The 67089-nt window shown below is 36.0% G+C and overlaps 4 protein-coding genes across 4 annotated transcripts in view; 2 read left to right on the top strand and 2 right to left on the bottom strand.

The window, feature by feature from the left end:
• Positions 1–2979, top strand: part of LOC144440281 (neuronal acetylcholine receptor subunit alpha-3-like) — a 32738-nt gene extending 29759 nt beyond the window's left edge. The window contains exons 4-6 of the mRNA XM_078129630.1: positions 1–64; positions 582–1608; positions 2608–2979. The exon at positions 1–64 is cut by the window's left edge and continues 46 nt beyond it. Coding sequence (XP_077985756.1) covers positions 1–64; positions 582–1608; positions 2608–2808 — 1292 coding nt within the window. The 3' untranslated portion in view covers positions 2809–2979. The remainder of the gene's footprint in view (positions 65–581; positions 1609–2607) is intronic.
• Positions 2980–6580: 3601 nt separating this feature from the next.
• On the bottom strand, positions 6581–32557 carry LOC144440121 (follistatin-related protein 1-like). The gene is made up of 11 exons (XM_078129385.1): positions 32492–32557; positions 32308–32388; positions 17626–17671; positions 15317–15411; positions 13072–13201; positions 12295–12461; positions 11664–11782; positions 10039–10151; positions 9736–9799; positions 9044–9162; positions 6581–8813 (listed from the first exon to the last, which is right to left on the bottom strand). Exons 1-11 carry the CDS (start codon positions 32492–32494, stop codon positions 8593–8595), a joined length of 1158 nt encoding a protein of 385 aa, XP_077985511.1. The 5' UTR covers positions 32495–32557; the 3' UTR covers positions 6581–8592.
• A 2195-nt stretch (positions 32558–34752) lies between these two features.
• Positions 34753–42181, top strand: LOC144440322 (large ribosomal subunit protein mL37-like). The gene is made up of 7 exons (XM_078129680.1): positions 34753–35072; positions 35624–35801; positions 36401–36534; positions 37872–37987; positions 38805–38993; positions 40619–40767; positions 41158–42181. The coding sequence occupies exons 1-7, from the start codon at positions 34930–34932 to the stop codon at positions 41413–41415; spliced, it is 1167 nt and encodes a 388-aa protein (XP_077985806.1). The 5' UTR covers positions 34753–34929; the 3' UTR covers positions 41416–42181.
• An 18965-nt stretch (positions 42182–61146) lies between these two features.
• On the bottom strand, positions 61147–62199 carry LOC144439905 (solute carrier family 35 member G2-like). Its single transcript, XM_078129137.1, has one exon. The coding sequence runs from the start codon at positions 62197–62199 to the stop codon at positions 61147–61149; it is 1053 nt and encodes a 350-aa protein (XP_077985263.1).
• Between the last annotated feature and the right edge of the window lie 4890 nt (positions 62200–67089).

The raw sequence follows: 67089 nt of genomic DNA, 5'->3' as shown, positions 1-67089 counted from the left end.
GAATAGATAAATTGAGTATACCTATATCAATGCTATGGAAACCAGATATTACCCTATATAACACGTAAGTAGTTGTTATAGCAAATATTACCCTGTATACTATATAAGTAGTCAATATATCAAATATTACCCTGTATAACACGTAAGTACATTTTGTAGTCATTATATTAAATATCACCCTGTATAACACATAAGTTGTCATTAAAGTAAATATTACCCTATATAATACATAATTAGTTATTATAGTAAATATTACCCTGTGCAATAAGTAGTCATTATATTAAATAGTACTTCATATAATACGTAAAGTCAGTATATTAAGATTATCCTGTGCAATGCGTGAGTAGTCATTATATTTAATATTAACCCATGTACTACGAATACTAAGTATTCATATTCAATACTGCCCTATATAATACGTAAGTAGTCGTTATTGTAAATATTGCCCTGTATAAGACCTAACAAGTCATTATACTAAATATATTACTGGTATTATTACCCCATGGTATTTGTTAGTATAGTTATTGCATCAAATGTAACGCTATTAAAATATAAATAAACGTTTTGTTTCTATTTTTCAGAGCTGACGGTAATTACGATCCATTGGTTCATAACAACGCCGTTGTAATGTATGACGGTACGATTAAGTGGTCACCACCCGCCGTCTATAACTCCGTCTGTCGAATAGAAAGTATAGACTTTCCCTTTGATGAACAGAAGTGTGTAATGAAATTTGGATCCTGGACTTACAACGCACATTTTGTTGATCTTGAACCAATGTCCTACCAAGTTGACCAAGCTGATTATTGGGAAAATGGTGAATGGGAGATTGTGGAAACACCTGTCGAGCGGAATGTGATCCGCTATGAATGCTGTGAAAGCTTATACGTCGACATCACGTTCTCGTTCGTTTTGCACCGTAATCCGTTGTTCTACGTGATTACATTGGTTGTACCCTGTCTGCTGATATCGTTCTCGACGCTTCTTGTGTTTTATCTGCCCACTGACGCCCAGGAAAGAATCACTCTCAGTATTTCTATCCTTATCGCCGTGGTCGTGTTTCTTTTGCTTATCCCAGCACTCGTGCCGCCAACTTCCGATGGAGTGCCGTTGATGGGGCGCTACATTCTCTTCACATTTTCCATGAGTACTGCTTCAATTCTTGGCACTGTACTTGTCATACACGTGCATTATCGCACAGCAGATACCCACGTGATGCCTAACTGGGTGCGTATCGTCTTTATCATCTACTTACCGCGGTTGTTGCGGCTTGAGAGACCGTCCAGCAAGGAGGACTATGCTAATCACGTCAAGGGGGTAAGGCAGGCCAAACTGAGAAAAGGTTACTGTCCTAGCAGTCAAATTTGGACCAATTATTCAAATGGAAAAATTTACCATACAAAGAAATTAAGCAAACAAGCGGCTAGGTTTATGATCGAAGCTGTAAGTCCGTCATTGTTGGAAGAGATAGAAGGCAGAGAAAGGGGTGAGGATGAAGAGTACCCGTTACAACACTACTCAGCAGTGTTTACTGAAGCACAGTTACAAGCAATGGATTGTATTAATTTCATTGTATCACATCTGAAGCAGGAAGATGAATATGAACAGGTAAGGGTTGGATATACAGATAGATAGATAGATAGATAGATAGATAGATAGATAGATAGATAGATAGATAGATAGATAGATAGATAGATAGATAGATAGATGGATGGATGGATGGATGGATGGATGGATGGATGGATGGATGGATGGATGGATGGATGGATGGATGGATGGATGGATGGATGGATGGATGGATGGATGGATGGATGGATGGATGGATGGATGGATGGGGGGAGGGACGGACGGACAGACAGACAGACAGACAGACAGACAGACAGACATGAACAGGTAAGGGTTGAATGGCTAGATGGATAGACAGGTAAGGTTTGGATGGGTGGGTGGGTGGGTGGGTGGATAGGTGGGTGAAGGGAGGGATGGATGGATGGATGGAAGAATGGATGGGTGGATGGATGGATAGATGGATAGATGGATATACAGGTACGGGTTGGATGGATAGATGGATAGACAGGTAAGGGTTGGGTGGATAGTTGGATAGATGGACAGGTAAGGGTTGGATGGATAGACATGTAAGGGTTGGGTGAATAGATGGGGAGACAGGTAAGGGTTGGGTGGATAGATGGATGGATAGATAGGTAATGGTTGGATGGATGGACAGACAGGTAAGGGTTGGGTGGATAGATGAATACAGGTAAAGGTTGGATGGATGGATGGATGGATGGATGGATGGATGGATGGATGGATGGATAGTAAGGGTTGGTTGGATGGATAGATGGATAGATTAACAGACAGACAGACAGACAGACAGACAGACAGTCAGTCAGACAGACAGACAGACAGACAGACAGCAAGGCTAGGTCCGAGTATAGAACCCCGTTATCAGTAGATGTCATGTATGTTTATCGTAGGAATGTAGTATGTTACATGTGAGTCAAGATAATGTTTTGATGTGTGAATGTGGATCAGTATGAGTAATGTTCTACAATATGATAGTAGTACATTTTTATAATATCATATTTTTTTCTGTTTCTTTCATTACGATAGCTCTCTGATGATTGGAAGTTTGTCGCCTTGGTAATGGATCGTATGCTTCTATTGACGTTTTTCATAATTAATATCATAGTAACGGCAGTAACTTTCTATGGACCAGATGTATTCTGGGAAGATCCGTCCCTCCACGTTCGACCTGCAATTGACACTCCAAAAGTGCTAAATATGGTCGATTATGGGGGAATGTTTTCATAACAAATACGTCATTGAAAAAGACCATTGAGTATATATAGAGGTCCGTATTTTACGTCACTTACACCGGGACCAATCAATACACTTTGACTTGACCTTTGGCCTTCAGAATGAGTTTTGGGTTGATTGTATATTGTCTTATTAGAATTAAACGAAATAATGTTTAGCATTTCTGTTCCCTTATCACAACATTAAACAGCAAGTTTAAATCACTTGTGTTCATTTTAATTATATATATATATATATATATATATATATATATATATATATATATATATATATATATATATATATATAATACCGTAAACCATACACTTCTAACCCCAAATATTTCGAAATATTTCAAATGTTTCTGTAAGATTCACATAGAGTATCATTTTTAATGTAGTATGCCTAACGATCTTAAACTTTTGCTGTCAAGAAAACTCAAAACTGGACAGATAGAGATGACACAGATAGAGACACAGAGACAGACGACGGATGGATGGACAGACAGACAGACAGACAGACAGACAGACAGAGACAGACAGACAGACAGACAGACAGACAGACAGACAGACAGACAGACAGACAGACAGACAGACAGACAGACAGAAAAACACGCATAACACATAAGAGATAGACAAGGACAGACATAGAAAGAGAATCAGATTAGAAACACTATTCTAGCAGAATTTACTTGGACATATTAAGATTAGAAAACAAAGCATTTACCTGAAATATTACTAATCGTGTTATATATTTATTATTATGACGACATAATGACGTAATCTAGGGCACACGAGAAAGTTGTCATAAATGACATTACCTTGAGGACCGTCTATTTAATTATTAAAATAGCTGTAATGTGTGTGTAAATACAAATAACTTCATTTTAATGAACAAACTTTTTCGTCCATAATGAGATAAAATTTAGTGTGTACATTTTGAGTTTCCTATTGTTGTTATTGTATATATATAAAATGTGAAAGATGGCTGGTGTTATTTTTTTAAATTTCTGTATTGTATAATTATGTAATGTGAGAAATTTACGCCACCTACGTTCATCGGTTGACTTGCTAATGCTGGACATTTCTGCACAAAAGGTTTCAATGTTTACTTTGACCACATGTTTGGATACTGCAGTACGTGAATGGCATCGTATGTATCAGGGCAATTATATTTTTGAAGACCCGACAATTAAATTGCCACTCAACACAGTGATACTATAGATCATACTCATGGACAAGTTGGGTTTGAAGCTTTGAGGATCACTCATGTTGTGACGTCACACTGTGACGTCACATTATGGTGATGCAGTCAGGACTACTTTACGATTTCACAGAAAATAGTACGGTTTGTTTTGCAATTACTACATGTATACATACATGAAAGGCTCAAGTATCATATAGACCAAAGATGTTAAAAGCTAAATACATCTTTGTTCGAAATAATTCTACGCATGTAGCTCCATTTATTTCCAAACTCTAACAGTCATGAGAGCTCCTAGATCCTGAAGCAAATTTCTATCAAACTTTATCCGATTATTAATGATGTCCGCAAAAGTGATGTCGACGTTTTACCAGGGCCTCGTCTCGGTTACCCAGACTCTCGCCGATGAGGACTCTGCCTACGAGACCTCCCCAAACGGCGAGAGTCTGGGTAACTGAGACTAACCAGATAAACCAGAGCCGACACCGACCATTGGTGGCGCTCTACTACGTTATGATGTATTTTCTATGCTTCGCATTATATCATGTCAGACTCCACGTACCATAATTCTGTTCCATGATGCTAAAGGGGTTAATCTTCGCAAAATGTTTGAACACGAGTTCTTTGATTTGCTGTGTTCTTATAAATTGACAATAGTCTCGGTTACCCAGACTTTCACCCAAGCGAGATCTCGTCTGGGTGGTCTCGTAGAAGAGCCCCAAGCGGTGAGAGTCTGGGTAACTGACACTAATCCATAAATGGTACATACATGAACAACATTGAGTGTCACCTCCCCGAGTGGATATATAACGACGATCAGTTGCGATGGTAACCGACATAAAGTATGACATCATTGGCTCAGCATTGTTATATTTTTCCTGTAATGTTTGCAATATGTAAATAACTTACTACATGTTAAATTTCGTTTGCCATTCTGAACTTGTAAAGCATAATTTTTCATTTAGAAAATAAAGGTTTCATTAATGTCTGAAATATTCTTTAGAGATGGCTATATAATATACATATATATATATATATATATATATATATATATATATACTATATATATATATATATATATATATATATATATATATATATACTAGTATATATGTGTGTGTGTGTGTATATATATATATATATATACACACACACACACATAGAGAGAGAGAAAGAGAGAGAGAGAGAGAGAGAGAGAGAGAGAGAGCGAGAGAGAGAGAGAGAGAGAGAGAGAGAGAGAGAGAGAGAGAGAGAGAGAGAGAGAGAGAGAGAGAGCCTTACAAACATTAGGAATGGCAAAATCATTGTTCAGAAATTGATCCTTTGTTTCAGCTAAATTAATTTGTATTGCCTGTGAAAAAGTAAACAAATAATAAATTTCTTGAGTCTGAATTATTCTATCCATAACAGCAAGGTAAAGATTTAATCCTTGACCTTGTGAGGGCGCTATACACATGAAAACATCACAGCTCAGTACATGTATGGTTTGTACTCAATAATACGATGTCAGGATGTAACCAGTTTACAGATTTCGGAATGCAATGATCATAATCATTTTCAAATGTCTTAATATAGACTTTTCAAACTCCATTTTGTAAATCAAAGTGTGGCCAAAAGTCTGGTATAAAATTATTGGAGGATTAAAACATCAACACACACACACACACACACACACACACACAAAGAGAGACATACACACACACACACACACATACATACATACATACACGCACACATTCATACATACATATATACATACACATACGGACAGACAGACAGACAGACATGCATGCACACATGTACATACGTGCAAACACAACACAACACACACACACACACAGGAAAACTTAAAGCCCTGAACATAACACAGGCATTTAAAGTAATTTTTGCTGATACATGTACCAAGTACTAACTGAACATCCTAAACCATGATGGGACAATTACCAATTATACATCTGATGACATGCATTGACATGAAACCTGGGCATGAAACTCACACTAGATCTCTTCTGGACAGTAAAATATACATACTTTGGAACAGTTTGTTAGAAACATGTGACATTTCAATCCATCTCCTACTGGCCTTGATCACACAAAATGTAATAATCCGGCGTTAATGTAAACACCTTGATTCAAAAACTGAAATTTTCAAGAACACATTTTTCACTAGATCAATTGTTGACTGGAATGCACTACCCTCTTCTGTCATCAAATGACCTTTGACATCATCATTCAAGACAAGACTTAGAGATTACTTAAATCAGTAGTATTCATATCTTAACCTTTGACCCCCATTGGTGTCATACTCCTAAGGAGGCGGTGCCAGTTATGTATCCAACTCCAGATCCAGAATGTCTCAGTTTTGGAGAGAGACATTAACACTGAACAATTAAATTATCGTGTGATCAAGGTTCATGGCAATCTGATTCAAATCTAATGTGGTGAAAAAGTGGCTAGATGTCTTTATTTACCGCTATTTCCATCATTTTGTGTCATTGATTTGTGATAGTTGCAGATTATAAACCGATTTTTTATGCCTTTTAAATGTTCAGTCGTACAAAAAAATCAACAGCCCATATGTGTTACTTAGGTAATTTATTGATATTTGGCAAGTTACATTACATTGTGCAGTATCATATTAAAATGAAATGCCCTCCTACCCTAATTCAGTCATTTTTGTAAACCAAGTTCGTAAACAAAAGTTTACTTATCTTAAGAATAGAGGGCGCTATACTGACATAACAACATCAGCATGGGCCAGCAACGAATTGAACAAACCCTGTGAATTCCAGCAGTCATATTCTATTACATATACATTTTAATATGTAAAACTTTGTTTAAAAAACTTTTATAGGTCCTCAGAGATTAAAATATTTTGATATTAAGTTTTCAAAATTGTAACAAAAAGATGTTATTGCTACTGTACGATTGCATAGACGTAGTGATAATGGTGACATCACTCCTTCACATACATGTTGCACTAAACAGAGTATTCAAGCTCACTGCACATTTTCGTTGGATTTTTAAAACAAAATAACCGTATTATAATCAATTTATAATTGCATCTAATCAAGTAAAATAAAACGATTTTTAATTGAGAATCAGTGTTTTTGCTAAGGACTGGTAACCTTGGTAACTGTAATCACGTACATTTGCATAGATTTCATTCTTGTATTATATTTTGGGTTGAGAACACCAGTGGGGTAGTCAGGTAGATTTTTAATTACTTATCACCCTTAAACAACAACTGTGGTACAAAACCTTAGTAAAATGACTGGGGGAACCCAGCTTGATTTTACCTACATACCAACCCTAAACAAAAACACTGTGTATGACTTGTGGTATTGTTACGTAAAAACTGACTAAAAACACTAAGATGAAAAGAGAGAATTATCATTAGATATCATTGTGAAATTTTAGTTGAATTTTTTCATCCAGACCTCAAGCTGTGTAATAACAACAGTCATCTTTACGTTTTGCTAAAAATGCAACTTTTTTTTGTCAAATATTGCAAATTGACTAGTGTGGTAACATGATTCAATAATAACTTTTAGTCTGTAAATTTCCATTCTTTGTGACTGGTTGGTGAAATTTCTACAATTCGTCTCAATTTTTTACTTTAATTATGTCCAAGCCCCCAAGTACCGATTACACTATCAGAATATTAAAATTTGGTCTACAACGGTATGAGATGTTAAAAGTAATAAGAACTATGCATAAACATAGCAAGTAAAAAAAGCTTAAGTCAATTTACATGATGAGTTAATCTTATTAACTGAGTAATTTTGCTGTTAGACTGAAAGAGTTATCGATGTGTACACTCGTTTGATCACTCTTACAACACATTGCTGCTGGTTATTGTGCAATCGCTTTATTTGATACAACCACACAGATAAATACTACGATAGTAAGATTGTTTCTGCGTGGTTGTATTAAACAGAGCAAGTGAACAGTAAGCTGCAATGTGCTGAAGCTTATGGTTAAATGGCGCATCACCAACAACAAAAATCTCAGTCTATGTAGCAGTACACAACTCAAAAACACAGAATAAGCAGATAAAATAACATCAATTGCCCATATAAGGTAAAGTTACATCACATGATTGTTTTTGACCAATCTACAAAGATTACAGCATAAATGCAAATTGTCCATGCATGAGGGTTATTACATCATGTCATAAATTCTGACTAATCAAATAACAGCACAAACAACATGTACTTCCATATATGGAAGTAGTAAAGTTACACTTTTAATTTTTAACCAATCAGCATAAAAAGCATGTTCCTGGTGTAAAATTTCTTCCCTTATATGGTATAATCTTGTGTGACTGTTTTGTTCATAGATAGTATTCAATCTTTCATACATGACACTTAGAAAGGAGCTTTTTTTTATCTTAAAATAAAAGAAACATTAAAACATGACGGACGTGAAATATAGCACCAAATGTTTCTTGAAAAAAAAAAGTTATGTTAAGTTTAAAGGCTATAGATAAATACTTCAGATAGAAGACATTACATTTGATTTCTCATAAAAGGTCAAAGAGTTAAAAGTCAAAGTTCACAGAGCATGCTCACTGGTGTTTCTTCAGTGATTGGTCTACAATATTGGTTCTTCTTTGTCTTTGTAGAATTTCATCTCTTTGTCGACCTCAACTTTGTCGGCCTCTGGTTTCAACACATCCTTCAGATTGGCTTCAAAAAACTTGGCCTCTTCAGCGATCTCCTTGACGGGAAGATCTTTTATAATGTCTCCTTCTGTTAATTTTTTCAGATATTCCTGGAATTCATCCTCGGTCATCTCCTCTGGTAAAGCCTCAGCTATTTGAGAGAAAAAATTACACCTTTATTTTAACTTTCTTTTTTTTATCTTTATTTTCACTTTTTATCATTTTAAAAAATGAAAATCTTTCTTTTTTGCAATCCTGATGAGGTGAAAACCAGTTGAAAAGTCATTTTAGTTTGGAGAGAATTTAAGAACGTTGATTTTAAGTAATAATATATTCCCAAACTTGTTGGCAATATTCGAAGATAAAAACCAATATTCAAACCTGGATCAAATTCCTCCTTTTCCTCAACCTCCTTCTCCAACTTTTCCATCTTATCCATGGAGTCTTCCTTCTCATCACAACTCATGGCGGTACATACCCAATTACCACAGGCACATACACTGAAATACAAATATTGACACATGGTTTAAAAACACTGCGATTATCGCTATGCAAAACAGATGGGAGGACTTATACTGGGATGATAATGACCACAGAGGGCGCACTATCACATTGTCATCAGCCAGAGTTTATTAAACCTAAACTAGCTGTAACTGAAGTATTGGTTCAATCAGACAACCAACGTTATATTCACTGAAAATGCAAACACCACTAATTAGATATTGTACATGTCAATAAGAGGTCTATTCTAACAATAGTAATAAGTTGAAATCGTGATTCATTGGGTGTTGACTTATGGTTGCTGACCCAAAAATGAATTTGATTGGATATATTGCACCATACTATGTGTATAGCTACACAAATATGTTTACTGACAGGTGATTCAATACTGTTCAGGGTGTACGATATTATGAGTAAGTCATTATGTGTAACAAAACAGTTTCAACCAACATTCAAATTGCATCTTGAACAGATCCTGCACATTACTATTTAATAAATTTGAAATAATATGAGAATCATGGAATCAGGTTCTGTTCAGAGTTTGCAGAAATCTGGATTGACCTTTGACCTACCAGCTGTTACAGTTGACTTTAGTTACAGCTCCATCATGGTAAGCTTTATCTTCAAGAGAACAACCTGCAACAAATAGAGTTTATCTTCATGAGTGACAGCAAAAAACAATGATTAGATACACATTGAGGGCGCTAGACACATTGTACGCTTGGTCCTTCATAACCAGCATGCATATGATTCAGCTACAGATTCCTTGGTAGAGCAAGTTAATATGTGAGAAAATACGACTATTTTTGCTACAAAAATACACAGAAATAACACTAATATTACTATATTGTACATATTTTATTATTTTCACTTACTTCTAACAGCTGGTTTGAATTCTGGATTCATACATTTTTCAAATTCTTCAAGGTTAAGTAGCCAGTCTGCATCATCATCACTAATATCAATCAAAGCATCAACACATAGTCCTCTGAAAAGACACACAGACAAAATAAATTGTGTTAATTTTTAAACCTTGAACACAGCGTCTCAAAACTCCACACAGGCATCAACTCAATTTTTTAGATAATATAGTACGAGTAAATTCAAAACATAATGAATTGCCTATAGTGTTAACATCTAGTTCAGTTCTTACACTGGGTTGGCACTAACACCTAATTAGTATGTGTTATCAACTGGAAGGGTTAGTCCAATATGTACTGTATTTGAACACAAGACTGGCCAAGTGTTAACATCTAGTTCAGTGCTAACACTAGGCTGACACTAGCACCTCACCAGGAACTGGAAGGGTCAATGTCTGCACTTGTCCTACATGTACTGCATTTTAACATCAGACTATCCCAGTGTTAACATCTATATTTCAGTGCTAACACTGGACTGACACTAACACCTCACCAGCAACTGGAAGAGTTAATGTCTGCACTGGTCCAATATGTACGTACTGTACTGTATGTTAACACCAGACTAGCCCAGTGTGAAAACTTACATGTAGTTCAGTGCTTACACTGAGCTGACACTAACACTAACACCTCACCAGCAACTGGAAGTGTTAATGCCTGCACTAGTCATACATGTAGTTCACTGCTAACACTGAGCTGACACTATTACCCTAATCAGTATGCATACACAACTGTAAGAGTTAATGTCTGTGGCAGTATTGTTGTATTGTTTTTGTGCAGTACCATACAACAGTACATCACCTAGGATTGTGCTACTAAACAAATACTTTTAATTGATTGAATCATCAGGTCCAAGTTACCATAACAGTTGAGACACTGAGCTACCAAATCATTAACAGAATGAACTTTACACTACCCATATGTGAGTATACATCTCACCACAATTCAAATGTCTAAACACGGAGACATGATTTGTTTTGAGTTGATAATGGTAGATATCTCACTGGTAGGAATTTCAACTACTGACCTCTCTCACTATGTGTTCAAAAACTCAACCGGCATTCAGTGTAAACAACTGAAATCAATGCATCAAATAATGACCACGTTTGTAAAAGTTCAGTTTTAGGAACCTACACTCGGGCAACCAACTTGTAATCATAAGTGAGCATGCTCAGACACAAAGGATTATGGGATGTGTTGCTATGGTAACACTTAAAATGAGGTGATTGGCAAAATAATAGTCCTAAAAAAGTCTGCTTGGCCAAAACTGGATTATTTGTTATATTGTAACAAAACTACAGTTCCTGCAATGCACCATATGAGCAACTGACGCATATTCATCAAGTGTTAGTATTAGCATTTCACTTCATACTAGAGGGTCAAAATAGAACAAGAAAGGTCGATTTATTCTCACATGCACCTATAGTAACGCATGTGTAGAGCGTGGAGCAGAAGTTATGGTGTCAACCAAGAAATCAATTAGTTGTTATTTTTAAGACACACCTAGGGAGTAAAATTCTATTTCAGTGACACTATTTCCCACAATGCAGCATTCAAAATGGTGGGTTGACAAGTTCACTGACCTCAAAATAGCATTTTCACTTTCTCCATCCCTTGTAATATTGCTAGCAGTTGTATTAGCCATCACAAAAGTCAACATTTCGTTAGAGTCCAGATTACCATCGGCAGTTTCATCAAATTTCTGTAAATAACAAGACAAGATTTCAATAACTTGAGTTAAAATTTCAAACGATGTTATGGCTTAAGAGTATCATTTTCTATCTTTAAAAACCATCATATCTAGTGCAACATTCACCCAAAAAAGATTACCTTGTAGACCTACAGTTTACTAGTTTAACCAATTTTCTGTTAATAACATGGCGAACTTTCAGTACTTACAATTGAAAACTCAATGTTTGTGATCATATCAATTTTTCAACATTGAAAACCGTTCTAAGCTTAGCCTAGTAAGAGAACATTGATCACCTAAAATCAATTCTGTTTAGAGCTACATTGGTACAAGTTCATAACCTTTTTGTAAATAAATTTCATGAACATGAATTAAACTTGAAAATTCAACATTTGTGACCAAACGAACTTCATAATCAAAGTTGAAAGGGGTAGTTAATCAGTAAGAACATTCACCAAATGTCCCTTGTTGAGTTACACTAGTAGTATACATGTGGGAATGTTAATTGTCAATTTGCATTTTACCTCAAAGAACATCTTGATAATGTCTTTGTATGTCTTTCCTTCCTTGAACCAACCTGCTGGCACCTCATTGGCTACCATCCAGTCAATCAACTTTTGTCTTAGCAGGTCTCTGTCATTCTGGTAACAGACGACTGGTTTAACAGACTCTGGGGTTGGGCTGGGCTTATCTAGGTAGGTACACAGAAAGAAAGCAACAGTAAGTCAGACTACATGGTCAAGGTTACACAGTCAGTGTATGACAGTCTGGTAACACATATGACTGGTTAAATTAACAAATTCTGGGGTTGGGTTGGGTTTATCTATAACTATAGGTATATACAAAGACCATACAGTAAGTCAGTCTAATCTAGGCTACACTGTGCAACACACTCTGGTAACAAACAGGTTTAACAGACTCTGGGGTTGGGCTCGGCTCATCTAGATACACAGAAAGAATACACAGTATATCTGTTTCCATAGGTAAGCTACACAGTCAGTGTATGACAGTCCATTCTTCCAGAGACCTATCCTAAGCCTTACGGTGTTGTCAAGGTTCCCCTCTAAGATCATGTGACATTTTGGGGGTCAAGAGAGAAAGACAAAGATGGCTTGACAGACATTAAGAAATCACTTCTGTATTCTGTTCATGACAGAAGAACAATTTGAGAGACAGTTAACAGAGACGGAAGGTACATTATGATAAAACTACTTATATTAAAAACACTGCACACTTCAGACAAAGAGAGTTAGTGATCACTATTTTAGAGTTATGTAAATTAATGAGCTAATATAACTTACTGGCACAGTGTCCATCATGTTGTACATGGATTTTGATTCCTTCAACACAAGCCTCTCTGTGCAATTGACAGTGGTTGTCATAGGATTTACCATTGGTACCACATACTGGGCGGTGCTTATCTTCACATGCCTGTAAAAATAAACAATGAGGAAAATATACCCCAATGACTGTTAACACATTGCAAAAAACGTAGGTATTATATACAGTGGAATAATCTATGTTTTGTACATGTAAAAATATTAATGTAAGATCAAACGAGCCTTCACAGAAGACATAGACCCCCACCCCCACCCCACAGGAGTGTTGTATGGCAAAGTTATTGTGCAAATTTGAAAAGTGTCTCTAGATACAAAACTTCATAAGTTATTGACCAATTTACTATTTCACCTTGAATGTGGAAGTCAAAGTCAAAGGTCAAGGTATAAAAATACCGCCAATGGCGTTGTAGCACAACTGTACAGTTTCTAAAAATGTTTATCTATATGGTAGTCCATGCTAACAATAAGTTAGTTTGTTGAATGTTGAATGGCTACCCAGTTGCCTATCCAACCATGTTGCTATCTTTATGATATATGCTATCATTTGGCTGTTGCTATGGGCGTGGTCATGTTGTTAGATATATTTGCATACATTTTTGTATGTTTTTGTTCACTTGTGTATGAATTCCTGATATTATCTTTTCAATATATGTGATTATTTGGCTGTTGCTATGGGCGTGGTCTTGTTGCTAGGCATATTTACATATATCATTTGAATGTTTATTCAATTGTCTATTAATCCCCGTTGTTATCTATGCAATATATGTGATCATTTGGCTGTTGCTATGGGCGTGGTCTTGTTGCTAGGTGCATTTGCATACAGTTTTTGAAATGTTTATTCATTTGTCTTTCTATTCCTGTTGTTATCTTTGCAATATGCGTGATTCTTTGGCTGTTGCTATGGGCGTGGTCTTGTTGCTAGGCAAATTTACATACATTTTTTGAATATTTATTCAATTGTCTATTAATCCCTGTTGTTATCTTTGTGAAATACACGACCATTTGGCTGTTGCTATGGGCGTGGTCATGGTTGCTAGGGTATTTACATACATTTTTTGAATGTTTACTCATTTGCCTACCAGATGATGTTGTCATTTGACCCAAAAATACTGCCATTTGGTCGTTGCTAAGGGCGTGGTCATGGTCGCTAGGGCCAATTTTGTCAAAATGTTTTGAAGAAAATCTGCAGAATAACACTTTCAGAAACATCTCACCAAGTTTCAGACTCAGTGACCAAATACATTTTGAGATATAAGTTTTTGACCAAAAATGAACATTTTTACACCTAATTTGCATATCACTCATGGACTCATTGTATGCTTAATATTTCTTCATCCATACATCCCTAGATACATTCTCATTAAATTTCAGCCCCATCTGCTCGGTACTTTTGGAATTAGAGATTTTTAACAAAAAAGACACATTATTAGCCCTAATTTGCATATCACTGATGGAATCATCATGTCATGAACAAATCTTACTTTACACCCCCTTAAGAATGTTCCCACCAAATTTCGCACCAATCTGCCCAGTAGTTTCTGAGTTTAAGTTTTTTGACCAAAAATCACATTTTTTGACCCAAATCACACACCTGTGATGCGATCATTTTGATTTGAACAATTTCCCAACTAGACACCCAAGGTAATGGACCCACCAAATATCATGGCAATCGGTTCAGCAGTTTTTGACTTTAAGTTGTTTACACACACACACACACACACACACATCCACACACACACACACACAGACAGACAGACGCCGGGCGATCCCTATAGCACTACTGAACAAGTTCAGTTGTGCTAAAAACAAAGCTTACTGTAAACCTAGATATTTTCGCTACTACAAAATTTTGCAATTTTACAGTCTTCAGCTAGTTCTCAAAGACTAATTTTGTTTACCAATTACCAGACTGGTACATTGTGTTTATAAACAAGAAGACAATTTAGTAACTACTGATTTTTGTGTTTTCCAGCAAAATTAGTGAAAATAAGTCTTTAGCAAAAATAAGTCTTTAGTGAAAATTTCAAGCTTTACGGTATGTGGCATCATGTGTATCTTACAGAATAATTAACATAGAGTCAATCATGTATAATTGTGAGTTGTATATGTATATATATAAAGACAGTGGAACTAAGAGTAACTATAAAATCCCAATAGGAGGAACGCGTTATGACAAATACATAACTTGTAAAATTTTCAATCTTACCTTGATGCAAACACAGGTTGGTTCTCCATCTTCTGTCTCTGCACATTCTCTACCGGCACCACACTGGACTTTTTCTCTCTCACATACTGACTTTTCTATAAATACAAAAGAAATAATTAATACAGTAATTATTAATTAATTTCTCATAAATTCATTGGTTTCCAGAATTTGAATATCAAGAAAAGTAAATAGCATTTCTGTGAGTTTTGTTCATAAACACATCTATAATCTGGAACGAGAAAGTTTTTTTTTGTTATCACTGAAACTTAAGTCTAACAACCATCAAAGACGTTGGGTTAACAAAGGTGAAAGTAGTTTAAGAGCTTTTTTTCAGTCGATTACATGTATGGCCCAGGCCAATCTGATTAAAATCTGATGTAGTGTAATTTCTTTTTAGCTCTTACATTTATTGTCATTTGTTCTTTTGTGAGTGCCTGATACCTACATCTGACACCAGTGTGTGAACTTAAGGGAAAATGACTACTGGTCATAAGGACCGACAGGTAGCAAATGCTGCTGGTCCATAAGGAAAACAGCTGGTCCATACCATACTCAATGCAGTTCACGTCCACGACCTGTATAATAACCCCCCCCCCCCCCCATTTACAGATTAAATAATTTTGAACTTTAATATGATACAACATATCTTTAGATATAAAAGTAATTTAGAGAGTACAACGAATTGTTCACTATCCACTATTATTTCATAAAATTTCCACTCACAGAGTAAAAAAATAACTAGTAAATTTTGGATTCACAAGCAAGTACTTTTTGACTCTGTGAGTAGAGGTTTTCATTTGTAACTATGAACCCAGAGACTATGAATATTCATTCTCACATAATCTGTTCCTATAGACTATAGTGGTCTGAGACTGAATGTATTCATTCCACAATAGAAAAACATATCCATAGATTGTAGATAATATAGAGATCACAGTCCTCTCCTTCCTCTCTGTACGATTCACTAAATTCTGAATCACATAATCCAAAGTCAGATTCATCGTATGTAGCAACAGCTGATGTAGCTTTCCAACTCTTAGCGAACGTAGACCCACAAATTCATCATAGCAGAAGGTTTGTCGCATAACTATCCCTCTTGAAAACTGTGTATTTGCTTTATTTCAATTTCCATCCACACAGTGACACGAAGCGGTTTCGTCTTCCTTCGGTCTTTACAAATATGTACAGAAGGGCCACCCCCCCCCCCCCTTAAAAGCCCTACCCGTATACCCTGCCGTGGTGTATTGAGTATCGTCACTGGTTGTTTGTGTAAATAAGAAATCTGACCATGATGAAGAGAACTATCATGGCTAAACATGTCTTACAGTGCAGTGTGATTTTTTTTGACGTGGGAACGTGATATGGTAACTGTACTGTAATGTGTCATCCACTATATGAACCCGTGTTTGGCATGATGCAGTAATTTTCCAGATACAACAATGGCAACAAAAATGCAACATTTCTAAGTTTTTACGTTGATTACAACATGACAGGACGTACATCAATCCATGTGTTTGCTAACATAATTTCATAAAGCAAATGCTGTATGCTACGTCATACATGTATGTAGACATGATATCAACATTGACAACAACACGGAGCGAGCTAGCTCTGTGTCGATTGACTTGAATGAGATGATGTCGAGAGTAAAATAGGTAACACAAGATCAGATTCATGTAGGTGAAATTGGATATATCTTTGAATAACAGTTATTATTTACTCCAAATTTCAGTCGGTCATAAGGACCGATAAGTTGTTGTAATTCTGAAAAACTGTCGGTCCGAACGGAAATCTGTTGGTCTCGGGCCGAAGGACCGGCGTTAATTTCGCACGCTGTCTGACACAATACCATAGGTGTTCTCAGACCCAATCTAGTACTTACAAGTAACCAATCAGAATCTATCTTACAATATAATACTCAACGTTTGAAATTGAAAGATAGAGAATGACCAAACAATAAACATTGTTGCCTGCACTCTGTGCTCATGCTCTTTTCAAATAGAGCACTCTGAAGTACTGTACCCATATGTTTCGGCACATTACGCACTCACATTGATAGAGTTAATTCACTCAGTGCTCTCGTTTTGCTCGAGAACACCTATGGTATATTGTGTCAGATTTTACTCAGATTGGGACTGGGCATGCTATCAAAATTTCCATAGTCTCAAAGGTTTGGCTGTTGGTCCACTTAAGTAACCACTTACTACCTATACCGTAAAAAATAAACGGAAACAAGGACTGGATCTTCCGGGCCAAATTTTACTATACTCAATTCAATAATTTCCAAATCATAAACTAACAGGACTTACTTTTCATTTCTCTGACTGGTTTCTCAACCTTCTCATCAATTTTTTCCTACAATAAAAACAAAAGAATTGTGGTTATTAGCCTGTGGTGGCATACTGAGTTGCTATAAATAATTCATATGCGAATACAGGACAATGGGAATTCTTGAGCTGTAACTAAATAGTCTAGATGCTATCCGTGGCATCAAATCTCAGTCACGATTTTATGAACATTTAAACTATGTACATGTAAACTGTGCTTTGAAATAAATGAAACCATAAACAGGGCAGATTTCTCCTCCACTGTCTATGATGAAACTAACAATAAGTTAGGTGATGATTCCGTTCTGTATTTACACCATGACACATGAAAGCAATAACTACTATTATTTAGTTAATGAAACAAACAGTAACAGTATACACACTCCTACACAAGGTATAATCTGTTGAAGTTCAAACAAAATCCATGGTCAGTAGCCAGTGAAAGTTGGTAAAATCTTACAGTTTTAACACATACTAGATACTCCCATGTTACATGTGTACCTAAGAGCAAACAGTGTAAGGGATGTTTGTGTGTTATCTTTATTGTGTCTATCTCAACATGACACCTTGTGATCAGTCTCACTGATGTGCGAGTGCCAAACATCGATAGGTCATAGTCTGAAGAATTACCATAGAACTACGTTATCATCCAGGTACTTCCCGCTAACACGCAAAGTTGGGTCAAAGGATTAGTCCGAACGTGAAAAAATCTTGCCGAATGAAGCCGAAGATGACGTTTTTAATAAATATTCATGAGATGTTACGGGTGGCGCCATGATAATGGAGTGGAATGCGGAAGTAGGTCTCTGCATAACGGATCGCCCGATAGTGCATTGGTTGTGACATCGCGGGAATTTTGAAACATTAGTGCAGTAAATAAGAATTTTTTTTGTCAGGAATGACAATTCTTGAGTATATTTTGGTAAAGGAGCATGAATATTGGACTAAAATGTTCCTCCTCTCTGACTGGCCGTGGTGGGACGTGAGCATGGACAATTTGACATATGCAAATAAGTTCAAAGTCCAAAACACTTCGTGCTGTGTCGGATTACGTCGTAAATAGTCAAGGCGATTCTTCCCCGTGTACCTTAACTCAGAACTGTCTGGCTTGTTCAATGACTTAGACTTGATAAATACTAGCAATGTAAGCAGGGGTGAACAAATCATTTTGTGAACTGGTGGTCCCAGGACCAGTGCCTTAGAAAATCCAGTGGTCCTGCTGAAAGAATTAGTGGTCCAAGGTCCTGCTAATGTGAAACATTAAATCTTACCTATGAATCTGTATATTCAGATGACTTTTTAACATAGTTATTAACAGTAAGGTACTGGTCCAACGGACCAGACAAGGTAAAATTTGTGTGGTCCGCCCAAAAAATTGCTAGTCCCAGACCCAGGACCAGTGGATTTGTTCACCCCTGACAAGGACTAGTCTAGTCCCTATACGGTATCATTACAATTTACACCTCCACTCACATTCACAGTTTAGGTAGAAACCACATTGGCATCTAGACTTGATAAATACATATATACAATCCACAATGTTGTTTCCTCGTTCTCAGTGAAATAATAATTTATCATATATAATTATATTTTGTACTAATACAAAATATATGTAGTCATGAAAATCCCCCTGATAAAGTCCTAGAAAATTAGTTGAAAGAAAATATACAAGAACTAAAAAAGTTATTTAAAGACCAAGTTCAAATTTCGATTAAAATGTAGGTGTAGAAAACAGTTGAGGTATTAGAAAACTTTGCTGTAGAATAAAAAGAATAAATCTATGTAATCTTTATAGCTCCACTGATGATGTACTGACACTAATGTAAGAACCTGGGATTGAAAAACTTTGCCTTTAAGTTTAAATAATGTACTGTACCCTTTGTTTGATAGAATTCACAGGATATAGACAACCTTGGTGTGTATATAATATATACAACTCTTTTCCCAGAAGTGAGTCAAAGCTATTAAGTGTTGCACATACACTGTTATAGATCAACAGGAAATGAGGTCATATTGCATATATACATGTACATCCTGTCACTGTGAAAAGGAAAGCAGCCTACACATGGTAGTTTGGCACTGACCCAATAATTCAGCATATGGCCCAATTTACAGTGCAAACAGTCAGCTGCTTTCACTTACAATTCCTTCATGTATTGTGAAGCAGGAAGGCAATCTCTCCTAAAGTTTGCACTACTAGTACTACCTGGCCATGAACATGTTGACCTTTCTTGAAGTTTCTTAGTGTACTTTATTTACAATTGTGTGATGTAGTTCAGGAAGGCATGCCCTCATAAAGTCCTACTCCTGGCCATGAACACATGTTGACCTTTAACCTTCCGACACCAAGCTATACATGTAAACACTCTAGGGGATATTGCTATTTCAAATTGAGAACCACTCCAGTCTGGATGCCAATGTGATCTCTAACTAAACCAGTGGAGGTATAAATTGTAATGATACCATATAGGATCTAGGCTAGAACCACTCACAATTTAAGTCAGAATTTATACCATTACCAGCAGTAGTTTAGGCCTGTACACTCTATGATCAACTCCACTCTATAGTTCAATGGATTTCTCTAGCACCAAATTCAGTTTTTACGATCAACCGCTACCATTTGTTTAACAGTTTATGCTATTGGAGCAGTGATATAAATGTGATGTTATCACGTCTTCATGCCACTTACATTCAAGCTGGAGGTTTTAATTTGACAGATCTATTAATATTCTGGTGCTGCTCTCAAGTAATGGTGACCCATTTATGATTAATTATGAGTCTTTTTACCTTAAAATGATGTATTGTGTGCATAAATTACAAATAATGGACTGACTGACTGAATTCATACATGAGTTTAATTTTAATTAAATTATCAAAACAGTCTGACTAATATAGTATGGTATTAGTTATACAATCACGATATCATGATGTATGGCAGTTTCATTTCAAAACCAATTAAGAAATGACGCCTTCTATATAATACACAGTATTATCATAGGCACACACCTGCCACAACATGGTGTATGCAAAGAATTGCGTTATACACATTTAATATTTGATTTGGATTATGTCTCCCTGAGCTCTACTGCATCACAGTTTACATTTGTAAATCTCAGCAAATGGCAGGCACATCCCTACATGTACCATGGCTCAGCAAATGGCAGGCACATCCCTGGCAGGCACACATCTACATGTACCATGGCAGGCACACATCTACATGTACCATGGCAGGCACACATCTACATGTACCATGGCAGACACATCCCTACATGCACCATGGCAGGCACACCCCCTACATGTACCAAACCAATGCTCCCAGCCCGCAGGAGTACTAACAACAAACTTTCTTTCCCAGTCCAGTCACTCTCCATCCCAGATGTGTACAATACACTACATGTATGCATGTATGTATGTGTGTATGTATGTATGTATGTATGTATGTATGTATGTATGTATGTGTGTATGTATGTATGTATGTATGTATGTATGTATGTACAAACATAGTACTCAGCAATGGCTAAACACTGAAAACAGTGAAAAACACAGTTAAATTTTCAAACCAGTCCTTAACCCTAACCTCTTCCCAAATACTGATAATTTTTCTGCATAGACCCTCTTTCCATAGTACTTTAAACTTGCAAACAAAAAGAAAATCTAAATATATCCCAAATCTAGTCTACAATGTAAAACCCAATTTGAACACACCCAGTAGATACAACTAAAAATATGCCTGATTATATAACAAGAAACCCTTGTTGCATACAGGTAATTAAGTACTTTGTGATGGTCCAGTCCATCCTCAACAGATTAAGATTACATTATCTTCTAACCCAGACAAGTCTGTTTCCTGTAATCATTGCACAATGCAGTTCCTTCAGGACATGAAATTATTGGTAGTCCTGAATCATCTAGTCCAGTGGGCTGTCTTTCAAGATCTCTCCCCGCTGTAAAGTCAAATGGTTTCTTTAGCATAATCATTCTATTCAATTACCACTGACAGCAGTAGTTCAATGCTATTGGAGCGTTGATATAAACATGTTATGTTGTTCTCACTTTAGTACTTCATGACTGCAGGCTAAGTTTGGAGTAACCAATTACAACCGCTTGTCAGTGAGTGATGGATTACAACTGACAAGCGCTGTTCACCCTTTCCCCAGCTTGAGATTTCACTAGAGATTTTCAGTTGAATTTGCCCATTTGACTATACATGGAGAGAGAGATCTAAGAAAATGAGCCAACATGTATAGTTTCTAGACTATGGGTCAACAACCTACCAATAACAGTCATGTGGGTACCATAATTTGTAGCTAGTAATCTGTAGCGTGCCAATATAGCAGGCTACCACCACTGATAATGCAACAATAAATGGCAGAACACTTAGAAACATGAACATATTTAGATAACACACACATTTCCAATGAGAATACTGTGTTTCAAATTCAAGTTCAGAAATATGGGACTACTGATCACCATCCCTGGGTACATGTATTCAGCTCCTGGGTCTACATGTACCAAAGAAGAAATTAAATTAATTTTGAGCCCTGTGGACCTCACTAGCAACTCCTAGACTGTGAAATCAAAGTAAAGACTAAATTCATTACAATGCTATCTTCTGTAAAATCTTGTTTGATTAATTGCATTTAAATGTTAAGTAGTTCATGTGTATATATTTGATATCAGACACACATTACAGATTACAATTATCTCTTCAATCAATTATGTACATATATACTTTAAGTGGCAGAGTTTATTCAAGGGTCAGTGCAATTTACAAATATTACTGTCCATAATTTCTCATAAATTATCAACACATTTCATATTATTCCCCAATGTGTTTCTTTGCTCAGTGGAGCAAAATATGTGTGTGAGATGAAGGGAAATATATAAAGGAGCTTTGTCATTACGAAAAACAAGTAGTGATAAAATGAGCATCACAAAACCCTTTTATCATGAGAAATACTCTCTTGCTCATGAAAGTACATGTGTATATCTGTAGACTTGAAGCACTATATACAACAATACTATTTCCGCTATCCTCAGTCACATTTTTATTTCTTTGAATTTTCACTCGTCCTTCCAGTCTACTCAGATTCTTCAGTTACACTGGTCTCGAATGGCATTCCACCATAGAACGTGATTGGTCGAATACATAATTAGACATTAAAATCAGATAATCAGTATATGTAAATGTGACTCACGTCATGTACATCAAGTTCAATTCTAAATTTTCGTTAACGTTTTGCACACATTATGTGTATGGTGGGGCATGGATTTATACTAGCGGAAATAGTGTAGTAGCGTTTAGTCCTTCAAGTCTACAGGTAGCTAACTACATTCCGAGGAACATTTGTCAAAATCTGCAGACAAGAAATATTGAGGCTATCTTTGATATGGCACACTGCCATTTCTTACATCATGGCACTCCATTTCTATTCTCAATTCAGTTTATACCTGGAATGAATGGATAATTCCAATGGTTCTGATATGATATATGGATCAGAATATTTCAATTAATAAATCAAAAGAATTTGTATATCACCAAAATCCAAGCGTAATGTTGCAGAATATTTTAATCATATTAAATGCATACATGAATGGTATACAAGTTCCCCTGAGACCTACACTGTAATCTAATGTGAATTATATATATTTATTTTAGCATGCAATAAATTTGGTAACCAGGCAATTTTCCACACTTTGGTAACACTTTAGTTTGGCACCAAACAGAGTACCACATCACTATTAGACTATAATGACTTAGTGTATTGGTTCACACATAATTACACACATTTGTCAGTATTTACCATGATTTGTCAGACTTCACGGATACAAAGTATTCCACTTTCAAGATGATTTATTTCAGCTATCAAAATAAATTTAAATAAGTTTAGATCTAAAATGCTGGCATACATGATGATTGCGCAGACTTCAAGATTTAAGCCAGGCACCCGTACTTCACCCAGAGACTCAATGGGCTATTAAAACTGATAAATGTTGTGCAAGTCAGAATTTAGTCAAGGACTTAAAATGCTTTGATGGCAATTGAAAGTTATCTTCCACTTTGTTTTTTTGCTTGAACTACTGGATCCTAACAGACGATCAGAATGTCACACAAGCTCAATAAACAAACTTTGTTCATTTAGGGGGAGATGGTCTGCCGTCAATACGATTGCTGAACTTCATTTCACACTTCTAAGCAAATTTCGACAAAGTTTTATATATCACAGGTCCCTGTGTTGAAAACCTCCAGTGTTGTGACCTCATTGGAAATGTTGACAAAGTCTGACATGTCACATGTCCCTGTGTTGAAAACCTCCTGTGTTGTGACCTCATAGGGAATGTTGACAAAGTTTGACATGTCACAGGTCCCTGTGTTGAAAACCCCTATTTTATGACCTCATTGGGATTGTCGAAAAAGTTTGACATGTCACAGGTCCCTGTGTTGAAAACCTCCTGTGTTGTGACCTCATTGGAAATGTTGACAAAGTTTGAAATGTCACAGGTCCCTATGTTGAAAACCTCTATGTTGTGACCTTATTGGGAATGTTGACAAGGTTTGACATATCACAGGTCCCTGTGTTGCAAACCTCCTGTGTTGTGACCTCATCTGAGGATCATATGTCTAGCAAATCATCTTGAAAATTAGTTGGCTTGGTAGCCTTGTTGTAAAAAGGTCACTCCACAGGCAGTTATACCAGTAGCAGTACACAGAGCACAAGACCTTCTTTGTCTAACTTGTTAAGCATATGTCATAATGCTACACAATTCCCATCTGGTCTAAATGTACAAAATATATTGTAGGCTAGTATAAACTTATGAGACATCTCTGGCCAGTAGTGACCCAAAATTTGTTAGTCGTAAAACTTGTCAGATATACTTGAATAAGTAACACACTTTGTATGATGGATCTCCATGCCTTTCTGCTACATTTGTAACTCATGGCAGTGATAGTACTTTTACGTTTTAGCCCAGTTTGATAAACTTATCTAAGTCTTATTATATCGATAAGCTATCCAAAAATAGCTTCTTGAGATACATGTAGTAAGACCTAGATAAGTTTCTGGGTTGGTATATCAAGTAGTAATGTCTGCTGTAAGACATTGATTCAGATCTTGGACAAGTTTTCCTACATTTGGGGTTCTACAGATGATACATGTATGTAATGTCTATTTACTATCTGATCTAGTCAAGCATTTAAACTCTGCAGCCAAATGTTCTGACTTCTGTACTTTGTCCACAGAATCTCTAACTACCTGTGGCAATGGCCAAATAGATTGTTTTCAAATAAACAGTCAACTGTTAACACATCACTACGCAGTATTATTCAAGTTCAAGACTGCCAATCGTGTGATAGTCTGGTTGCCAACTTTGTGTGAGTGGAGGTGTAAATCGTAACTATACTGCATAGGAACTCTAGACTAATCACATGACAATGGGGAAAATAGCCTGTATTCAAATAAACAAGTCCATTGTTAATACATCACTACCCAGCATCATTCAAGTTCAAAACCTCAAATTGCCTGTGACAATGGTCAAATAGATTGTATTCAAATAAAGACAGGTCTTCTGTCCATCTTCCAATGGCCGTCATTTAAATACCCCATTCACTGTGATACAAACACAGTTAGCTTCAACAGCACACATTCCTATTCACATCACATTCACTAATGACCTTTCCCCTTTTATGTGTGGGCAGTCTTCCTATTATAACAACTTGACGAGTTTATCAAACCTGGAGGTCACTCACTGGGTTGTCTGCCAGTAAACTCACAATGAACATAATTTATAAGGACTCTTAGAGGAGTAAAAAGGGTCAGGGTTTATCCGGTGAATACAAAACTAATTGAAAATATTTTTACTTGAAATTATTTTGAAAGCTAACGATGGTCTGTGGACCAACTTTTCATACATGGGTCAGGCAAACCTGAGATTACTAAACAGTCTTTTTGTTACGAGTTCATTCTCGTTCAAAGAAACCCTGGTAAATACCAATCTAATTTGAAGTATTTCATACTTGAAAATAAGCTGGAATTTCTTACTCTATACATGTATCAGTTAAAACAGTAACGACTAAAGACATATTTTTAGACATATTTTTAGCGATGTTACCAGTATTGACGTAAGGAAACCCTGGTGAAAACAAACCTGATCGAAAATATGTTTACTCTAAAATATTTTGAAAGTGAAAGATCCGTCTGTGAACTTTGACCCTATCAGTCAATCCCATGAGGACTAGACATATGTATATGTATTCTCACTGTGTTCACCAATTCAATGAAACTCAGAAGAATACAAATCTAATATTTTCATTTGGAAAATATTTTGAGACATTTCAGATATAGTTTGTGAACTTTCGCCCTATATCAGTCAACGCCGGGATTTCTAGATATGCTCTTATCTTTAAAGTGTTTTTGTTAATTTTACTTAGAAATTCCAGTAATGTGTCATGACTTCAGAAAACACTGACGAAGCCATGGTGGATACCTGGCAAAAGCTTTGATGAACTACTTGAAAATTTTGGTGCAATATGAAGTTAAATTCAAGAACTTAGACTGAACGTTTGTACAGATGAGTTTTCATCATATTAAGTTTTCTGGTCATTTTAGCAGGACTTCCTATCCATGTTTTTTAAACAGTAAGCAAGTGAAAGTTTAGTCTAGCTGCTAGACCTCAGGCTTTCTTATGATGCGATATGACAAGCAACCAAAGGTCGCCTTATGGTGGGTGGAACCTCACTAGCGACCTTTGGTTGCCTTCACAGTGAGCAGAATAGCCCGAGGGGGTCTAGCAGTAAGAATAGTGAAAGTTTACCTGGGTTCCCCCTGTCAGTTTACTTGAGTTCCATACTAGTTTTTACTTAAATTCCACCAAACTTAAGGTTGGTGCAAGGTATGGAAATCTGTGGCTGTTACCACGCTTCCTTTTCTGCTACAAAAATTTCATGGCAAAAATTTTGCTATAGTTTTCATGAGACAATAGGGTGGACTCATACTTAGAGAGAACCTTCAAGTTGTTAATCCTTCCACTCAAAAGTTTCAATGTGGTAACAATCATGACATGGTAGCTGTTTGCTCACTAATGGTTTGTACACTGGTCATGTTTACATTGACATTGGCCATACAAAGAAATGCCAATGACAACTCGATGTTGATCAACAACACACCTGTACAAAACATATCTGACATTGCCACTGAATGTGTTACTCAGTGTAAACACTGGCTGTATTTGACAAGTCAACACAAACTGGTAACTGTACAAGTTGTAGGTATATACTGTATACAACATTGGAATGGACCTGAAGTAACAAAGTTCATAGTGGTGGTGGTAAGCTAAGTTGGGGGGGGGGGGGGGGGGGATACTGTATGATAGTTGAGGGTGGGGGGATTTTTTAAGTCTATACAGTGTAACAAGCCTGAAATAAAGTTAAGCTGAAGAAACTTCAGATCCATTTTTCATGGTGTTGGTGTGTGTTTCAGGAGGGGAGAATATTTTGTGTACTACATATGTACATGATGGTGGGGGCTGGGATGGGGAGTATTTTGTGCATAATGTAAGTTACATGTATCTGTACAATGTCAGGGGTGAACAAATCATTTTGTGAACTGGTGGTCCCCGGACAAGTGCCTTAAAAAATCCAGTGGTCCTGCTGAAAGAATAAGTGGTCCCAGGTCCCGCTAATGTGAAACATTAAATCTTACCTATGAATCTGTATATTCAGAAAACTTTTTAACATAGTTATTAAGAGTAAGGTACTGGTCCAACGGACCAGACAAGGTAAAATTTGTGTGGTCTGCCCAAAAAAATCACTAGTCCCAGCCCCAGGACCAGTGGATTTGTTCACACCTGAATGTACATACAAAATGAAGTACTCTGTTTTGTCAACCATCTCTTACTCTTGATGGCATTCAAACCTGGTATTTGGACAAAATACATAATGATTTAATAATTTAGATACTATACATGTAGATTAAATTGTAGACTCTCTCACAGTCCTCAGAGCATCGCATCACTACAGTAAAAGGGCTGGTTTGTATGTACCTATATCTAGTACATAATTGTACTGTGGACCCTCATTGACTACACATAGGGCTAATCATTTGTTGACAACATGTTACTGTGATGCGATGATATTCCTGAGGATTGGTAAGAGAATTTAATTAAAGTGCTGAGGAATCCCAACATTATGCCATTGACGTGCTAAAACACTAGAAAACTATGTGTATCCCCCCCCCACCCACCACCACAACCACCACCACCACCACCACCCTAAGACACACATCCATGTTTAATACTATTATAATTTATACTGGTTTAGATTTAGAACATGAACAGTTTAATTTGTATGCAAGTATTTTCACCTGAGTAACAATCTTGTAAACTTAGCTTGTGCTACATTTAACTCTACTACAGCATATTACAGAACCATTTAGATGAGTCAGTACATTCCAACAAAATTATGTCATACAAAACTTTTAAGTGACTCTGAAACACAGATTTCAAACACTCAATTTTAGTCTAGTACCTTTCCAGTATCATAGGATTCACTCACACACCACAGTTGGCATCAAGACAGACTCAATTCTTACTGGTATCCATTTTAAATAAGCAAACCTTGGCAAGGTAGATTTCTTTGACTAATTGATGCAATCATGCCAGGAATGTCTAAGAATAAGTGTACAAGGACTCACTATACAAAACACACTGCATAAATCAGAGGGGATTACCTAATGCTAAATCCAGGTATTCAAATGGCTATTACTATATAGACTCCAGGTTTGTTGAGACCTTTGAAAACAAGTTAGTGAAGGTTTGGTGTCCCTGAGGAATTCAGGATTTGAATATGTAAAGGTTATCCACAAAAAATTATCATTTTGTGGAATATTCAGAAGTCTGTACTGATCTTTTGGGTGGTCTACAGAATGAATGGTCACAAATTTTACTATCAAGTTGTAAAAGTAACTCTCAGTTGTACATTTCAGAATGTTACTATAATTGTGTTTGGTGAGGGAAGGGGAATTTTAAGCAAGATAGACGAATAGAGGGAAAGTCAGAGTGTCTGACAGACAGATAGATAGACAAATGGAGACAGACAGAGACACACAGACAGACAGACAGACAGACAGACAGACAGACAGACAGACAGACAGACAGACAGACAGACAGACAGACAGACAAAGACAAAGACAGAAGAAAAATTTAAAAAGACCAGAAAAAAAGACAGAGGAGAGAGATCTAGTCTAACTTGTTATGTAAATGAAACCATCATTACCATGAGCAACCCTGGTAAAGTTAAAGTGTGAAGTAGTCTAATTCCTATACAGTATCGTTACGATTTATACCCTCACTCACAGAAACAACAGTTGACATCCAGACTACGTGTGAAAAGCCTTGAATACAAGACTTAGTATAAAATCACTCCAGACTAAAATTTTGGATTAATTTCCTCTGTCAAGATGATTCACACCACATGTAACACCTTGCCTAAAAACCCAGTCTGTAGCATCAGATCATCCAAGTCTTCTGAGCTAGATGGGGTGACACCTTACAAAAACACATTGGAAACTGTTTTCCACCTATCAACATACCATGAAAGCTGTGATCTCTCTTCCAAAATAAATATGTTGATTACACTAGGCTAAACAACAAGTTTATTTCTGCATCACTTCACTCAGTCAGGGCTTAAAATAAGTCTAATTTTGATGATTGCAGATTCCATTCCATTGTTTAGTTTAATTGATATACATATAACAGACAAAAAGTAGCTTTCTGACTTTTCAACTATTTTTTTTTAGTCTTCCTTACAATACCACGGAAATAATAGCCTTCAGTTGTACAAATTACTCCCTCCCCATCTATATAAATCACCTCTTTTCACAGAGAAAATATCTTGAAAAGAAGCCAGACATACCAGCTCTTAAATAGAATCTAATTACCATACAAACCATTGCATAGTAAACAAATTTGGAAATCTGTTATGGCGTTCCCATTTTCCCTCAATCTGACTCTTTAATGAACTTTAAAATACTTTTCCCTCCTGGCTGTTAGTGTAAAAAGCTTTCCTCTCCAGGCTGTTCAATGGATACTACCAGACATAAACAGAGTAAACTTATTAAACTAATATATTTTGCCCACTTCTGATCCCTTTTAAATAGGCATGCAGTTGATAGACATGATCAATGGACAATGTTTTTTCTTGTTTATACTAGGATGTGTATTAAAGTGTACTATAGGAATAGAATTATCTCTCTCCTTACACCTCCATGGAAATACCAAACTCACAAATTTTCTCAAAACTATTATTACTAGAGAAATTGTGCCAAAATGACCACAATGCAATGCTTTTCTATAGTTTCTTCAAATATGAATTCATCTGTGTTGGTAAACCATAGTATTCAATTTAACTTTTGTTCCAAACACAATTTGAAAATTTAACCTGAAATTTTCGACTGCACACTTCAGCCTTTGTCATCAGATTGACCCGCTATTCAGTACATGTCGCTAGAGTAATATATTTTATTTTTGTTTATGTCATATCCTCTTTTAATTTTTTCTCCATACTGTACATTATGTAGATGTAAGATTACTTCCATCTTACACTTTTTCTGTTCCCCAGACCATAAGAACATCAAAATTGGGTAAAATTAAAGTGACCCATTACAAACATATTTTTCCAGAAATTGATGACTATTTGTGTGTATATCACCTAGTGTAACAGTTTTCAGGGCTTGATATTAGCAATACAAACATACATATACATGTATAGACTAGGTCACATAGACAAATTTATACCATGGTAGTCTGTGAAATCAATAGAAACTATAGCGAAAACAGTTCACTTGGCCAAATCTGACTATCAAAGAAAGAAGTTTTACTTAAGACTTGGTTTTCATCCAAGGTTGGGAGAAATGTCAGACCTTGTTGAAGGAATTTAAAGTGATTCTTTATCTATTAAAGTAATTGTAATTGAAATGTTTATCCACTATTATGTGTTCAAGTTACTGTATACAGACTGTCCACAGTCCTCACACTCCACACCTCCTATTCAACTCTAACAGGATGTGTCTAAGATATGGCCTAGATGCTACCATAGACCCTACATGTAGGGTCTATGATGCTACCCATGGTATAGAATCACATCTCTAGAGATTTTAAGATGAGATGATAACACTAGACAATTTGAGATATGACTTATAAAAGGTACTGAAAGGCCAAATTTGGATTATGATTTGAATCTAGACGTGAAGCCAGGTTGTTACGGCAGAGCTATAGAAAAAGTTTGGCCAGAACAAAAGAATGATCATAGAACCTCCAACAAGGGTGGTGGATCGTCTATAGAATGATCCTGTGTAATCCTTACTGAGAGTGTGATAACACTAATGCAATGACCTGGGATTGAAACATGACCCTTTAACAGTTTCTATCCTGATGACCCCTCCTCTCAGTCCATACACTCACATAAATGTCTGAAAACAGCAATGTTAACATACCAACTACCCCATTCCTTACGCGCAATGTTATATATATATTGTACATCCCAGCTACCTCATTCCTCATCTGTGATCTCGTCACACATTATAAATTAAAACCTCTATTTCCCAACAAAAAACCCCACCACCCTCATCTAATGCTCTGTCATGCAATTGTCTGATCACTGCAATGTTGACAACCCCTGCAACGCCACCCCTCACCCCTAAAGAGTCACACACTAAAATTTATGGTTATCAATGCATCCCCACAATGTCAAATCCAATAGCAATACTCATTCGAACAGTCACCTAATAAAGACTAACAAGTTCCCCATGGTGACCCCACCCCCCCCCAGCCCACCCCCACACACGCATACACATATCCAATAGCAAACCCATCACCCAACCTTGAACTACACTCATTGTCAGATATGGATTTTCAAGACCTCACAACACTGTGATGCTGGGTGTTCAAGGACTGTTTTCTGAATGTCATACCCTTTACTGTAAGGAGACAGTCAACAATTCTGAAAAGTCAAACTACATGAATGTTACAGAAGGCCCTTCCTCCCTCCATATTAAAACCACCGTTCACAACCATGGATACTAGTATATATGCAAAAAAAAAACAGTTTAACAAAATTTTAAAACAGGCAAAATTATACATCTATTTTCACTACGACAAATGGTAAAGTAAACATTTACTGTTTTTTTCAACAACAAAAAAAAAATTTAAATGTCAACAACTTACAAGTATATTTTTAGTATATGCATTAACTGAGGGTCAAAAAAATTATTCTAAAGTTAAACTTTAGGTGTTGATAAAAAAAATAATTATGAATTTTTTTGTAGTGGCTAAAACATTTAAATTTGCACACACACACACACACACACACACACACACACACACACACTAAATTTAGGACTGGACCGTTTGTGATTCTGACTACGGACATTTTCTGTAATGGAAGTCATAGAAATCTAGTGACTTCCAGCTTCTGACACGGGTACGCCTTATATACTATAGGGTAAGTGAACTATTAAGCCGTCTGAACAGAAACTTTTGTGATTCGGTATACTCAGTGGAACTTTTCCAGCAACCAGCTTCTTTTTTATAGTGGTCTGTACGTGACTAGAACCCCCGAGTAGCTTGCAACAAAAAAGTAACGAGATCGACTTCTGAATTGAACGGAAATACCTTGTCAAACTGGTGTTCTTTGCCCAGGACGACGGCGACCAGCACCACGGCAAAAAGGACCAAAGTCAAACTCTTAAACGCCTGCAACGAACCAAGACGATTGTAAGATGAATGAATGTAAAAGACATGGTGAACATGAACTTGAAAATATTCCCAATTCGGTCAAAATTTCGTTTGATCTTACCATCTTTCCAGCCAAAACTTTTTCAATCACAACCTGCAAGTACACACACTCGAATAGCGGATACAAGTAAGACGCTAAGTAGAACTGATGTTTTCCCTCCCTCCGCATACAACAGGTTAATTCATTTCCATTTAATTGCCCTTGGGCAAAGGCTAAAATGTACCTATAAATATGATTTGTAAAAGGAATCTAATGTTTTTTAATATTCAATAATGATATTTAATTCAGTTTTGCATCAAAATCAAAAATACCATGTTGTTAATGGTAGGGAGATGCGACAATAGATTGAAGAGCTTGTTTGAGGGCGCTAATGTCTTACTAATGGCCTACTGTGTAAACCAATACCTTCAATGTAAATATTAGCAAATTCCTATTCGTCACAGAGATAAATGTTTGCAAAACAGGCCGGGGGAGAGAGAGAGAGAGAGAGAGAGAGAGAGAGAGAGAGAGAGAGAGAGAGAGAGAGAGAGAGAGAGAGAGAGAGAGAGAGAGAGAGAGAGAGAGAGAGAGAGAGAGAGAGAGAGAGAGAGAGAGAGAGAGAGAGAGAGAGAGAGACCTCAATCATTGAAGTTTTTGTTGCCATTTTATCAATGTGCATACTATATCAGTGTTGTTTCATTCTCACTATACCGGAGCTGATAATTCTTCCGCGACACTGCGAAATATCAAATATACCTCATGACATGACAGTACATCTTAACTTACTAACGCGGAAAACATAAACGCGGACATACAAATATGTTCCTAATTATCTAAGTACAAAAAATATTTTCAACTTTGATTTACAATGAAATAGTCGCTTGTAAACTGTTATTCCTTTCCTAAATGGTTTTATTCTTGTCTATGACGGTCCTAATACAGAACAATGACGTTATTGTAGGGATTGGCGATATTCTTATAAAATCGGTAGCGATGTCATACCCCCCCCCCCCTACGTACATACAACACGTGTTGTAATATATTTGTTCTCACTTTGCTCTGTGTACGACAGAAAAGTATTTTTCACTACTGTATTTAAACTTTGAATATTGGCCTGTGGCCTAGAAACACAATAAACATATTATACTAATGAATTATGATTATAAATTAAGCCATATTAGAAACACTTGATGTCCATTGTCAACTTTAGTGATAATAAAAGGTTAAGTAAATTTGTGAATGAATGATAAAACGGACTACATCAACCTCTCACATACAAGTTGTTTGCAAAGTTTACTTTATATCTGGATTAAACATTGGACAAAACAAGTGGTCACAGTTAAGTGATATTTAGGGTGAAAAGCAAACATAGTTTATGAATACTGAATTATTAAATCGCCAAGATATTTTGAAAAAATAAAAATATTTGTAATTTAATCACCGAGATATTTTATGATCATGTCTAATTACTGTTTAAATTCACATAAAAATATTAAAATGGGTCAAAGTATTTGTAATTAAATCACCAAAATATTTTATGGCCATGTCTAACTTCTATTTAAATTCATATTTTAAAAAAATAATAAAAATAGCGACAATGGCTTTGTAGCACAACTGTACAGGTATGTGTTAAAAATGTTTACCCACATGCTGATCCATGCTACATGTAGGTACAGGTTGCTGAATGACTATCCAGTGTCTATCATGTTGTTATCTCTGCAATATATGTGATCACTTTAATGTTGCTATGGGTGGGGTCATGTTGCTAGGCATATTTGCATATACTTTTTTGAATGTTTGTTCACTTGTCTACGAATCCCTGTTGTTATCTTTGTGAAATACACCACCATTTGGCTGTTACTATGGGTGTAGTCATGGTTGCTAGGGGTATTTGCATACATTTTTGAATGTTTACTCACACGTCGTTGATCTTTGTCATACAGTTACTATTAAAATCCACTGAACACTCACTCGATCCATAATTTTATCCTTTTTGACTTTGTAAAGCATGTATCCTGATCAGCTGCTATCTTCTTTCCTTCTTCTGAAAGTGGTTTCGTTAACTTTATTACAATTACATAACAATATGCCATACCTAGCATGGTAAAGCATACAAAAATAACATACAGAAATATTTAGTGAATACAATAGTCTTTTAACCAACTGCTGGAGGACTGCTTACATCAACAAGAAATTTTCCAAGAGGATGTTTATCATCACAGGTCAGGCCTAGTCCCGCCCAACATTGCTTCGTACCACTGTATACCAGTGATCTAGAACTAAGCTAATGTTACAGCGCCCTCACACGGTTTACGATATCTATGAAATCCAAGATGTCGGCGCCCATGTGAAGCTCACGCTGTACTTCAACTGAATCATTATTGAGACAAGAATTTGTTGTCTGCAGAAATTTGTGCTTGTCGATAGCCTCCCATATTTAAGTTCTAACCACTAAGCGTTCAAAAGCCATCTATCGAAAGACGGACTGATTAATCTGCCGAGCTTTGTCGAACATCAACATGGAGGCGTGTGGAACAGTAAGATCGCTGTTGACGATACCACGGCTTTGTCGAGTACAGATTCGACATTACAAACCCGCCAAGATTGCAGAGATCAAGTCACGAAGGAAACGTAACCCAAGTGTCTCAGTCCTAAATGCAAGGTAAGTAGTATCTTGAGTATCAAAATTGGCAAAAGTAGCAACAGACTGCAGCATTTTGAAATAGGTAGTACTAGTACCACAGGTACCCGAATCAAGACTGTATGATTTTTTTTAAATGTATGGTAAATAAGTCTTATTTACCATACATATTTTTTTTAAATCATACAGATTGATTCGAGTACCTGTGGGTAGTACTACTACTAGTATGCTGACATCTAGTCCTGCTTACACATGTTACAGACGGTTCACAGGTCTATATTACTGACTCGACCCTCAACAAGACTAAAGGGACAATTGTCAGAATCGAGTCTCAGATTACTCCATATACACATGTACACGTAGGACTAGCTGACATCTCGCTCACATTTCAGTGTGATCTCTTCTATTTGAGTTTGTCCAGCAGGAACTGTAGCATTAATCATGTTAATTGCTTCCAGAAAGCAATAGAAAAACCCTCAAAGTCACAACAACCGCTACAATTATTACAGCTAGTAGACTAGACAAAAGTCAAAATTAGTAATGTTCATCTATAAAGTTTGATCATCTTTCAGAATAATAGGTGTGGAACCAAACCATGAACATATAGATTTACGTCAAAAGAAACCTACACTGCAAGAACATCCTTTGTACAAAGAAGAAACATGCTATATGTTCACCAGAAATACCCGACTTCTGGAAGGAATGAAACAAGCACTGTATTTGACAAAGTCAAAACTGATGGACGAAGATGTAAGTTGACTTTTAATTATTTAACATTTTATCTATCAAGGACAACAACAGGTGTATATCTAATTTGTGAAGTCATGATGGATGAATAGTTAGAGTGGCTGGCTTTGAATCTGCAGGTTGCAGGTTTGAGCCCTGTCGCTGCCATTTGTTTCTAAATGGCTAAAATAAAATCCCTGGGCAAGGTTTGAACCACAATTGTGCCTCAGTCAAACCAGCTGTATAATTGGGAACCTGGTATAGATTTAAGTCTTTGCTAGGGATAATAATGACGCAACCCTCACGAAAAAAAAGGCATTATACCTATCAGGCTATCAAGTCTAAATATGATTTATCATTATTATAATAAATGATTATTATTACAACCAGACCTATATAGTAATACTATACTATAGTGTTTACAACATAACGTTAATAACTTACAACTTAAGAGTACCATACATAAATGTGACATCAAGTATTTGTTTATTTATTTATTTTATTTGTTTATTTGTCACATAATAAAGAACACACACACAATCACAATGTTAAGTAATTGAACATGATCAATTTACCTTCTCTTGTCAATTCTTGTTTGTTTTTTATTTTATTTGTTTTATTAGATACCTCCCAGGTTGCAGCAGATAGCAGAGTTTGTAAAAATTGACAACCAGGAAGACGAAGTCAGAAGAACGATAGAAAAGTCTCGTATATTTGACGATCCAGACATAATCAATGTACCCTCTAAGAGATTTAGGTACGTAGCACTTCGTATATTTGATGATAGTGAAATTATAATGTCAGTTTAGGTATGCGAAGTCTTGTGTTGTGATTTTGACATCGTTAATGTAGCCTGCATTTGGCAATGATGTGTTAATCTGATAGCAATAGGCCTTTCCAAAATTTGCTATGGTGGCGCTCTACTTCCTGTCTGTGTGTACTTTAGGGGTATACATGATATAGGTTACTTTGTTAATCATAGAGCACTGCTGCTTTCCTTGATGTCTGATCAATACGAAAAACATCCCTGATTTACTTCTATAGCATACCAAGGGACAAAGCTCTTGAGAAACAATACTACATGTATGAGGTGATGATACCCTTAACTTGAGCAAGAGTGCTGTATTCCTGTTTGCAGTCTGAAATGGCCTATTGGATTCCACAGTTTGTGTTGAAAACATGTTGTCGTCAAAAGCCTAGTGGAATGCCACTCTAGGAAATAAAAGGCATTTTCATAAACCATGGGTTCTGGAGTAAAATTTAATGATTTTACATCACCTACAATCTCTTGCAATTTCAGAGAAACATCAATTTGTAGTTCCTTTATTGAGTATCTTTACTATGAGCTATTGCATTATGGTAGTCAGCAGAAATAATTTATTCATAGTTACACAATGAATATTCATGAGATGCTTTTCACACTGAAGGGAATAAGCACTCAGGAGTCATGAATATTCATTGTGCAACCATGAATATATTATTTCTGCTGACTCCCATCATGCAATGGACCACAGCAAAGACACCATATAAAGGCACAAGATCAACTTGATGTTTTTCTGAAATCACAAGTAATTGTAGGTGATGTAAAATCATGAAATGACTCTCCAGAACCCATAGTTTATGAAAATGTCCATTTCTTGGAGTGGTATTTACCTCATATTAAGAGGTATTAAAGTGGCTATTTGTGACAAATGGGTCTTTTTTTTTTAAAGATTTTTGATTCCTAAAAAAACTATACTTTGATATTTTTAAAAAAAAATGTGAAACAGAATCGACCAAATCCATGTTTACAAATCAATACATTACAAAAATTTGAAAAGTATGTTTTGCAATTTTCGAGTCGAGTTACAAGCAAGGATTTAGTGTATGTTGAGTCACATTGTTGTTTTAAAGTATCAAAACAGAATAGAGTTGTTTTATGAATTAAAATTCCAAAATAAATACCCATTTCTCATCCATATGGCCTCTTTAATACGTTTGTTAATTATCACTGACTGTGTCTTTTTCAATACGGATTCTCTTCAGCTCTGTGCATAGTCATTTAAAACTAAAAAAAAATCCTCTCATTTTGAGTATCTGTGTCACTTCTTTCAGCTTTACCCAACTGATGAGTTGGGTTCATTTGTGTAGCCGTGTTACACCCCAATATCCCAAACTATTGCAACGCTCTCTAGCCAATGACTACAATCTAGCTGCACCATACTACAGAGGTAAGAGACATTTGATTGGCTTATGATATATATGTTTTCCACTTTTTGATAGGTTTAAGCCAATCAGAATAGATTTTTGATTTATGGGTTGGACAGTACCGCTTTACCTGAAGTTAGATAAATTTAGACACTTTGTAAGCAGCAGAGCTTAAGATTTATTGCAGATGCACATGCAACGACATTTCTACACTTACCTCATAGTTCTCTAAGCATTTAGTGCCTGTCTTCCAAGAAGTCTACTAAGAACAGCCCCTCTTGCATTCAGTGTGACTACCCACGATGGCGGTGTATATTTATCTATTGGTATTGTTGCTTTTTCATCTTGTCTTGTTAAACGCTGCTTTCGCATTGTTTGTAATCTCTTTTTGTGTGGTATGTAATGTTTTGTGTGTGTGTGTGTGTGTGGTAACAGGGCCCAGGTGGAAATCAGCTTCTGTTGTTTCCTGGCTACCCTGTTCTTAAATAAATTTTACTACTACTACTACTACTAGGACAAATCCTGTATTGTTTGGTAGTCAATCTGAACAACACTCATGAGCTGTACTTGCAGTGTTCCAAATTTAATCAAACCCACACTCTGGCCCAAACCTAAACTGTGTAAGTGGTACGGTGCTAGTGGTTAAACCTTTCAGTTTTTGAAACGTCGTTTTAAATTTAAAGGGGGAACGCCACTTCAGGAAATAAAGGTATTTTTATAAATTATGCGTTCCGGAGAGTAATTTCATAGTTTTATATCACCTACAATTACTTGTGATTTCAGAGAAACTTCAAGTTAATTTTGTGCCTTTATAGGGTTTTTACTTAATTTATTTTACAGGTGATGCTCAGATTCATGTAAGGGGAAGAATAGGTACTCTTATTACATCAAAGTTTCCACTGTTGCCGTTAGCAACAGATGAAGAAATCCAGGAAACCAGTAGTCATCAATTAGAATCATTGCATCCTATTTCCCACACAATAGATCTACGTCTATGCAAAGTTTATCGACAAGATCACTGTAATACAGGTATCGTACATGTACAAGCCATAACACCAAAGTAAATCGTTTTCTGTATGTACCACAGTTGTTTATAGCATCCATATCAAGTGTAAAAGTATATTGTTTCATTTGGTAATACCACCCATAACACCACAGTAAATCATTTTCTGTGTGTACCACAGTCGTTTATAGCATCCATATCAAGTGTAAAAGTATACTGTCTCTTTTGCTAATTGACCACATTAGAAAGACCATGTGCTAAGCTTGTAAGTAAACCAATTGAAACTGTATACTTTTAACACTTGGTATGAATGCTATAAACGAATGTAGCACATAGAGAAAGTAATTACTTCAGTGTTACTTGTTGCATCTCCTTGTTCTCTTAGCTCCTGCTATAGTGGATATTTTTAAGGGCGGTAAGTAGGTAAAACTTACCTGAATTCCCCAGTCATTTTACTGGGGGTTCCCCACCAAAATTATAGTACAATGTATGGGTAATGCCAGTTTTACTAAATTTACCCTGTCTGATACCAGGGTTCCCACACCTTAGCAAAAAACACTGTGCTAGTAGTGGTTGTGTTTTCATGACTCAATTCTCATTACATCAATTTTACAACCCAGGTGCACCAATCAAAATAACAAATATTTGATTTCTTGGTCGATGCCATGAATTCAGCTATATAAGTTACACATTCTTTACTGTAGGAGCATGAGAGAATTAGTCAGTAGTCGAATTTCCAGTTCCAAGATGCATTGCGCAAGAGGACGTCACTTATGTTGTTAGATTTAGTCTTGTTTTGTCTTTATTACATTTGAAATAACACTTTCATCAGGAAATGATGGTAAGAAATGTTGACCTCTTTAATTATGGGTGATTTTATAGAACACAGACTGAACACGATCGATGACAGTGTGATTTTATGGGTAAACCCAGGGTACTGTCATGTGACAACCATCCCCCTGAGTAGCATGTGCAAACCCCTCCCGCGCGTACTGAATACATGGCATTGTATGGAGAGACGCGAAGTGCATCTTGGAACCGGCAACGGGTCTACTCTATTTTACCACCTACATGGAGGTGCATCAAACAAATGACAATCATGATTTCTTGGTCAACACCATGTACCATGACTTCTGCTCCATCATGTAATGTTATTTTAAGCCTAAAATGTAATGTAATAGAGAAAGAAACAAAAGCCAGATCACTTTTCCACTGAACTACTTTGGAAGCGATACTGAGTATATCATGATAATTATATATTAAAATGGCCATATGGATGAGGATTGGGTATTTTTTTATTTTTTTTTATACAGAGACCAAGTCTGTGTTTGTAACTCCATACATTGCGAAAATCTATTTGTAAAGTTTGTTATTGTACATACAATAACAAACATTTTACACATTTATTAATGTTTTGCAATTATTGATTTACAAACAAGGACTTGCCATATTTTTCACATAAATTTTTAAAGTACAAAGCCATGATAAAATCGTTTTATTAATTAAAAATCCAAAATAAATACTCACTCCTCATCCATGTGGCCACTTTAATGGTATTATCAAGTGTACTGTGTGGTATATGTTGAAAGAATTTGCAGGAATCAGACATCAAAAAAATAATTCACCAGCTACCAATTTTTGTTTTCTGCAGGTTTTGCTGAAGGATATCCTTATCCTCATGCCAACCTACTGTTAGCTATTAATGAAAATGACTGGTTGCCACAGCATTTAGATACCAAGTTGACAATGTTTGCATTTGGCAACTGCTTGGTGAGAGCTAAACTACAGTATGGTGCTAATGTAAGTAGAAAGAAATTCCTTTATTTCTGTGAAATTAAAGTAAAGTTACCACACTTTGAAGAATTTATATACCGTTTTAAAGTGGAACGCCACTAAATAAAAAATAAAAGTTTTTTCAGAAACTCGGATACTAGAAAGTCATTTCATGATTTCATGTCATATAAATTTTGCTCATTTGTCAAAAAAGATCAAATTGACAGTCTTTTTCACCTCTATTGTTCTAGCCTTGTGCACTGTTGTCCCATGAGATTTAGCAGACATATGTATTAGATGGGCAATGAATATGCATGACTTTCTCTAAAGGAAATAAGCACTTAGGAGTCCTGTATATTCTTCTTTTTTTGTTATTCAAATTTTGACTCGCTACATATTTATTATTATCATTTTCAGAATGAAGACACAGACTTAGAAACCCCAATAGTGACGCATGCCATTGGTACAAATGGCCGTCGATGGTCATTTGTCACCTTTCAACTCAATACGTTAAAGCTTCGTAATGATGATGGTATACGAAACATGGTCTGGTTAAGCAGTAACCAATATTTATATCAGACAATAACCAAGAGAGAACAGATCATTGAAGAGATGAATCCAGATGTGTTCAAGAAATTCTTAGCTTGCTATGTAGATGGAAGCATTTCTGTGTAATTCGCCATATTCCAGTTATCAAAATGATAAAAAAATTTCATTGTTTGGCCACTAGGGGCGCTATTGGCTGTTGGCGGCTGTAAGTGAAGCCAGAATTTAGTTGATGGTACTAAAAGAAAACAGGCAAGAAGTTACCACACATTTTCAATGTTGTTTCCACTGTGCTATTTTTTAGCAAGTACCAGTAATTAAATTTACATAAGGCCAAAAACAAAGAAAAATTGTTTCTAGTGAGGAGAGTTTGTTTAAAGTGGTAGGACGTCGTGGATTGTTTTTGTTTTTTTTGTATTCTCAACAAATTGTCACTCAATCTACTATTTATGGCAGTTACTGCTCTTTTTATTTAGTACTTTAGAGCAAGTATGATTGGCTCAGCAGTTGTCTTCACTGTGGTTATTATTGTGTTTCCCCTGGATCTGCAGACTATAGGCTAGACAAACACACAGTCATATAGAAATGAACAATGCAGGCGTATTTTAGTGATGCCCGCGGACCAGAAACAATTCTTTTTTCTTTTTTTTGGCCTACATTTGTAACCACCACTGTAATGCTCCAGCCTCCATTTATTCACTATTTTATGCATTGACATACAATTATGACATAAATTTCAGCCATCTCTTTGTTAAATCTGGGATGCCCTCTTGCGATCCTACCAGAGAATTGACAAGAACTTAGGTAACCAAAATGTGGTGTATTGTCCATACATGAATGGATGTGCAGAATTTGAAATAAAATTGCTAGTTTACTTTTGTGCAGAGGTGTTCTAATTTTAGGTGAGTAGTGTGTGTGTGTTGAACACTGATGTGTTTGCTACTCCACGTCACACACATTTCACAGGAACCCATTCCTTTCTTACTAATAAAAGAGAAAAGAAAATTTGATCTTTTGCCTGTGTTATTTATGATTCTGTATAGTTTCATAGTACAAGATTAAAGTAACTTTGTAGTATAGTATTAATGATGATATTTTGTCTATGTGGCAAACCCCATCTGGCATATCTTCCATATTATACCATACACAAGCAATATTTTTGTTTTCGAACAGAAAATATGGATTATATAACCAGATCTATGACACTGGTTTTGTGATGCTCGAAATATGAGTCAAAACATTCCGAATCATCATTACTTTTCATGATTTTTCATAAATTATACTTGAGGTGATACACTTCTGTTATTCCCAATATTTTTCTTCATTCAGTTGGAAAATACTCATGATCCAAGGGTTTCTCACTACTCTTTTAGCAACCCGTAGTAGCAAGGCCCCATAGGTCACTCATATTTTCCTCATCCAAACAAAGAAAACTATTGGGGAGTAATATTTAATTATTACATATGAACCAGTGATTACTTGACAGAAGCACGTGTGTACTAGTGGTATTATCACTGGCAGGGAAAGACGGAAAACAAATATAGCATGCCTATATGCTAATGAGGATGTCATTGTTCCTTGCATACATAATCATGTCACATGTCCATCGAAGTTTATGTGACAATTTAACTGTCTCCTAATGCTGCAAAGGTTCTAAAATGATCGCAGAAAGAACATGGTCTCTTGCATATTCAGAAGTTGAGAACCACTGTAACTCTCTGTGTAGAGTTCACACTGTGAGTATGGTCCTTGCGGTAGGAAAGCAAAACTGTTGCAGATGTCAAGATTGGCACACAACATAGCACACTTTATTGGTGACCCTGTAAGTATTGTAGCAGTGTAGATTGGTGATGAACTAGTGTCCAGATGAGACTTGTCTTCGATTTGGTCGAACATTGTAGAGTTCAGCTTTGGAGATGGTGCTTCCGTTGTTGGTAGGGTTGTGGTTGTTGGTGGAAGGGTTGTGGTTGTGGGTGGTAGGGTTGTGGTTGTTGGTAGGGTTGTGGTCGTTGGTGGTAGGGTTGTGGTTGTGGGTGATAGGGTTGTGGTTGTTGGTAGGGTTGTGGTTGTTGGTGGTAGAGTTGTGGTTGTGGGTGGTAGGGTTGTGGTTGTTGGAGGTACGGTAGTAGTTGTGATCGCTGTAAATGAAAGGGAGAAGCCAAGTCATTTGAAATCATATCACCTGCAAATATATATTACTTTGTATGTATCTGTATTAAACATTTCTTAGGGGCAAGATCAATAGTTCAATGTACGAAAAAAAACCAATTCTTATACTTAGGCCTCAGACCCCCCCCCCCCCCCAACTAAATTTGCCAAAATTAAAAATTGCTTCAAACCGCACAATCAATTTCAAATTAGTATAGTATTATTGTAATGCTGTGAATATAAAGCCAGTAGTACATAGTAAGTAGAAAATAGTTATTTTGTTGACACTTCTATAATACAGTTACAATTTATTACATCATCAGTCTTGCAATAAAGGGGATTAAGGGGCAAGATGTTAATAGTTCAGTGTCGGATAAACAAGTCATCATAAAGGATATACCCCCTCCCCCTCAAATGTGACTGAATGGAAATATCATTTATTAGAATTTGAGTTTCTAATTTCTATTTCAATCTCTATTTTCATTATTCAGTAATGTCTTCACTATTCAACGTCAAGTGCCTGTGTGGTCTGTACCACCAATCCCTATACAGTATGTGTATCCATGGAGGTATAAGGGGAGCACCTCCATGGTGTATTGAAGCCCAGCCCTCTTGAGATTTAAAAATGGTTGTTATGATGTAGAACGAGCAGCCTATATTTGTCAGAACACATTCAACTTTTGGATCATAATTTCTCATTTTTGCTAAAGAGATGATTGGATACCCGTTCTGGAGGCTGTATATGTAACTGATATGTACACAATGTATACAGTGTTAAGAGTACATTGCAATCAACAGTCTTATTGATTGCTCTACTTATATTGATGTTACCATGGTTACAGGTTGTATATCTATGGAATGTTCAACAACCTGTCCCAGCTGTAATAAGAAATGTTAAAATTAATCAAACAAAAAATATCAATCGATTTGGAAAAAAGATACAATAAATTATATGCTATGTTGCTTCATAATTGACCATTTCCTAATATCAACATATGATTTTGCATTATGAATATACGTATATTGCGGACGAGTTTGATATTTAGACTTCTTACACACACACACACACACACACACACGCACACACACACACACACACACAAGCAGATATATATATATATATATATATATATATATATATATATATATATATATATATATATATATATATATATATATATATATATATATATATGAGTGTCTCGCTGGAGAGAACAGTGCTCGATGCCAGTATTAGTAGCAGAGCATTATAGACTTAATTCAAAAGAATAAGGTTGTAATAATTCGTTACTCAAGGGTTTCACGCTTGTTGCGATCATAGGACGACTAACGGTAGACATACATACATACATACATACATACATACATACATACATACATACAAGCTGAACTTTTTCCTCTTACCTTCACTTTCACAAATGTACTTTCGACTCGTTTCACAAGATATATCATTCCAATTATATCCCATAGCAACGCTCATTTCGATACACGGGCCATCACCGTTGGGTTCGTCTGGTTCCCAGCTTGCATACACTATTGGTGTTTCATCCACCCATTGGAATCCGGCATCCTTTAGTCCTAACCAGTAATCTGCCGAATAGTCACTGATATCTTGGAAGAAGCTCTGCTCTCCTTGACTGTTAATTGAAATTTGATCTCCCCCTAAGATCTGACATTCTGTTCTTGCATCATCCCAACTGAGAGACGTTCCTTCTACCTTATAACACTTGCCGCTGTACTCTTCTTCACCTCCCGTACAACCTAAAGTATATGCAACAGAGTTTATGCAAATTATATCAACTGACGTTTTCCAGAAACGAACTAAAAGGAATGAACCTGTCAGAAGATTTTATAACTATTGTCATAGAGAAGTATTTGAAGAGCCAATGTAATATTAATAATCAATTTTGAAACAAAAAACCCCGCAAATTTGTACATGTTTTGAAGGATATTGAGTAATCAAGGATTTCCTAATTTCTTTACACAAATTCTAAATCATTAAACATATTTGTGTCTATGTCCCACGCCCTTATATGGAATGAAGAACCCGTGATGATATCATGATGGAATCCGTAAGTGATAATTTGATACGATAATACCACAGTTCAGACACTGTCATGGCATTGTAGAAAGTTCTTCCATCACAATCCAAAACATTACTACTCCTACCCCCTACCCCCCTCCCCCACCATCACCACCATGATCCTGCCCGAGAAATATACAGCCAATATCTTTAACTATAATTTTCACAATATATCTATACAAATATATGTATATACTCTTATTTAAATCATTATTTATAGTAACTGTCTAGAATTATGTAGGAATGTATTTTGCATGTTAGGTACATCAGTAATGGATTTTGTTGTTTGCTGTTGATGTTGACGTTATTTGTTATTATTATTGTTGTTGTTATTGTTATTGTTGTTGTTGTTGTCGTTTTTGATGTGTTGTTGTTGTCAACGCCGTCGTCATCGTTTTTGATGTTGTCATCGTTTTTGATATTGTTCTTCTCGTTGTTCGTTCTTGCTAGACCAAACTTTAGACAATACACAATGTACTTCTGTGTCAAAAATCGAGATGAACACCTACCTCCTCCTATATCTCGTTCGCACACATAATTATTTAAATTATGACAACGCTTGTCAGCCCACTGGTTGTTACTCGACTGTGCAATAGCACATTTCGGCACTGCATTATAATTAGGCTCCCCACTTTTCCAGTTGGAGTAGATGGGCAGGGTGCCATCTACCCAGTAGAAGTTTTGACCGTATCCACCAATCCAAAAGTTGGAGTTGTAAGATTCAGACAGGGCGGTGCTTACTAGAAAGTGGTGTTCGGCCTGATCATTCACGAATACCAGATGCCCGCTCTCCAGCGAACAGGCATCCCTTGCATTAAACCAAGATGTGGTACTGGTCGTTATGAACTGGTAACATGAACTTCCGTACTGAAAAAGGCCTGTCGGACACACTACGAAAAACAAACAAAAATGTATGGCGTAGTACTTACCTTTTTTTACCTTAATATTTACTTCAGTGCTAGTTCTGGAAATATTGCTTTTATGACTTTCTTACTTTGAAATGGAATTTTGTGAAGTTGAGCAGCGAGTTAACCAATGCAAGTTTGCACATGTATTAAGATATAACTCATGAACGATCCAATGACGTAATTTATCTTACGTATCCAAAAATATGTCCAGGTAAACTCTACTATGCAATCAACTATTCTAACAATGCCAGCAGACAGTCACAACATTATAAAAGACTTGCATCGACATTAGCATTATACTGCAATGTAGTTTTCTTTGTGCATTTTCACTTGACTAAAAGCCCACATTGTGCCGCTTTAAGCAATATCTTAAGAACAGAAGCGTGCATGCATTGATGAAAACTAAGCACTTAGCGACTCATAGTGACAAGGCCCCTTAGAGCTCTCGTATTTTCATTGGCTGAATGAAGCAAAATATTGGGGAATGATATCTAAATGTGTACTTTTATTAGAACTAGGAAGTCGATAATCCATCCGTCCATTCAGCACTGAACTCGATTGACGCGTACCTTTCTTAATATTAAAATCAAAATCGAAGTTTTCTGTTCTACTTTAAAATATAATCGATCACACATCGATTAATATACACCATTGTACGGTAATCATTTCCAGGTAAACAATGTAATAAGGTAGGCTATTAAGATGTTCAATGTACTTAAATAAAGTGGCCATATGGATTAGGATTTGGTATTTATTTTGGATTTTTAATTTACAAATCAATTTGATCATGGCTTCCTACTTGAAAAATCAATGTGAAACAATATCCTTCTTTGTAACTCAGCAAAAGATCTTAATACATGTGTAAAATGTTTGCTCCTGTACGTACAATAACAAACTGTGTACACGTCATTATTTTTTAACGTTTTGCATTTTATTGAGTGACAAACACAGACTTAGTCGGTGTTGTTTCACATTCAAATACGAAGCCATATTAAATTGTTTCATTAATTTAAAAATCCAAAACGTTTGGACCACTTTAATATAAATATTTTCTCAAGGTTTGTTCCAATATGTTCCTCAAGTTTTTATATTGGGATAGATTTCTTATAATGTTTATTTAGTCATATGATTTTTTTGTAAAAAATTGAGGAAGTGTGCTGTCGTTGTGATAGTCTTGCAAACAAGACCGCGGTTCTGTGCTATACGAAGGTTGCCGAACACAAGCCGAAGATGACAGTATCCCTACCAGCATCGTCGTAAACTACAGCCTCTTTTACGGCACCGTCCAAGACTAACTGCCAAATATTTCGCAGTGTCGCGGAAGCTTTTGTTCGCGAGAATGGTTAAGATTAGCACAATTGCCCGAGGGTCGAGCTGCTAGCTAGACTATCGTTATCAGTCACTCCTACCTGATATGACCTTAATATAATCTGCTGTTGAATTAAACATTTTTGATGTATCATAACTTTTGCAATAAACCGATGACAGCATGGAGAGTATGGTAAAATGTCTGACAAAGATAACAGATTCGGAAGAAATTACATATATTAATTCACGAGGTACCCTGGAACATTTTGTTTTGTAAGCATTTTCATCAATTTCATTTTTTCAGTAAAACACACAGAAAGTATAATGTTATGTGTACCTTCGCAACTAAGGTTTTGTATTTCAGTTTTCTTTACTTATACATACTTATATCATATACATTTCTTATACATACTTATATCATATACGGGAAAAATCGAAATTGCTCTGTGTTACACGACTGGTAACAAGTGCTGAGTTTACAAACCCCTCACAATAGAGTCCGTAGTGAAATCTAAGCTGGACAGAGTTGGGGACGATCGCGCAATGTCTCACAAACTCAATAAACGGTGTAAAACACGATGGTAATCATAGTACCGGAAACCATAGACAATAGAGAGAGTCCCTCTCTATTGTCTATGCGGAAACCAAGTACTGTATATCACATTAGTAGTCAATTTTAATCAACTTATCAACATCTCAGTTGTAAATACAGAATCTGTTACCATTGAAGGCGTGAAGCTTTCTAAATTTGGCTAGAAGTGCGAAAATGAAGTTCAGCATTTGCATTGACACCATGGCCAGAATACCTCCACCGAGCGAACGAACTTCGTTTACGAATTTATGTAACATTTTGCGATCGTTCCTTAATTACACACAACAAATTCAATTTTAAGTATACAACCCAAACAATTTTTTAATTTCCAATATCTCGTACTTAGCCGTGTAGTTTTATTGTTAGTTATTAATAAAATATCAATCTAACAGAATATTCTTTACGTCAGGTAGAGCGGTCTTCTGAAATCAAATTTCTTAACTCTTGTAAAGAACACACTAAGGTACTTACCTGAAGAAACCAAATAGACATTTGAAAGTAAAACCAGAAGACAAATATTCGTCTTGTCAGCCATGACGAGATGGTAAAAAGTGGGGAAATCTAGATTATACTTATATCCCAGGTATACCGTATTGAGAGATGAGTGGTCTCCACGAATGGTGCGTCTATGGTAACTGTGTTACTGATATGTTAAGTGAAAACTATACGTTCATGGTACAATCGATTTGAATTTCTAAGAGTGTTTCTTTATGCGTGCCAGTTTCTTGGGAAACATTGCACTAATGGGATTACATCAATCGATGTACCAGTCGACGATTACATACGACTCCGGTGAAAAACGCTCACTATTGCATAATGTTGCACTAGTTCAACAAACGAACATCGTTCGACATAGAGTTGGGGACATGGTCTCCTACTTTGCTTACATTTCTGGAGTTTGATGAATCCTGCCGAACACTGCATCGACTTGTATGTCTAAATGTATTCCAAGACATTCGTTGTCTGGTGTGGAACGTATCTCTGTCACCTTGTCTGAATGTCAGATACCTGTTAAACCAAGCTTGTTTATGTAAATAACGAAATACGAAGGTTTTGAATTAATATTCTTTAACAAGTATAAAGAGAAGATATATGTATGTATGTATGTATGTATGTATGTATGTATGTATGTATGCATGCATGTACGTACGTATGTATATATGTATGTATGTATGTGTGTATGTATGTATGTATGTATGTATGTATGTATGACAGTATGTATGTATGTATGTATGTATGTATGTATGCATATAAGTATGTATGTATGTATGTATGTATGTATGTATGTATGTATGTATGTATGCATGCATGCATGCATGCATGTATGCATGCATGCATGTGTGTATGTATGTATGTATGTATGTATGTATCTATTGTTCTAGCCTTGTACACTGTTGTCCCATGAGATTTAGCAGACATATGTATTAGATGGGCAATGAATATTCATGATTTGAAGGAAATAAGCACTTAGGAGCCGTGTATATTCTTCTTCTTTTTATGTTATTCTAATTTTGACCCACTCAATATTTATTACTATATCAGACAATAACCAAGAGAGAACAGATCATTGAAGAGATGAATCCGGATGTTTTCAAGAAATTCTTGCTATGTAGATGTAACTGTATATGGGCTGGACAAACATGGAAACAAAAGACCAACGCGAAGGTATTTACGTGATGCGCACGTTGACCAGAAACAATTCTCTTTTTTTGCCTTACCACTATTATAATGCTCCTGGATGTAAAGTAGCCTCCGTTTAATCACTATTTGATGCATTAGCATACGAGTTTGACAGAAATTTTAGCCATCACTTTGTCAATTCTGGGGTGCTCTCTTGCGATCCTACCAGAGAATTGACAAGAACTTAGGTAACCAAAATGTGCTGTATTGTCCATACATGAATGGATGTGCAGAATTTGAAATAAAATTGTCGTCAAAGTTGTAGAAGTACTTTTGTGGAGAGATGTTCTAATTTTAGGTGAAAAGTGTATATGTGTGTGTGTGTGTGTGTGTGTGTGTGTGTGTGTGTGTGTGTGTGTGTGTGTTGAACAATGATGTGTTCGCTACTCCATGTGACACATTTTACAGGAACCAATTCCTTTCTTGTATAGCGGCTAATAAAACAAGCAAGAAAATTGGATCTTTTGTTTGTGTTATTTATGATTATTTTATGATTCTGTATAGTTTCATAGTACAAGATTAAAGTAACTTTGTAGTATAGTATTAATGATAATATTTTGTCTATGTGGCAAACCCCATCTGGCATATCTTCCATATTATACCATACACAAGCAATGTTATCGTTTTCGAACAGAAAATATGGATTATATAACCAGGTCATTCTACATCACGACAACCCTTGTCTACGTCACTCAAAACGTTCTGAATCGTCATTTTAATTTTCATGATTTTTCCTAAATTATGCTTGAGGCGATACAGTTGTATTATTCCCCAAAATCTTTCTTCATTCAGCTGTAAAATACTCATGACCTAAGGGTTTCTCACTGCTCTTCTAGCAGCCCGTAGAAGTAAGGCCCCTTAGGTCATTAATACTTTCCGCAGTCAGACGAAAAAAAAACTGTTGGGGAGGAATTATTACATATAAACCAGTGATTACTTGACAGAAGCACCTGTGTACTAGTGGTGAAGACGGAAAACATTATAATATAGCATGCCTGCATGCAAATGAGGATGTGATTGTTCCTTGCATACATAAACATGTCACATGTCCATTGAAGGTTATGTGACAACTAAACTGTCTCCTGCAAAAGGTCTAAAATGATCGCAGAAAGAACATGGTCTCTTGCATATTCAGAAGCTGAGAACCACTGTAATTCTCTGTGTAGAGTTCACACTGTGAGTATGGGCCATCTGGTAGGAAAGCAAAACTGTTGCAGATATCAAGATTGGCACACAACATAGCACACTTTATTGGTGACCCTGTAACTATTGTAGTGGTGTAGATTGGTGATGAAGTAGTTCCCAGATGAGACTTGTCTTCGATTTGGTCGAACATTGTAGAGTTCAGCTTTGGAGATGGTGCTTCCGTTGTTGGTAGGGTTGTGGTCGTTGGTGGTAGGGTTGTGGTTGTTAGAGGTACGGTAGTAGTTGTAATCGCTGTAAATGAAGGGGAGAAGCCAGGTCATTTGAAATCATATAACCTGCAAATATATGTTACATTGTATTTATCTGTATTTAACATTTCTTAGGGGCAAGATCAATAGTTCAATGTAGGAAAACAAATTCTTATACTTAGGCCTCAGGACCCCCCCCCCCCCAACTAAATTTGCCAAAATTAAAAATTGTTTCAAACCGCACAATCAATTTCAAATCAGTATAGTAGTATTGTAATGCTGTACATATAAAGCCAGTACATATTAAGTAGAAAATAGTTATTTTATTGACACTTCTATAATACAGTTACAATTTATTACATCATCAGTCTTGCAATAAAGGGGATTAATGGGGCAAGATCAATAGTTCAATGTCGGATAAACAAGTCTTCATAAAGGATATAACCTCCCCTCCCCCAGATGTGACTGAATGGAAATATTATTTATGTAGCATTGGAGTTTCTAATTTTTATTTCAATCTCTATTTTCTTTATCCAGTAATATCTGCACTATCCAACGTCAAGTGTTCGTGTGGTCTGTACCACCAAACCCTATACAGTATGTGTATCCATGGAGGTATAAGGGGAGCACCTCCATGGTGTATTGAAGCCCAGCTCTCTTGCGATTTAAAAATGGTTGTTGTGATGTAGAACGAGCAGCCTATATTTGTCAGAACACGATCAACTTTTGGATCATGATTTTTCATTTTTGCTAAAGAGATGATTGGATACCCGTAGTGGAGGCTATATATGTAACCGATATGTACACAGTGTGTGCAGTGTTAACAGTACATTGTCAGTGCCTAGAGTGGAATCATAATTTGTAATCAAAAGTCTCATTGATTGCTCTACTTATATTGATGTTACAGGTTGTATATCCATGGAATGTTCAACAACCTGTCCTAGCTAGAAATGTTAAAATTAATTAAACAGAAAGGTACCATACTGGAATATCAATCGATTTGGAAAAGAGATACAATAAATTATATGCTATCTTGCTTCATAATTGACCATTTCCTAATATCAACATATGATTTTGCATTATGAATATACATATTATATTATGGAATATTTTAATATTTAGACTTCTTACACACACACACACACACACACACACACACACACACACACACACTCACACTGCCGTTAGTCGTCCTATGATCGCAACAAGCGTGGAACTCTGAGTAATGACATATTACATCCTTATTCTTTTGAATTAAGTATATATATATATATATATATATATATATATATATATATATATATATATATATATATATATATATATATATATATATGTGTGTGTGTGTGTGTATGTGTGTAATTATATAACAGACATATACACATAGGTATATAATATGATATGCAGTTGTATATATATATATATATATATATATATATATATATATATATATATATATATATATATATACAGTATATATATTATACATACATACATACATACATACATACATTCATACATACATACATACATACATACATACATACATACATACATACATACATACATACATACATACATACATACATACAGACATACATACATACATACATACAGACATACAGACATACAGACACATACATACATACATACATACATACATACATACATACATACATACATACACATACATACATAAATACACACACACACATACATACATACATACATACATACATACATACATACATACATACATACATACATACATACATACATACATAAATACACACACATACATACATACATACATACATACATACATACATACATACATACATACATACATACATAGATACATACATACATGCATGCATGCATACATACATACATACATACATACATACATACATACATACATACATACATACATACATACATACATACATACATACATACACAATTATGGTTAAGCCGAACTTGTTCCTCTTACCTTCACTTTCACAAATGTACTTTTGACTCATGTCACAAGATATATCATTCCAATTATATCCCATAGCAACGCTCATTTCGATACACGGGCCATCACCGTTGGGTTCGCCTGGTTCCCAGCTTGCATACACTATTGGTGTTTCATCCACCCATTGGAATCCGGCATCCCTTAGTCCTAACCAGTAATCTGCCGAATAGTCACTGATATCTTGGAAGAAGCCCTGCTCTCCTTGACTGTTAATTGAAATATGATCTCCCCCTAAGATCTGACATTCTGTTCTTGCATCATCCCAACTGAGAGACGTTCCTTCTACCTTATAACACTTGCCGTTGTGCTCTTCTTCACCTCCCGTACAACCTAAAGTATGCAACAACTAGAGTTTATGCAAATTATATCAACTGACATATTCCAGAGAGGAATTAAAAGGAATTAACCTGTCAGAAGATTTTATTACTATTGTCTTAGAGAAGTATTTGAAGAGCCAATGTAATAATCAATTTTGAAACAAACAAAAAACCCGGCAAATTTGTACATGTTTTGAAGCATATTGAGTAATCAAGGATTTCCTAATTTCTTTACACAAATTCTAAATCATTAAAAATATTTTTGTATATGTCCCACGCCCTTATATGGTATGAAGAACCCGTGATGATATCATGATGGAATCCCTATGGCCCCTCTATTGAGATAACACTAAGTGATAAGATAATACCACAGTTCAGACACTGTCATGGCATTGTAGATATGGAAAGTTCTTCCATCACAATCCAAAACATTACTACTCCTACCTCCTAACCACAACCCCCAGCCCCATCACCACCATAATCCTGCCCGAGAAAACTGACCGGTGGCCTTACTGCAAGTCCTTGGGAATGAAATATACAGCCAATATCTTTAACTATAATTTTCACAAAATCAATATATCGATACAAATATATGTATATACTCTTATTTGAATCAGTATCTATAGTAACTGTCTAGAATTGTGTAGGCATGTATTTTGCATGTTAGGTACATCAGTTATGGATTGTGTTGTTTGCTGTTGATGTTATTTGTTATTGTTTTTGTTTTTGTTGTTATTATTATTATTATTATTATTATTATTATTATTATTATTATTATTATTATTGTCGTCGTCGTCATTGTCATCGTTTTTGATGTTGTTCTTGTCGTTGTTCGTTCTTGCTAGACCACAAACTTTAGACAATACTTCTGTGTCAAAAATCTAGATGAACACCTACCTCCCCCTATATCTCGTTCGCACACATAATTCCCTAAATTATTACAACCCTTGTCAGTCCACTGGTTGTTACTCGACTGTGCAATAGCACATTTCGGCACTGCATTATAATTAGGCTCCCCACTTTTCCAGTTGGAGTAGATGGGCAGGGTGCCATCTACCCAGTAGAAGTTTTGACCGTATCCACCAATCCAAAAGTTGGAGTTGTAAGATTCAGACAGGGCGGTGCTTACTAGAAAGTCGTGTTCGGCCTGATCATTCACGAATACCAGATGCCCACCATCCAGTGAACAGGCATCCCTTGCATTAAACCAAGATGTGGTACTGGTCGTCATGAACTGGTAACACGAACTTCCGTACTGAAAAAGGCCTGTCGGACACACTGCGAAAAACAAAACAAGAACTGTATGGCGTAGTACTCACTTTTTTTACCTTAATATTTACTTCAAGTGCCAGTTCTGGAAATATTGCTTTTATGACTTTCTTGCTTTGAAATGAAATTTAGTGAAGTTGAACAGCGAGTTAACCAATGCAAGTTTGCACATGTATTAAGATATAACTCATGAACGATCCAATGACGTAATTTATCTTACGTATCAAAAAATATGTCCAGGTAAACTCTACTATGCAATGAACTATTCTAACAATGCCAGCAGACAGTCACAACATTATAGAAGACTTGCATCGACATTAGCATTATACTGCAATGTAGTTTTCTTTGTGCATTTTCACTTGACTAAAAGCCCACATTGTGCCGCTTTAAGCAATATCTTATCAGAACAGAAGCTTGCATGCATTGATGAAAACTAAGCACTTAGCGACTCATAGTGACAAGGCCCCTTAGAGCACTCGTATTTTCATTGGCTGAATGAAGCAAAATATCGGGGAATGATATCTAAATGTGTACTTTTATTAGAACCAGGAAGCCGATAATCCATCCGTCCATTCAGCACTGAACTCGACTGACGCGTACTTTTCTTAATAAATCAAAATCGAAGTTTTCTGTTCTACTTTCAAATATAATCGATCACACATCGATTAATATACACCATTAAACGGCAATCCTTTCCAGGTAAACAATGTAATAAGATTGGCTATTAAGAATTTCAATGTACTTAAATAAAGTGGCCATATGGATTAGGATTTGGTATTTATTTTGCATTTTTAACTTACAAAACAATTTGATCATGGCTTCCTACTTGAAAAATCAATGTGAAACAATATCCTTCTTTGTAGCTCAGCAAAAGATCAATACATGTGTAAAATGTTTGCTACTGTACGTACAAGAACAAACTTTGTACACGTCATTATTTTTTTTTAACTTCTTTTTGTAATGTATATGAGTTACAAACACAGACATAGTCTATGTTGTTTCACATTGATTTTTCAAGTACGAAAATTGTTTCTTAATTTAAAAATCCAAATCGTTTTGGCCACTTTAATATAAATATTTTTCTAGGTTTGTTCTTATATGTTCCTCAAGTTTTGATATTTGGATAGACTTCTTATAATGTTTAGATAGTCAAATGATTTGTTTGTAAATGTTTGAGAAGTGTGCTGTTGTTATGATAGTCTTGTAAACAAGACCTCGGTTCTGTGTTATAAGAAGATTGTCGAACACAAGCCGAAGACGACAGTATCCCTACCAGCATCGTCGTAAACCACAGCCTCTTTTACGGCACCGTCCAAGACTAACTGCCAAATATTTCGCAGTGTCACGGAAGAAATAACAGCTCTGCGAGAATGCCTTTGTGGTTGTTTTTAAAGTTTACACAATTGCCAACCGAGGGTCGAGCTGCTAGCTAGACTATCGTTAGCAGTCACTCATATCTGATATGACCTTAATATAATCTGCTGTTGAATTGAACATTTGTTATGTAGCATAATTTTTGCAATAAACCGATGACAGCATGGCGACTATGGTAAATTGTCTGACAATGATAACCGATTCGGAAGAACTTACATATATTAATTCATGCACACCCCAGAGCATTAATAATTGTTTTATAAGCATTGTCATCAATTTCATTTGTTCAGTAAAACATAAACGGTATAATGTTATGTGTACTTTCTCAACTTAGGTTTTGTATTTCTGTTTTATGTCCTTATACATAGTATTAGCATATACATTTCTTTTTTTAAATCATATAAGGGAAACATTGACTACAATCGAAATTGCTCTGTGTTACACAACTGGTGACAAATACTGAGTTTACAAACCCCTCACAATAGAGTCCGTAGTGAAATCTAAGCTGGACAGAGTTGGGGACGATCGCACAATGTCTCACAAACTCAATAAACGGAAACGAACTCCGTTCGTTTAGGACCAAATCCAATGTAAAAACATGGTAAACACATTAAAACAGTACTGGAAACCCAGCACTGTAAATCACATTAGAAGTAGATTTCAATCAATTTATTAACATCTCAGTTGTAAATACAGAATCTGTTACCATTGTAGGCGTGAAAGTTCTCTAAATTTGGTTAGAAGTGCGAAAATGAAGTTCAGCATTTGCATTGACACCAGAACACCTCCACCTTCACTTATGAACTTTTGTAACATTTTGCGACTCTGTTCCCTAATTAAACACGACAGATTCGATTTGAAGTATACCACCCAAACAATTTTTAATTTTCAATATCTCTTACGTAGCCGTGTAGTTTTATGGTAAGCTATTGATAAAATATCAATCTAACAGAATTCTTTACGTCAGGTAGAGCGGTCTTCTGAAATCAAATTTCTTAACTCTTGTAAAGAACACACTAAGTTACTTACCTGAAGAAACCAAATAGACATTTGAAAGTAAAACCAGAAGACAAATATTCGCCTTGTCAGCCATGACGAGATGGTAAAAAGTGGGGAAATCTAGATTATACTTATATCCCAGGTATACTGTATTGAGAGATGAGTGGTCTCCACGAATGGTGCGTCTATGGTAACTGTGTTACTGATACGTTCGGTGAAAACTATACGTTCATGGTACAATCGATTTGAATTTCTAAGAGAGTTTTTTTATGCGTGCCAGTTTCTTGAGAAACATTGCACTAATGGGATTATGTCAATCGATCTACCAGTCGACGACTACATAGGACTCTGGGAAAAACACTTACTATGGATTGCTGAGTGACAATCACACAATATGTTCAACTAACGAACATCGTTCGTTTAGGTCAAAATTCCATCGACGTAGAGTTGAGGACATGGTCTCATACTTTGCCTGAAACGAAACGTCGCCTGGTTCGACAAAAATCTCACAATACATTGCCACAGTTTTTGTCTGGCCAGACAAAATATCTCTTTGATGTTGTAAATGTTCTCGTCTGGCTCGACAAAAATCTAATTAATATTTCCGCATGAAAACGAAACTTCCAGAACTATAGTACAGATCGAATTCAATCATGTTCTGTCATGCCTACGAGGCTGACGTTTCTGTACTTTCCTATAAGTGTCTGTCTAATCAGATTATAAAATATTTCAGATTGCGAGTCGGAAGAGACTTGAATGCATTTGCATTTAGTTCAGAATATATTCCTGAGTTCATCCGGTTAGTAAACACATAAATATTCAAATCTACCTAGCTTGCAATCACTGCTATAGGCTATATAGCAATGGTACTAGCATCGAGCATGGAGGACATTTTCCTTTACAAAAGTGAAAATGAATAACAAACTCAAAAATCTCTCGCGGGACTGGTGCAGTGTAGGTGTTTCCGTGTAAACGGTGAAAAATGATTGTCAGTCGGTTTATTATATCTTTTAAACACATAAAAACACATTAAAACGAATATGATATTGATGATTTTTAACATTTTATTCGAAAACGTCAAAACTAAAAATGAATAACAAACACAACAACCGTCCTCGGGGGACTGGTGCCAGTTCAGATGTTTCCGTGTAAATGGTGAAAAACGATTCTCTGTCTATTTTATCGGTCTTTGTCGGTTTATTATATCGGGTAAACACATAAAAACGAATACGATATTACTGATTTTTAACGTCTTCAGTCAGCAATATTTGACTGACAGGTAAAAGCATTTGTCCAAATGTCAATATTATGGTTTCGTACTGTATAGGTTGGTAGACATGCTGTAATGGAAACTTTTATGAATATGCTGATATTATACTCTTATGATCATAGTTTCAAGCTTGATATGTATTGATAAAGATAAACGATATACAATACAAAATTATATCTATGAGAACTTGTCAATTTAAAATTGCAATTTCCGAGAATGAAAATGTATTTGGAGTTTTGGGTTGAGGCGGGAAAACCTTGTCACGGTAGTGGCGGGAAACTCACTTGTGGCAAATGTTCGAGCTTGAGCAATTTGTCGATCGTCACGCAATTAGGAAGGCAGCAAAATCATAATTTATTTGATATTATTACGTTTATTTTGCCGTCTGTCGATACCTTTTTGCTTCAACAATAAGACCATAGATATATTATTGGTATTTTTTTAACGGTAGACACCTTGATGTTGGGTTTTATAGTCCAGCGCTACAGATTTTTAGCAAATATCAAGTTCTGTCTGAGTCCAATTTTGAAGTTTACATAGGTGAACACACCCACTATATTTTCTATTACATCGCCATTTTGTTTTTGAATTTTTGTAGCTAATATCCAATGAGAAGACAAGTACCTAAACATCAACAGAACACTTTCACGTTGTGTTCTCTCTCAGATATTTGTGATGGTTGTCTTCTCATTAGATATTAGCTACACAAATTCCAAAAGAAAATAATATTCAAATTAACTTTGTACCCACCATACTACAAACACACACGGGGCCTATACACTGTCGGTACTCTGTCGTACAGTGGGTGATGTACTACACATTAGATAAATGATGGTAGATGTTAATTTATAGCTGTATGTCGCATGTATATGACCCAATGAAATAATGAAGGGCAGTGCTATTGATTGGCCACAATCATGCAACAATCTCTCTCTCTCAACGACCTGTCACCAAAGCGTTGGAGAGGTTACGCACTTTGGTTTTGATCGTGCAGCTGTGAACATGTGTCTCGCCAGGCTTTGCCCTTGTGTGAGGCCAAACTCAGGGCTATCATGAAATAAAGTCTATGTTCCAGTTTTACTCTATACATCGTCTTGTGTATAGTGTATTGTCCACTACACACGCATTTGCAGATTCAAAATTGTGATGTAGTTCATGTAAGATGTGCGGGTTGAAACACTTAGTGTTGTAAAAGTGGTGTGTCATGGTGACAATACAAATTTCACAACGATGTAACATTGTATAAATAAATATATACCACTATGTTACATTACATGAAATGATGAAGAAAGAAAGAAAGAAAGAAAGAAAGAAAGAAAGAAAGAAAGAAAGAAAGAAAGAAAGAAAGAAAGAAAGAATATACATACATACATACATACATACATACATACATACATACATACATACATACATACATACATACATACATACATCCATCCATACATACATACACACACACACACATACATACATACATACATACATACATACATACATACATACATACATACATAAATAATATATATACATACATACATACATACATACATGCATACATACATACATACATACACACATACACACACATACATACATACATACATACATACATACATACATACATACATACATACACACATACACACACACACATACATACATACATACATACATACATACATACATACATACATACCTACATAGTAGACTATGACAAGTATGTACATTAAATCCATGTCCATCATTGCTTTTAATTGATAACTACATGTTTACCTGATATATATTTGCATACAATTTAAAGCTGCACTAGCTGCAACTGGAATGTTTTTTAAGATGATATTTTATTAGGTACAATAACTTTCTCGTAAAACCGTACACAGTGTTATTGATAGAAACGTTAATTTATAGATGTGTACAAAATGAAGAATTATTGAAGACAATATGACCTGATTATCAAAATGCAAATAAATCCTAAAAATGTTATTTCTTGTCAAAAGCTAATACTTAGAAACTACAAGACCAATTTTCTGAAACTAGCTGACGACTCGGATGTTTCAGAACTTAGTCCACTATAGAGAATAGTGGTCTGAATCCTGAACGAGTACAGATAAAGAGATGTTGATGAATAGATTATACAATCATTGATATGTGTATTATTTCTGAGTTTTGGTTACAAAACCTCAAACCAATTTGGCAAATGTACATAGTTACTAAAAGGAATAATATTTATAATAATAACACCTTGCATTTCAAGATCAATTGTGCACAACGGCATTGGCACTACTTTTTATCACACATTTGAGTTCTTCCGCCATTCTCTACATAAGTTATAGTTCTTAGACTGTTCACCAGATTGATTGTCTAAAAGTGAAGCACTCTGTTCAGAGTATACTCCGAAATACTCAATAAAATTTGAAATGGTGGCATTTCGTCGATTAGTACTTATAGAGTTTCGCCAAGAAAGGTATAATTGATGGATGTCTCTGATAAAAGTCACATTAAATTGCAGACTCATTAACGTTTCGAATCGATGTTGCTATAGCAACAAACCCGGAACTAAAAATGATTAATGCTGCTCCAATGATATCATACGTATTTGGTATTTCCTTAAAGAAGATATAGTCTGCCAGATATGCTATAACAATCTGAATATTTACGAGCAATACAACTGTCGTTGGGGGCTCAATTTGTAGACTACGAAAACGACAACAGAAATTACAAATGAACGTCACCACAAGCCCTACTACGAATCCTACAGTAGATGTGTGTAACTCCCAAAGTTGACTTCCAACTGTCAAAGTGAGGACTAGAACCAGGTTGATTATTGTACCAATGAAATTCTCATAAAAGTTTATCACGAACACACTGACGTCATCACCAATTGCTGCTCCCATTACGTACGTAATAGAAAACCCACAACCACAGAGTATGCTGAAAGTGTATCCTAATATCTGATTGGTTATGTCTGACTCAGAAACAGGTGTGTCATCACTTTCACCAAATATAATCGACGGCTGAGCTGTGAAAATAATACCCAATAGGCACAGAACTGTGTTCACGATTTGTACTTTAGTGTACGGTTTTCTAAGGAAAATCCACGCTAAAAGTGGAGTTACTATAGGCATAGCACCCCTGTACAGAGCAGTTACATTGCCTATCGGGAGCAACCCGAGTGCGAGGACTTGAAACGTGTCGGCAATAGTGTACGTCACTCCGATGGATACCAGTAAAATACGTTGTTTGATTGTATCTGCAAGGAGTGCTCTAACGCCATGAACGATAATAACTATCGGTGTTATTATTAACAGACTTCCAGAATACATAAACAATAGAATTTGATATGCTGGCATGTCTATCCTTTCCAAAAATACGGTCAATGTGTTGTTAAATGCAGAAAAGGCGCCCGCCAAAAGCGCCAAGCAGACGCCCTTTGTCGAATGGCAAAGTCTCCATCCTCGTTCTCCATCTTGACTATCTTCTAAGGATTCATTGGTCGTTTTATTGCCAATGAGGTGCTCCTCCTCTGTACCGTGTTTCCCTGCATCAGCCATGTTTCGATGTCTCGTTAGCAAACGTTTAATTTGACAACATGTGTAGTCTAGTTCCTATACAGTATCGTTACGATTTATACCTTCTCCCACACCACAGGCTGGTCATCGAGACTACAACATGTGCAACAAGTGCTTACTAAGAGAGTATATACTCTACCTTCGTATCATTGCCTCGCAAGGTAGTTAAGAAAACATCTAATTTGTGATGTAGCTGGACTCTCCAAAAGCTGGCGTAGAGTTTAATCTTCACTCGATAAATCCCGACTGAACAAAATGTGTAATGTGAAGCTTTCCACTGGACTCATTCAGAGTTGCTAGAAAACAGTAGAGGAAATAATACCCAATAGTGATAACAATGCTCCATAGCTAGACACAGGTAGTATAGTTAAAGGCACAAATGAAATATCTATGTTCGGGAAGACGGATGTAAATCTGTACAGGAAAAGTCACCAGAATATACCCGGATTTCTTGCTGCTCACACCGTAGCTACCACTTGATAATGTTATAAAGGTACAAGCCAGAAAATCTCTCCATTCAAGCTTCGCACCACTGGGTAGTAGAACAGGTAAGCAAACCGTAAGCAAACGTATAAGTACACTGATCCAGTTTAGGACATGTAACTCTATACACATATTTATAGACAAATAAAAAGCTGGCACTGCTGTTTATTTTTAGATAATGACATGACAAATCATATATTGTCGACCTTTGTAAAGACTACTGAACGAAATTGGATGATGACACTATTATTTGATATATAATCAATAATCGGCAATCTGCTAGTGGATAGTGGTGTCTCATCTGTCTTATTTTTAGTATGTGTGTTTGAAATAACTTAAGATAAAAATAAAGATGTCCTTTTTATGGTATACGACACCCAGGTGTTGTGAGTGTGGATTTCAGCTACCTGGCGTCATTTTCTTTCTTCCAGTTTACACTTACTAGAGCAATTGGTAATTAATAAACATGAGATATGCTAATGATTAGCGGAAAAGAAACAGTGGGTACAATGAAATGACCATTGTATAGAATTTAACTTTTTGATGATTCAAATCACAGTGGAGAAAGTAAACATGTTTAACTACACGAAACAGTCTTTATCAACATGAACATGGAGTATAACTCTTGTAGACCAAGCATAGAGCATAAAACAGGTGCAAAGAAAGGACAATGAAACAATTCCATCTTGGTCAATAGAGGACGCTATTCAACTGACGCCATATTGTGAAGGAAATATATCGATAACTCTACTCATGGCAGATATTGTTAACTGTAGCCGCTAAAACGTTGCGATATATAATCAATAATCGGCAATCTGCTAGTGGATAGCAATTGTAGATGGTTTGGGAATTAACGATAATCGGAGATATGAAGTGTCTATGAAAAGAATTGTGTTACACGATGGATCTGGGGAGATCTCTGTGTTTATGTGTTCTTTATGTTATTCACCTCCTGTTTTACATGTGCTTTGCGCAGAGATCGTGACGTCAGTAAGGTATATGGTAAAGATAACTACAAATTACGACGGCACAATGAGATAAAAATAATCCGAGGTCCTTTCATTTGAAGAGAGGTTTTATGCATTATTAAAAAAAATGAATTAATCGCGACGAAGTACAGACATGTGAAAACATGATTAAATGATGACTATGATAAATCAATCAATGGAAATGTAAATTTGCTGTGACATCGCACTTCGTTATCCAAGTGTTCATAATCAACGAGTCGTCACAGGTTTTCCGGAAACAGTTTTTTTAAGTAACTTTTTCTAGAGTTGGGGGTGTGGTGCTTGTTTGTAGATTTCAAACACAAAGATCACAAACTTGTTATGATATATCTATGTATTAATTAACATACACTGAAAATGTTGATGTATAATGTATCATTCATAAATCTTTGCAAACGTTTCCATAACGCAATTATACATGGTATCGAAAACCTTTAATTTCCCACAAGAGTTAACACAGTATACAACACAGTATACAGTAACATATACTGCATATTCAATCAACAATATTGGATTTTAAAATGACTTGATTTTGATACACACTTTGACCTCTATTTAAAAAAATATGTAAAAGTTGAAATATCTATTTCGTGGACATACATGTTTTCTATACTCATTCTCATACATCAGTGCTGTCTTTTCTTTTGATTTTAAATATAATAGAACGTTACATAATCTAAAGAATAGTTTAGCTTTTTGATAAACAGGTGGATTGAAATTCCATTATTAACTGTTATACAACTTTTCTATTTGGTCCCATTGTTCAAACCACGTCTGTTTTCTTTCGTTCGCATTAATTCTAGTTATGAATAGTGGTGAGGAACAGACAGATCAAGCATTCAAAAACAAAAAATACTCAACAATGTTTAACCATATAACACCTTTTTTTTTAATAATGATACAATAATCACCAACAGATTAATGAACAGGTACATTCCATGTGATCTCTCCTTCCTAAGTGTGACATCTTACAATGTAAGTGAGAGTATGTTTCGTTATCGCTGTATCCAAGGTCTGTTTTGGAGTAGTCTTTTGTTCCGTTTACATGGTATTTACACAAATCTCTCTTGAGATATACACAATGTAACACCAATCAAAATAGTTCGCTCTAACATATTTAATTCCAAAACATGGAAATTAATATTAACATGTTGCATCCGTGAACGGCAGACAAAATCAAAATCAAATTCTTGAAATCTAAATTGTGATATTACAGTGCGGGTTTTGAGAGATGTCAACGTAAGTTTTTTTTTTTAGAATTTTCTTCAAATAATGTATCCTATATTCCTCTACGGTTACATAAATAATGTATATATTCCAGAAAAGCAATATTGACTTGATACTGAACTAGGACAGTATCGTTTGTCATTTCTGGTTTCCGTGTTCCTTTATTTTATCTGCATTTGACGTGTTTCTGTTACATTTTAAAACTCTTGGGTCGCTTGTTTCAGTGCAAATAGAAGCCTAGCAATTTTCAAAGCTTCTAGATCTTCATCTGCCTGTTCTTCGTCTAATTCATCTATCTCTACCTCTTCTTCTTCCACCTCTTCTTCCTCTACCTGTTCTGTCTCCACCTGTTCTTCCTCTACTTGTTCCTGCTCCACTTGCTCTTCTGCCCGTTCATTTTCAATCTCGTTCTTCTGTTCCATTTGAAGATTTTGAAGGATCTGTTTTGCATTGTCTAGAAGCATTATCAGTTCATCATTGCTTAAGTCAGCAAATAGGGGTGTTAGTTCCTCTTCTAGCTCTTCCTCCACCTGAAGTTCCATTGCCTCTTCTTCCTCAACCTCTTCTTCCTCAACCTCGTCTTCCTCTACCTGTTCTTCCTCTACTTGTTCCTGCTCCACTTGCTCTTCTGCCCGTTCATTTTCAATCTCGTTCTTCTGTTCCATTTGAAGATTTTGAAGGATCTGTTTTGCATTGTCTAGAAGCATTATCAGTTCATCATTGCTTAAGTCAGCAAATAGGGGTGTTAGTTCCTCTTCTAGCTCTTCCTCCACCTGAAGTTCCATTGCCTCTTCTTCCTCAACCTCTTCTTCCTCAACCTCGTCTTCCTCTACCTGTTCTTCCTCTACCTGTTCTGTCTCCACCTGTTCTTCCTCTACTTGTTCCTGCTCCACTTGCTCTTCTGCCCGTTCATTTTCAATCTCGTTCTTCTGTTCCATTTGAAGATTTTGAAGGATCTGTTTTGCATTGTCTAGAAGCATTATCAGTTCATCATTGCTTAAGTCAGCAAATAGGGGTGTTAGTTCCTCTTCTAGCTCCTCCTCCACCTGAAGTTTCATTGCCTCTTCTTCCTCAACCTCTTCTTCCTCAACCTCGTCTTCCTCCACCTGTTCTTCCTCTACTTGTTCCTGCTCCACTTGCTCTTCTGCCCGTTCATTTTCAATCTCGTTCTTCTGTTCCATTTGAAGATTTTGAAGCATCTGTTTTGCATTGTCTAGAAGCATTATCAGTTCATCATTGCTTAAGTCAGCAAATAGGGGTGTTAGTTCCTCTTCTAGCTCTTCCTTCAACTGACGTTCCAACGCCTCTTCTTCCTCAACCTCTTCTTCCTCCACCTCTTCTTCCTGCATCTTTTCTTCCTCCACCACCTCTTCTTCTTCTTCTACATTCAGGTTGGTTAGTTCATTCTCCATCTCATCTACCATGTTCTCTTCCTCAATTTGCTTTTCTGCTCGCATATTTTCAATATAATTCTGTTCCATTTGAAGCTCACGAAGTCTATCTCTTGATGCCTCTAGAAGCATTTCCAGTTCGCTGTCACTTAATTTATCAAGCGGTTGCTTTGATTCTTCTTGTAAATTAACCCCCAGGCTCTTAGCATGGGCCAAATCGAAACTCAGAGAAGTGGCTACCATGATTATAATTGATAGGATGAGGCGTCTAGCTTCCATATTTGTGGATGGGTGGACGATCAATATATATTATTGTCTGCAAATAGAAAATAACACGGGTAACTGTAGAGAGATTTTTTTTAAAATAGTGTTTTTTTCATTCTTATCAAATCTCATTCATTCGGCTATCTATGACAAACTGTGGGACCACAACCGCGTGGTCAAAGACATGCTCCTAGATCAGGTGTCATTCAGTATGTTTTCTGACTGAACCAAAACCAAGGATCCTACAAATACCAAATGAACCATTGATATACATGCAGAATGGAAAAGGAAAGTACAATGGCTCTAGGTTGAGTAAGGTTGTCAAAACACTTCTTGTGGTAGGATTCTATGACTTTTCTGTATGGTTAACCATAAATCACTTTAAAGTGATGAGGGTCAGAATGAATGGGTTTTAAAAATGATAATTTCAAAAAAATTCTGTTTTAATAGAAAGCCATTAGAAATACATTGAAATTACATCCGTAACATTTCTTAACATT

This window comes from Glandiceps talaboti, chromosome 9 (genome assembly GCF_964340395.1).
Source record: "Glandiceps talaboti chromosome 9, keGlaTala1.1, whole genome shotgun sequence".
Taxonomy (NCBI): domain Eukaryota; kingdom Metazoa; phylum Hemichordata; class Enteropneusta; family Spengelidae; genus Glandiceps; species Glandiceps talaboti.
Note: the sequence above shows the minus strand (reverse complement) of the source record. Positions and strands in the feature narration are given on the sequence as shown.

Excerpts from the sequence above, each read along its gene's own strand:
- LOC144440121 (XM_078129385.1), bottom strand. Across the intron at positions 12,462-13,071 it reads ACATGATGGACACTGTGCCA|ATAAGCCCAGCCCAACCCCA; the intron begins GTAAGTTATATT and ends GTACCTACCTAG. Across the intron at positions 9,163-9,735 it reads AAAGTCAACTGTAACAGCTG|TGTATGTGCCTGTGGTAATT; the intron begins GTAGGTCAAAGG and ends TTTGTATTTCAG.
- LOC144439905 (XM_078129137.1), bottom strand. The coding sequence starts at position 62,199 with ATGGCTGATGCAGGGAAACACGGTACAGAGGAGGAGCACCTCATTGGC.
- LOC144440322 (XM_078129680.1), top strand. The coding sequence starts at position 34,930 with ATGGAGGCGTGTGGAACAGTAAGATCGCTGTTGACGATACCACGGCTT. Across the intron at positions 36,535-37,871 it reads GTACCCTCTAAGAGATTTAG|CTTTACCCAACTGATGAGTT; the intron begins GTACGTAGCACT and ends CACTTCTTTCAG. Across the intron at positions 38,994-40,618 it reads ACAAGATCACTGTAATACAG|GTTTTGCTGAAGGATATCCT; the intron begins GTATCGTACATG and ends TGTTTTCTGCAG.